This window comes from Lepidochelys olivacea, assembly GCF_965140295.1.
Source record: "Lepidochelys olivacea isolate rLepOli2 genome assembly, chromosome: 1".
NCBI lineage: Eukaryota > Metazoa > Chordata > Testudines > Cheloniidae > Lepidochelys > Lepidochelys olivacea.
Genome location: NC_140411.1, coordinates 289,490,345 through 289,559,390, shown reverse-complemented (window position 1 = coordinate 289,559,390; position 69,046 = coordinate 289,490,345). Strand labels below are relative to the sequence as shown.

General features: G+C 42.5%; 1 protein-coding gene across 2 annotated transcripts; it reads left to right on the top strand.

Annotated features, from left to right (window-relative positions):
* The first annotated feature begins 15,540 nt into the window (after positions 1-15,540).
* DYRK2 (dual specificity tyrosine phosphorylation regulated kinase 2) lies at positions 15,541-38,103 on the top strand. Of its 2 annotated transcripts, none has more exons than XM_084609857.1 (3): positions 15,541-15,713; positions 16,385-16,521; positions 31,668-38,101. In XM_084609857.1, the coding sequence occupies exons 1-3, from the start codon at positions 15,659-15,661 to the stop codon at positions 33,267-33,269; spliced, it is 1,794 nt and encodes a 597-aa protein (XP_084465983.1). In that variant the 5' UTR covers positions 15,541-15,658; the 3' UTR covers positions 33,270-38,101. The 2 variants fall into 2 exon arrangements, with proteins under 2 accessions (XP_084465983.1, XP_084465984.1); XM_084609858.1 differs by lacking the exon at positions 15,541-15,713 and adding an exon at positions 23,659-23,765 and having other exon boundaries at positions 16,409-16,521; positions 31,668-38,103.
* Positions 38,104-69,046: the final 30,943 nt, after the last annotated feature.

Here is a 69,046-nt window from a genome sequence, read left to right as displayed (position 1 = left end):
CTGTCAGTTCAGCTCTTATTCTGGTGTCCTTGCACTGGAGGGCTGGAGTGAGCTTGGCCCACTGATCCCAGAACGTGGCCTTTCACATCCAAAAGTTCTGCAGCCACTGCTTATCATCCCTAACCTGCATTACAATCACAGCTGCCAACTTTCACAAGGTAAATAAGCACCCCTGACTTTCACAATAAGCCAAAAATCAAGGTAATCCCATTTCAAAACAAGCCAGTCCCTAAGAACCCCAACACTCTGTGACTAGATCCCCCCAGTGTGCAGTCTGGGACTGTAGTGGGCCTGCTGTGCACCCCAACTCTCGCCCCCCCTTTCCTGCTTGCCAGGAGCTGATCAAAAAAAAAAAAAGAAGCAGCAAGCTACAACAAGCAAAAAGCTACAAGCCAAAAACTAGCCAACAACCAACTCTTAAGCCAAAACAAGCCCAATTTCTTTCTTTTTTTTTTTTTTTCCATGGGTTTGGTATATCTGATTATGATGTAATCCTACCAGTCCGGGCTTGTTTCTTGGGCCTAGAAGTGCTGCTCCATTACCTGCAGCTGCTCCATGAATTCCACCAACAACCTTGAATGGCTTTAAGCTATGACCCTCAGCAGCCTGGCCTTGATAAAATCCTCATTCCCCCAGTTGTTGTGGTTCTTCCTGCAGCTCTGCAAATACCAGCGGATTGTTCAACCTGTGTTGCAGCATTCGTCAGAATAGTGCAGAGCTCTGTAGGCTTCACGCTTATGGCAGACATGGCAGACAGTGAAAAGTACCGTGTGATTTTTGTGGGATTTTAAAAAAAGAAAATTATGAGATATGGATGATATTATGGGATGGAGAAAGTTGCATGACGGGAACTTGACCTCATGCTCCCAGTCACCCTTGTGCCACTCATTTCTGCCCCACCATGCATTGCCAAAATTTTCCAAAGGACAGTGCACCAGAAGGTGGCAAGTGGCACACTGGGATACCTACCCAGCGTGCACTACTGTGTGCATTGACACAAACTTTCCTCATGAATACATGCAGTGCAGACATAAGCAGCCGAGTGTGCACGCATGTTAGCGACAGACTAGCTGTGGTGGCTTTATGCTGACGTTACTTGCCTCACAGCAGTTGGTAGTGTAGACATGGCCTCAAATTAAACCCAAATAAGTGTGGTTGAAACTGAAGTAAGAGTGCCCCTACAGCATTTTCCACTGGTTTAACTAAATCTGTTTATAATCACAATCTTAATTGAAGCCAGGGCAACTCTGTACATAGTCAAGCCGTGAGACATGGCAACACTTGTCTCTGTACCCTGTACAACATACTGTGTACAATGTAAGCTCTGAACTATTGGCTCCTGACATTTTCAGTTAAACAGAATTCCAGCTCTCATTACAGCAAGTACAGGGCTGGATCCTCCATGGCAGTACATTGGGTTTATGTTGGTGTAGCTCTTCTGATGTCAGTGGAATTGCACCAGAATAGAAGCGCTGTAAAATTGTGTGGAATCAAGCCCAAGGAAGAGAAATAAATTTGGTTTTAAAAAATGCAAGTTATACCTGGAGGAAAAATAATAAAATAAAATAATAAAATAAAACTAATAGGGATGGTCTGCACACAGTTTTTGTATTGCTTTAACTGTATGTGTTTTTTGTTTGTTCATTTGTGGGTTTTTTGTTTTGTTTTGTTTTTTCCTTTTCTTTTCTTTATTGCTTATTGCTACTGAATGCAAAAGAATGAATGATGTCTGGGTTTGGTTTTGTGCCCCCTCCCCCCCTCCCCCCCGCAACTAACTTCAAAACTCCTCAACTTTGGAAGGGTTTCAGGTTGGCAAAGGAATCATGAAACATCATAGAGCCAATGCTCTAACTTTGCAAAAGTTGGAGAAATTGGAGAGCAGAAAGAAAAATTGAAAGAAAAAGAAAATGAGTAAGTGGGGGAAAAAGGGAAACCCTGAAAATTTGACAGTTCAAAATTCTTCAGAAATGTAGTTCATGAAAAATATTAAGAAATCTAAAAATTGCTCCATTTCAAACCTACACAATGAAAATAATGTAACATTTTCACAGAATTGTCCCCCCTTCCCCATTTTTTTCTTTTCTTTTTTAACCCGCGCAGCCTTTGATTTGGATTTGGAGCATGGTACTTTGTCCTGTCTGTGTTACATACAGATAAATGGGTGATGCTACCAGGCTACATGTTTTAGATTTTTTTTTTTTTAAACCTCACATTCAAAAATATATGATTTCACGTTCAGCAGTATCATAAGGTATCCTTACCCATAGCTATTATATTCCCTGTAGGTTTTTGTACCGGCTCCTCACCAGAATCTAAAGGCAGAGAGAGAAAAATGAAGTGGCTTAGGCAAGGTCATATCAGTAGCAGAGACAGGCCCAGAACCCAAGTTCCCGACTGCCATCCCATTTTATTATCCACTAGGCCATGCTACCATCCTTTTTTTAATCCTGTACAACTGGCTTAAAGAGCCAACAGGAGATTCCCATTGTGGTATAATGCTAGCCTAGGGGTCTTTTCAGGGAGAGCAACTTAGGCCATGTGTTCACTACCATTTTTGTCAGTATAACCGATGTTGCTCAGGAGTGTGAAAAAAGACCCCTGACAGAAGTGCCGCAGTGGACAGCACCATGTCAGTGGGAGGGCTTCACTTGCTGACGTAGCTATCGCTGCTCGTGGAGGTGGTTTTATTATGTCAACGGGAGAGCTCTCTCTCCTGCTGGCATAGAGCAGCTACATTGGTGCCACTCTGCCGCTGTAAGCTCGCTAGTGCAGACATGGCCTTAGAGTTGTTCTAATTTTTGCTGAAGTCAAGCACTGCCTGGCCAGCCCTGGAATTGGGTGGCGAGAGCAGGTGTGTGAAAGCAGCATAAAGCTTCCTCTAATCAGGACCTCTCGGATCCTGCCCTGAGCACAGCTGTGGTGAAGCCAACAATCCAGGCCTTGTTCCTATGTCACAACATGTAGCATTAGTTGCCTACCACTCAGACATGTGTGTGAACCACTCAGATGCTACAGTGATAAGCACAGCAGAGGGGTCTATAAATAAGTTATACTATATAATTACAATATGGGTAAATGTACAAAACTTACAGGCCGTAGCTTTCTACCTGGTACAGTATCAACTAGCTCGATTGTAAGTTCCAAAACAAAGCGTTAATAACAGGGGCTGCAGACTCTTAGCTACCATGCCATTACCAAGCACCACGACAATAACAAACGTTGCTGAGTTGTTTCCTTTGTTTCTCATTGACACTCCTTTTGGAAAGCCAGGAATCTGCACAGAAGCCCTGGCAGCGTTTTCACTATCTTTGTTGAAGTGAAGATACAAATTTCAGAGGCAAGGGGAATTTGTATGGGGGTGTTAGGATTGGTTTTATTTTTGTACTTCGGTAGAGTTTTTAGTGAGGGGGAGGGGGAAGTCGAGGTGAAACAGATACCTTCTCCTAGTCTCCCCAGTCTGTTACCCCAACTTACTCTCCCAGACATGTCATGTGCACCTCCCTCACAGATCACCTCTGAATTGAGCTCACTTAATGCAGCAGAGATTAAGCTGGTGTAAAGCCAGGACACCAGCAAAAGAAATACAGCAAGAAAAGTGGCCAGCGGGAGGGTGTGAGGCAGTGAAAGCAGGCCAGCCCCTTCTTACCGTACACGTTCTCATAGCTCTTTCCTTTTCCTCAGGATGTACATTTCACTAGCGTAGGCTCCTTTACACTCATTCACACATCGGTAAATGGGTCAAACTGAATAGAAGGAAGTCTAATGTACATCACCTCACCCCTGAATTTGGCTCCAGACAGTATGTATTTATTTGTTTTGATAATACACACTAAAAAGAGCTTTAGGTGTCCATGAATACATATACAAAAGCAATTCCATTGTAAAGGATTCAGCTCTGGCCCATATAATTCCTTACCAATGAGCTGTGCAAATTCAAAGTTAAAAACACTCTTCCTCTTCAGCAATTATAATTTCTTGACATCATCAAATGTTGAGGGGAAACAATGTGGTTTTCAGCATGCCCTGAAACCCACTGATTTGCTGAGTGACCTTGCGTAAATCACATCCCTGCTCTGTGCCTCAGTTTCTCAATCTGTAGAATGGGGATAATGATACTGACCTCCTTTGTAAACACTGAGATCTACTGATGAAAAGTGCTGTATAAGAGCTATTATTATTATCTGATTCATTTCAAACCAGGCAGAAGAATGAGTTGCAAAGCCATGGGACTCCCTTCAGACAATTCCCTATTAGCAGCCCCGTTTCAAAGACAAAGATAATGCTTCAGATGTCACCCAGAAACCCAGAGGCAGCCAGTTCAGGTTATGGAGCACTGGTATCATATGCACATGGCAGGGTAGGCCCGATTATGTCACTCTCAATAGTTATACTGTAAAAATCAGTCAGCATTCCACTAGCCACATGGAGACACTGATTCATATACAACTTGTCCACTTTATGGTGCAAATAGAGTGGAGCAGCCAGGGATGACAAAGTAGGAACTGGAGGGAAGACTGGGATAGAGGGCTTGGGAGAGACACTCAACACCAAAAGAAGAGAATTACAGCTGAGAAGGACAGTCTAATAAGAAATTATTTTTTACCAGTGATGTCTCACATTTTGAATCAAAACTTTCTGAAGTTCCATTTAAAACCCAGCATTTTGTTTTAGACCTGTCTGCTCAGTTTTTACATTGTTACTTACATTTTGTTATGCGCAGGGCTGGCCTTAGGAATGGGTGAACAGAGCAGTCGTCCTGGGCACTAAATTCTGGGAAGGGTGCCAAATCAACATGAGGAGAGGGAACGGCCATCTTGCTTTGTTTTCACAGTTACCACTTCAGGTAGGGGTGATGGGGGCACAGTTTTCGGCCCTGGGTGGCAGAACACACAGGGCCAGCCCTGATTATGCCATACAATGCCCAAGCATCTTGTCCGGGAAGCATTGTTATATTATCCTACATAATGTATAAATTATTCTCATCAGAACCCAGAATGGGTTTGAATGCTAGTCCAACCCTCCATGAACATTTAGTGGAACTGCACTTATGATATTTGCACAGTACAGCACCCTACCACCCACCCGAGGCCCTGGGCCCTCATTCCAAACCACTGTTTTGTTATCTTCCAGACACTAGTGTCTTGAGTCCTCTGCTCATTCCTAACCCCCCTCTCCTGAATCTTCAGAGGGCATCAGGCAGCTGCTTTCTCTAGATTTGATGGCAGTTGTCTAGTATGGTCCATTGTTCCCTCAAATCCAGAGACTCTTCTGTAATGTTAGAAATCAAACTGACCCTCCTCCAGTAGTGAGCAAGAGAGAGAGGTAACACTCCTCCAACTGCTGTTACTCCCTGAATGAACTGGATGTGCAAGTAGAGCTACATACTAGGGCTTCCCTTAGAGTTGTCTGCTCAGCCTCATATGGTGCTACATTGCTCTTGCAGTTAGTTTAGGAGCTGGCCGCTGCAGAAGAGGAATGCTTCCTCTTTTCGACTGTCTATACAGAGAAGGCAGGCTGCTTCCTAATGGCTCTGAAGACTGTGTGGGTTCTGAAGGAAAGTGACTAATGCTAGAAGGTCCCCAAAGCAAGAAAATGGATAAATCAGTCACCTGATATATTACGGAGTCTCCAGGCAAAAGGCATGGTGGGCTAGGAACAGCCCATTGAGAGATGGAGGGGATCAAGCCATCGGCCTCACCAGAAGACGGCAAAGGTAAGATTTGGGAGTCTTGGGAGTCCCAAGGCCTGGATGAGGGACCTCCTGGGTGGTAGTGAGCTCTCCACTCATCCCTGTGGGATGCAGTTTCCTGGAGATTCAGGTCTTCTAGAACACATACCTCCAAGTGAACTAGGATGGGCTCAAGAAAAACATCCAAACTTCTCAGCATATTAGCAGCAGCTAACCGATGCCAGGGAACTCCCACATTCCAGTTCATGAACCCATATAAACCAGACCTTGCAAGGGCCACTGAATCCTTGTTATCTCCCTTTTATTGCTGTAAGTTACTGATATTGGAAATGCTGTGTCATAAAACACAAGGTAGAGAAGATATTCTTTGTGCATTCTATTAATCTCTCACATTGTTATGTGGACACTGAGTGATATGCAGAAAGATGAAGGATTGAAAAGGGCCAAGAGACAAGGCAAAGAGAGAAAATATAGAATAGAAAGCACCAGGAGAGAGAGAGAGACAATGAATTTACACAGAACAGGAGAGGACAGCTGGAGATAATACTGACTAAAGGAGAGAGAAAGAGACAGAGGTCACAGGTAAAAGGAAAGCGCATGCCAGCAGATAAAAGGTGACTATCTTTTCACCTATTAGCTTCCCCTTCTTCCTCCCTCTTTCTACCTGGATCTCCATAATTTCCTTTTTCTTAGCATTCTTAGTGCCTGTTATGTGCTTTTCCGGTGTCTGAGCTGTTTACCACCTAGTCATCATTGTGCTTTCTAATCAGAGAGATAGATAAAGGATCATTAACCTCCGTGTACTGAAGTTAAACTATATATAAATATACTTATCACATTCCAACACCTTTGACTGACGGAGACATTACGCACTGCTTGCATGAGGCAGTATTCTTAATACAGTTCTTTACAAGGGGAAGAAAGGACAAGAATTCATGGGCTGTACCCCACATGACAGACCATTTCAAACAAAAAGGAACAATAAATATAATGCTCTTATTGTGCCTTTCATCTTAGGGTCTCAAAATATTCTAAAGACATGTATTAATAAGCCTCACAATATCCCTGGCGAGTAGGTAGATAATATTTTTATACTTATTTTGCAGCTGGGTAAACTAAGGTGCAGCCAGGTTATTGGCCTGATTTTCAGAGGTGCTGTGTACTCACAACTCCCATTGACTTCAGCACCTCTGAAAATTAGGCCATAAGTGCCTAAGATGACACAAGTACTCCTTTTCTTTAAGATGTCACAGCAAGTCAATGGCAGATTGGCAGATAGAACCCCATTTCCTTCTGATATTGTCTAAATCCCAGCTAATAGGTTCTGATTACTAGCCAATGCTTCCTCCTTTCTACAGTTGAGAAAGCAAATTAGAGCTGAGCAAACAATTTGTTCAATGAATCAAGGTCCAGATCCTGTAAACTCTTAACCATAGGTGTAACTTTAAGCATGTGCTTAGTTCTATTGAAATCAATGGGATTGTGCAGTTGCACACACATGCGTACCTGTTTCTCGGATGAGAACCTTATTCTCTTTTTCTGTTTGCAGAATGTCTGTGAGAAGAATTCCCTTGCATTAATTTATTATTCAGTGATTTTTAAATTTCATGCATTTATTTTTTCAATGTTTCCTCCTCTGTGGATTGATTGCAAACAGTTTGTTTGAGCATGTAGGTGTACACATCAACTTAGGAAAATGAGTACAAATGATAATGAACTAAAACCTTCTACTTTAATTTTCACTCTGTCACAAAAAATTGGGCCTGCAGTTTAACACACAGGCACACGCACACGCACATAACCTTTCTTCTCACCCAAATCTCAGTCTGACCCTCTTCACTTAAAACAGTGGGCTAATTTACGGCTCTTCCAATCCTGAGCTGCACTTTCGAGGGTAAAACGGCATATTGCCAAATAAAGATTTGATGCCTCTGAATGGCAGAATACATTCAGAGCTCTGGAGGAACATGGGTAAGGGATCCCCTTGCTACACCCATACAACAGGTTTAGCCAGCATTTCCTACAGCATGACTACACAGGGGGTGGAGCCAGGACCATGCTCTTGCTTCACTGAGAAATGCCCTCTAGTGTTTCTGAGCCAGCCACCCTTAAAGTGCTTAGAGACATTCCAATTATGCATTGCACCCTGGCAAGTGCACAAAGTAGAGGTTTGAAGAATTCCCAATACTCTTGCTCCCTTTCAGATATACCAGAGGGAGGCATAATTTAGCCCAGTACATCAGGATGATTCCTTTCTTGTTACCCTAACATGAGCCCTGAATATATTTTAATGAAAAAGGTGTTTCTTAGCAGGAACCCTTACCTTTGATTTTCAGCGCTTAGTTCACAGCTTAACTCAGAAGCCTGTGTGTAAATCCTGGCAGTAGATCACATCAGTGAATGATAGCGGACCTTGGGGGACACAGTTCATTCCCTAGTTGTAATGAATCATTTTCCTTTTATGATTAATAAATTCTGCTCAGAGACATCCTGTCTGAGGAAAGAATTTGGTTGGAGTGAGTTCCTTTTGGATACTGAGGGTCTCTGACACGATTTAATTATGTCTCACTTTGGTTCTTTTGTAGCATGATCATTTAAATGAGGTTTATCATAAGTGGCCTAGATTTGTAATTTCACCGTTTTAGTGCATCCTGTGAGGTAATGAGTTCCCTCAGCTTCCAGGGACTTCAAAGGGAGCTGAGGACACACAGCACCATACAGAATTAAGCCCCGATCTCTACAAAATATTGCAGTGGAAGAGAGCTTCCTTCTCCCTCTCCTTCCCTGTGAAGGATTGTCATACTTACACATAAGGTGGGAGGAGTAAAGATTACAAGAGTTTCTTTTGCTGGGATGAGCCCTACCTTTGTGTGAACAGCTGGTTTGGAAACAAAGCCCTAGAAACCAATTCACCCACACACCAAGTGCAAGAGAGATTTCACAGAGTTTCTAAACTGGCTTTCAATGTGGAGAGAGGAAACTAGAGGAAAACAGGCTATAACAAGCTGGTGATTTTTCTCTGAAATAATCTGTTATAAATTCCTACTATCCCAACTGATTATTATCCTACTTAGGTTATTTCAGATTAAAATTTTAGTAAAAGTCAATATGAGGGTGAGAACCAGTCATTTGCAACCACACCTAAGAGCCAGAGCATACCCCTGAGTTCTGCTCTTGTCTACATGACTGGAAATGAAAGCGAGCCACCTTTATAAAGCCATCTCTGCCCCGGGCATGTAGAGGAAGTGTTGTGGATCCAGTGTCCATGCATGGGAATGGGGCACCAGAAGGGCTAGGATGATGGGCGTCATTCTCTTCAGTCCTGCAGTACATCTTCTCAGGAGTTCATGCAGATGAAGGCTGTATCAACTATTGAGAAGAACCAACAGACTTTATGCTGTGGAACATTATTTTAAGAGGAGGTAAAGAGGCAGCTGTGGCTAGAAGTCATTGCTTCAGAAAAGCAAAGGGACAGCAATAGTGGCAGGAGACGGCCAGCATAGAGGCTGAGCTCTATATGAATTTCCATGGTTTCCTTTGGACCCTGGAAGATCCCTGGAGTTTGTAATCCCTCTTATTCTGCAGGGAAGCAACCTCCTTCTGCCCTTTCTGACAGCAAGATTTGGAGGAAGATCTATAAGGAGAACTTTATGGCTTTTTCTCCTCATACAAATAAAAAAAAATTCCACAAGAAGGGGTGATAGGACCCACCGGGTGAGAAAATAAAATGTCTTCATATCCTTTACCTGTTCCCTCTCTTCATTCCTTTTATCATCTCCTTTAAAGCTTTATCCTTTTCACTTACCCTTTCTTCTTCCATCCCTTCTTTCCCTTCATTTTCCCTTTGCCCCTTCATCTGCTTCTATTTGTTATCCTTCACCTCCTTCTGCTTGCTCTACTGTTCCTCTTCCATACATTTGATCCAAAGAAGTTGCTTGTTCATGCATATTGATACATGTTAATATAAATCATATACAGATGGCAACTAAGAAAACAAAACTCATGGTGGGGGAAAGGAAGATGGGGAAAGAATGAAGAAAAGCAACCAAGTTGTTCCTATTCCTACTTCATGATTGACCAGGATTCTGCTGCATTTTCCGTGTTTGGTGGGTTGAGAAAGGCAATGGACTGACCTTATATAACACATTAATTCATTACAAGTGTTAAAAACTATTTGGACCTGATCCTCTTCTGCTCTCACTCACACTAGTTTTACACCAGTGCTACTTCCTTGACTCCAGTGAAGTTGATCCTCATTTATAGGGGTGTAACTGAGAAGAAAACAGGACCTGTTGTCTCCAAATTACCCCTGCTGAGAATTTACACAATAACAGATGTTAAAAGGATAAATCTAAAATTGTTTGAGAAGACAACATGGGAAAAGAAATGACAACAAGCAATGGAGGGAGATCTGGGGCAAAGCAGTTTCCGCAACAATCTGTACAAAACCAAAAGAGAATGAGCACAGTGTATGTCTACACTGAGTCTGGGAGCAAACCTCCCAGCCTGGTTCCACAGACCTGTGCTAGCAGAGCTCATGCTAGTATGCTAAAAATAGCAATGTAGCTGGTGCTTTGAAGTTGGGACTCAGTCTGGAACTGGGGCTCTGAAACCCCCTCTTTTTTGTGGCTGCAGAGCCCCAGCACCATTGTCTACAGAGCTAATTTTAGCATGCTCGCAGGAGCCCTGCTAACACAAGTCTGTGGGCCCACACTGGGAGGCTTGCTCTTAGATGCAGTGTATACATATCCTGTGAGACTGAACATTAATGCTATAAGACTCCAGAAATGATACAGCAAATCTGCAATACAGAGACTTAGAAATGTTGGAGTAACCTAGGGAGGAGGCAAAGCATTTCCAGTAATGGATGGTGGCCCTGTCCTAAGATGCAAGTATACTGGAAGCTTACTTGCTTCACAAAATAGCTTTCATAATATAAGGATTAAATTACCATTAGGCCTGCAGTTTCATACAGTACCTCAGAGCATGCCTTCAGGGGTATATTCATAGACCAATAAAAAATCCCTTGTATCTTAATGCTATAGTAAAAGTGGCAGCTTATGTGTTCTTGGAGTGCAGAATGAAAACACTGTGAGAATATAGTGTAGCTGGAGTGGAATGTACCTGGAGTGGTTTATGAGTGCCAGCAGATATTTGAACCTTGCAAATTATTTCAGCTTGGTACTATATTCGCACTGGGGCTTCCCAACACACTTTCTACAGTTCTCTGGGAATGGCCCTCCAAATACAATACTTTCCTGTCTGATGCTATATATTACAAAAAACAACCCCATTTTTCAAAATTGTGTTGAAATATAATCTTAACCCTGGCTGCAATGGATGTTGTGTTGGGAAAATAAGATGCTGGGAAGAAAGGTGGAGGGGGGTCATCAATTACGGGTTTGAGTGTACACGACTCTGAAAGGATGGGCCTGACCCTGCTTCCAAAGAAAATTCCCAGACATTTCAATGGCATCAGGAGTGGGTCTTAAGGCAATTCAGACCCAGTGTTGAAATTCATTCCAGATTTTCTGTTCTCCCCAAGCTCTGCTTGGCATGGGCAGGGAGGGCAGGGTTAGTAGTAAAGGTAGCTTTGAGCCACCTTTGTACTTCCCCCAGTTCTGGGCTCGGCCCCCAGTGTAAGTTAGAGTCGCCTTACTTTATGCTTGGCTGGCTATGGCCAGAATGGGCTGTTTATGACAGCTGAGAATAGCCAGAACACAGCAGTTCCCCTGCTCCCCACCCAGGCAGCCTACACTGGGGGTGGCAGAGCGTTATCACTCCAGCTTTGTGCCGCATGCGGATTCTCTTTTTAGGAGGGAATTCCTCAATAGGCAGATCTATCAGCTTTATGACCCCCATAGTGCCACAGGAGAGGATCAAATGGTCTATAATGTAACAGACAATCAGGCCCTGTATCTCTCCCTGCTGTACTGGGACATTGGTGGAAAATTCTATAATGACATTTTTTATGTATCATCTAATCAGCAATACCCACATACAAGAGGCTGACTTTCCTAATGGATTTTCCTGATTCTAGCTTATCTTGGTTTTGTGGTTTTAAGATAGAATTTTAGCTGTATTTTATTATTTAATCATTTGTGATTTAGACTAATAGTGGCCAAGCATTTGGAGAGACTGTGTGCTGGTTTACCAGATTAAGACTTTAACTGTAACAGCCAGTGATCGATTTGCTCAACTTCCCAGGCAACCAGCTACCTTTCTCCTCTTCTTCTGCAGCCAGTAGCCTTCTTGCCCCACTTCCCTTCCAGCCAATGACCTCTGCTCCTACTTCCCTCTATAATGAATCTGGGGCCACCCCGTGTGCTGAGCCCTTGTGCACCAATAGTGTCTGCCTCCCCATAAGCTGTCTTTATTCTCATCTGCAGTGGAGCTTGAGCACTGTAAGTCCCAAAGCGGCCAGATCATTTGAGATCAGGATCTTCATATAACTGTTTTAAAAACAAATGCTTCAATGCTATTTTCCCCTAAATCCCTTGCAAATAGTCTACTGCTCATCACCACACAATAACACACTAGTGTACATGGGATGACGGGAACATTACTCTTTCATTATTGGCAATGGACTGTATGGGAACAGGAGACCGGGTTAAGAAAACTCTGATTAGTTTTTCCTTCTAATCTCTCAGTTTTGTATCCGTCTCTTCCAGCCGGGGTCTTGTATACTTTACTACGATGGGTATTGAACTTGGCTGATCCTCTCCATGCCAGCATTTTCAACATTGGTTTGGAAGGAACAGCAAATGTTTGCTGCACTGCAGTATCCACAGAACTTGAGAGCAAAAGCAGCTGGCCAGCAACAGAAAGGGGGAAATGTGGCCACACAGCTGGATAGATATCCACGTATCTGTATATAAAGAATGAAGAGAGGCCTGGCTTTGCCTTTTAGCTGTGACCCTCGTCACTGGGTTATGCTGTTCCCCCACGCTCTCTTGTGTGCTGTTCAAAAGCCTCAGCTTTTGTGACATATTGGGATCCCTTGGCTCATATTGACTTCCTTTATGCTTCACATTTCCTTCCATATATGTGTGCCTAGGCTTGTGGAGGTTGTTGTTGAGTGTTGCCACTTACAGTGTCATTTGTAACTGTTTCATCCTCCATCTCCCTGTCTATAGGCCAAATTCACAGAGATGCTCTCAGTTGCAGTTAATGCAAATTACAGGTGCTCAGCACCTCTCAAGAATTGTCTCTCTGCCTGTCATTCCTAAAGTACCATCACCATAGCCTAGCATGCAACCATCAAGTACCCAATTAAGAAATGCAAAATTTCGTCCACAAAGATAACACTCTCCTGCTCTCTGTGATCTCACCACCATTTTTCTAAGGGATATGTTCTTTCTCACTTCTTTTCCTGGAAAAAACGCTGTCAGCCATTCGTTAATCACCATTGCAGTAAGGCATATGTTGAGGTGTCTGGCACTGTGTTCTATGACAGGCTTGTCCTGATCTCCAGTTTCACTGTAGACTCCATCAGCCACAGTGTGCCCATTGATCTCAGCTGTCAAGCTGGGTTGTCCAGAGAGTCTTTGAGATATCTAGGCCCCAGTCCATTGAAATATCAGAAGATTAGCCTAAAACCTTGAAATGGATGTAGAATTGCATAGGGAGCCGAATGGGAGGATCAAGCACCAATATGATGTGCTCTTGTTGGTCGGACTTATCTAAATGGCTGTTCCCTGCATGAGGAACCAGCTGACTTTTCTATGTAGCCTTCAGAGTAGTCCAACACTGAACAAATTGCAATAGACAAGCCTTAAAGTGGCACTGGTATTGATCACCTGATAGGAAAGAGTGCAGTCTCCTAGCTTGCTGAAACTGGAAAAAGCCATATTTCTGCTATTTGAGTGTTTTGGAGATCCAATGAGTCCAGAAGGAGCACAAGGCTGTACCTCATCATGGCAATCAGGGCAGGTAAGGTAAGACCAGAGCTCCTGCTAGTTCCTTGTTTTCTTCATATCAGCATAATATCTTTCTTATCTGGATTGAATTTAAACTAGCTACTTTTTCATCTCAATATTTCTCTTGCTCACACTTCTCTCTCTCTCCATATATAGTAATCCTGCACTTCTCTTGACCATTCCCTGAACTGCTGTGCTATCAGTGCATTTTATGGGAAATGATAATGTTCCCATGGTGACTGCCATCTTAGGTGCTGCTGATGTGCAGTTTCATTGCTTGTATACATTTTCCCACTTTTTGGAACAATTGGAATCCTAAATGGTAGTTAGACACCAGCATTTATACAACTTTATTTAGTTTATTTTTAATATAACTGCCAAAGAAGCAGGACTCTGTTTCAGTTTATTTTTCCTCCAGACCTTCCTCCTTTGTCCTTCTAATTTTGCTTCAGTTTTCGGGGGTCTCATAGTTAAGGCTAAAATTTTGTCATGATTTTTAGTAAAAGTCATGGACTGGTCACGGGTAATAAACAAAAATTCACGGAAGCCATGACCTGTCTGTGACTTTTGATGCTGCAGCGCCATAAACAGTGGTGGTGGGGAGTTGTGGGGTTCCCCCTCTGCCCGTAGCAGCTCGAAGCTGTGGAGGGAGGCGAGGGGGGGCTCCACCCACAGCAGGAGCTGCAAGGTGACCATATTTCCCAAGGAGAAAATGGGACACCCCAGCCATTTGCCCTAGGCATCCCCCCTCCTCCTCCCACGTGGGGCTGTTGCACGTCTCTGGAACCGTGAGGAGGGCCCCCTCTGGAGTCTGTCACCTGTTGCTGGAACTTTGCAGGGGGCTCCCTGTCACTTGTCACTTTGCTGTCGCCTGTCGCTGGAACTCTGCCAAGGCTCCACTGGCTGTCAGCTCCAGAGTCCGGCAGCCCCTGGGGCTGAAGCAGAGAATGTCATGGAGGTCTCTGGAAGTCACAGATTCCCGATTCCGTGACTTCCATGACCTCCGTGACATAAATGTAGTCTTAATCATAGCTGGTACTGCTCTCATCCCAACATTGTTTCAGCTCTTCCCAACCCCATTCACTTCTATTCCCCCTCTCTGTCCTCTCCCCATTGATGCCCTGGCCACCTTGACCGCTCTCAAGGTTTGAGCCCAGATGATGGGTTCTGCTCATCATCCAAATGCAGGTGATTGAGAATGTGGTTGTTTTTTTTGGGGGGGGGGGCGGGCATAGTTTGTAGTTGTCACCGTTTGTGAGTGTCACAGAATTGACTGCCCTCAGCCAGGCAAGTGGGGAAAAGGGGGAGGAAATCATTTCTTTGGGACGGGGGCTAATTTTTGCACGGCGAGCTGCAGCCAACAGCCGCTGGCATGCAGCTCACGGTCACTGGAGCTCTGCCTGCCCCGGGGGGACCTGCACAGACGAGGAGGCAGGAGACGGTCACCGCGGCCGCCCAGCCCAGGCCCTGGGGGAGCGAGCGAAGGAGCGGAGGGAGGGGTGGGGGCGGGGAGCGGTTCCCCTTTGGGGTTGCTGGGACTTTCGGGGCGTGCTCGTGTGGCTCTTCGCTACTGAAAGTGAAAGTGGCGGGGCCAGGCTGGGCGAGTGTGTGTGTGGGGGGCGGCGGCGGCGGCGGCGGCGGGGGGGGGGGGGGGGGGGGTTGGAGGGCGGGGAGGAGAAGCGGCTGGGGGCGGAGATCGCCCCTCCAGAGCTGTTTGTTCCTATTGCTCTGTGTGTGCAGGGGGGGGAGGGTCCTGGCCGGCCGCCTTCCCCTGCTCTCGCTGAGCTCTATGTGAGGGGATCGGGGCGCTGATGTGCCTGGGCAGGGGCGGCGGCGGCGGCGCTGCTGCTGCTGCCGGCGGAGGAGAGGGAGGCTAGCGGGGCTGCGCTCTGTCCGGCGGGCCCGGGGCCGGGGGGATGCAGCGGAGCGTGGGCCGGGGGGGAGAGGATCGGGGAGGGAAAGCCGCCGCCGCCGCCGCCCGGAGAGGCCGAGGAGGAGCGGAGCGGAGCAGCCCTGACATGCCTTTCCCTCAGCCTCCTCTCCAGCGGCCATGTTAGCCCGGAAAGCCTCGGCGAGCGCGGCTGCGGGAGCTGCCTACCCGGCGGGTAAGGAGAAGGCAGGGCGCAGCGCCCGGGAGCGGCCAGCCGGGACACGCGGCCTTTGCTCGGGGGCCGGGGGAAGGGGCTCGGCCCGCTGCCCTCCCGGCCCCAGCGGCGCGGGGCGGGGCGGGGCGGCGGAACAATGATTTGCCCCGGGCCGGGGCACGGAGGGAAGACCGGCCCCGGGCAGTGTTACCCCTTCGCCCAGAGGCTGCCTGTTTCCCCCCCGCCGAAGGGGCGCGGATCCCCAGCCCGTCCCCCCGCAGGCTCGGGATCCCCGGCGGTGGGGAGCGGGGATCTGGAGTAAGGGAAGCGGCGGAAATCGGATTGGCTGCGTGGGGGGTTTCTCGGCCAGACGGCGCGGGCGGCGCCCATCCGGGCTGCGCTGCCCCTTGGCATGTGCCCGGCGGCGGCGGCGGGGTCCATCGCGGCCCGCAGGGCTGCGCTGGGCTGACAAGCTCCGCGCACACGCGGGGCCCGATCCCGGCCCTTCCTGCTCCCTCCGCTGTGCCACGTTTGCGGGCCGCTTCCCAGGGCTTTCTGCGTCGGCAAAACAGAGTCTGGCGGCGGCAGGAGGCTTCCCCTCCTCCCCCCTTCCCCAGCCTGCGTGCTGTCAGCCAGGTCCGCCCCACCGGGCTCCTCTCCTCGCTCACCGTCTGCTCTCCCTTCCTCGGCAGGCAGGGGAGGGGACAGTGGCCGCCAGCTGCAGTCTTCCCCGGGCATCGGAGCCGGGGGATCCCGGACGGGAGCTGGGACCGGCCCGCCATCACCCATCGCCTTGCCGCCGCTTAGGTCCAGCAACACAGCCCACACGGTGAGAGCCGGGAATGGAGGGGGCAGGGGGCAAAGGCCTGGCTTGATCTATTTGCAGCGACCCTGTGCGGGCCATAGGACCCTCCCTATCCTCCCCGTGGTGCCTGGGGCTCTGCAGCGCCCGAGCATGTTCATTCTCCAAATGCAATAACCTCCCACCAGCCGCCTCCCCCTTCGTATTAATAGAAATAAATGTGCTAGGTGCCGTCAGGCTGCCAGTCTGCCCGTCTGCCAGAGAGCTGTGAATGAGGCTAGAAAGGACAGAAGGCGGTAGGATCCCTGTTAATTATCCTGCCTGTTTCGTCATGTCTCATTATTCCTGTTACCAGCCTGGTTTCAACAGGTATTCTGATGGGGCTGGGGAGGGTACTTTTTTGAGTCACTTGAAGTTTGCATGGTTGGGATAGAACCCCTGGCGGCCATGAGTCCTGTGCGAAGGGGGGCAGGCCTCTGGTGTAGGAGGGTTTCCCAGGTGGTTCTCTGTAAAACGAATAATGTATAGACAGGGCTCATTTCATTTGAAAGGGTCTGGTCAAATGTTGCATGACTCGTTTTGAAGCTGGCACCTTGCGTGGATTTGGCATGGAAGGCCTGTGCTGGTACATGGGTTCCCATGAAATGACACTGCTTTGAAAATGAGGTTAGTCACTGTCATTAGAGGATGGCCTTTACTACAGTGGGGAATGAAAGCTGCTCTTTCCTCATTTGTCTGATTAGCTCAGGCTGATAGCTCTTTCCCAGGGTAACAACTATGATTGTATTCAGGGGCAATAGGTGGATGAAAGGCTGACAGTGCTGCTACAGCACAGTGTACCTAAAGAGGCGTGTGCTGCCTGACCTAAAGGGGATTTTTATTTTTCAGGTCTGTGATATCTCACATTATCTTCCAGTCCTAGCTAATCCCATTGGAATGGAAATTCACAAGTGTACCACTATTTATGGATGCAAGAGGGCATCTCTCTCTCCTTAACGTGTGGCTGAGTGGATAGTAGATCTATATGATTATATGTTAGCACTAAATAGCTCATGTTTTTATTTCATAGATTTTAAATGGGTGAAAAATGTATGATTTAAAAAGCATTGCTAGAATATTTTTCTTTGAGCTAATACTTACTTTATTGGATGCTCACATGCTATCATGGTAAACATATGGCAGAGCTTTAAACTGTAATGTGATTATGGGCTGATGGAAGGTGAAACTCTGCATTTGGATATTACTGTTGCACTGACTTTCTATGCTTTTGTGTTAAAAGCATTGGCCATTTACAATAAGAATAGGCTTTTTTAATGAAATAACACATTTAGGGTGCACTGGAAAAGAATGTGATAGTCTACAATTTGTGTCTGCATGCATAAAATCAACATCACTATATACGTAAAATACAGTATGTGTCCACAAATTCAAATGCCAAATTTTGTTCTGAGTTACACATATGTGAATGAGTTGAAGTGCTGACTGAGTTAAAAAGAATTAGAGGCAGTTTTTAAAATTTTCTTTTAAGAACAGAACATAAGACATAATAACAAAAAAACACAAGTAATGATTGTGCAGACTCATGCGTCCATTCTTGTGGCGCTCCCTGGACTTAATTGAGGCTCTGCATGGGCATATAGTGATCCACTTGCATAGTTCTACTTACAGAGTTGGGAGATAGTCTTGACAGTACAGACCCCCAATCTAGTGGGGTGGGTTTTTTTGCTTTTTTTTTAATGCACAAGGGTGGCCAACCACCAATATTGTTAGCTTTCGGGTCCTTTTAACTTCTGATTGTTAGAATCTGTACTTTTGGGATATATGATCTACTGCACACAACATATTTAGCCTTGAATATTGTTTTAGAAATATTGCAGGCTGTCCCTCTAAATTTTGTAGGTTGTTATTTTGTGGTTGGTAGAAGATGCTAACATAACTTTTTATAGTAAGAATCAGATGTGACATTAGAATAGCGGATTGTAACTTTAAAAACCATTTGGATATGTCTGTTACATGATCATTCTAGGAACTGTAGTCCCAGTGACCTCAGTTAACACTGACTGATTAAAATCCCTTTAACTTTATGTCCCACTGCTTCCTCAAATCAGTCATGTCTAAAATGGAACTTCTCATCTTTCTATCTGAACTGTCTTCCCTCCCTCTATCCGTATACTTAAATGGTCCCCATCACCACAGTGTCTGAGTGCCTCCCAAGTAACTAAAAATAAAAATAACAATCTATCCCTTTTGCCTTCCCAGACTGTAGGAGAAATAGCTTGGCTGGTTTACTGGATTTGAGTGTGTTGTGTATATGAAGAATTTATCAAGGGAAAAAATGAGTTTTGCATTTAATTCTGAAAGTGAAGAGGTCCATTGTCATTCTTACCTCTTACAGGAGTGAGTTAAGTAGTCTAGGTCCAACTCCTGTCAAAATTCTGTCTCCCACCTTGTTGGTCAACAATTTAATTGTTGGTGTAGTATAGCTTCATGGGGGATCATGGTCAGAGAGATAGAGGTGTGAAGATGAGGACAGAGGTTGTGTAATCATGGCAATCTGTGTTGCTAACCAGACAGGCTGTTGTGTATGCACCAGGTAGAGGGTTTTTTGTTTGTTTGTTTGTTTTGTTTTTAAAGAGTGTGTGGCTTCCTCCTAATTCTTTCCTTCTCCCTTTCCACTGATACTGCCACTGTCTTTCTGGTCAGTCAGGCTCAAAAACATGGGAGCATCACTAATTCTTCTTTGTCCTTCTCTTCTCCAAAATCTGCCCTTTCCTCTCTATTCCTTACTTTCAAAATCCTTTCTTTCTTGCCTAAACTACTGTAACTTTTTCTCTTCAGTCTCTCATCTCTCCACTGTTGTATCCAATCAACATGCTGCAACAAAGATAATCTTCCTTACCTGCTGCCCTGATCATGTAAATCCCCATCCCTCTGTGAGTCTGTTAGAATTATTATTATTAATATAGAATACTGCCACAATGCCAGTTTCACCATAAATTCCTTTATTCAATCTCACGGCTGAATAGTAGTTCTACAATTGCTCTAAACATATCTAAAAAGCCTAAATTAAATGCAGTTTAATACATCCATACAATAACCAGCATTTATAAGCATTTGATCATAATACTCACAAAAGGGCTAACCCTAGGGGTGCTTGGACCCATGCTGGTCAGCTCCAACTTGATCAGGCTGCTATTATCAATGAACCCTTAAAGAGTTCACCCTCTTATACCCTTTATCAAACAAGGGATGTCATTGTTTCTAACTTAGCTAAAAACCAGGTTTTGGCCAGTTTGGAGTTATTGCTGGTTCAACACACACAATCCTTCCATATTATTTACTATGCCTCATGGAAGGAAGAAAAGGCCCCAGTTATCTTATCAGTTACCTTTCAGGTCCAGTTTTTCCAATTAGGCCATATTCTTTCAAGGCCTTCCTATTACTGCCAACAGACTGAACCTCACATGACCTTATATATATATATATATATATATATATATATACATTTTGAATTAATTCAACTTTTTATGTCTTACAGGGTCCGTCTACCAGCTTCTTATCTCTGCCCTCTGCTCCCATCTACATCTGTGCTTTTATTACTTGTTGCACCCACTCTTGTACGCACCACTCTGCCAGCTTCTCCTGTATTATTGCAATGCTTAGTCTCCTTCTCCCACTGCCTAGGACTGGATTGACCTTCCTCTACAATGCATCAAGCAACTTTGTTCTCCTTCTTCATGACCCTCCCCAAATTTCCCAATTTGTAGTTAGCTTTCCATTACTGACCATCTTGCATCTACACCCTATTCTTTTGCCTCAACTCATAATTCTAACATTTAACTTAAATTACAGTATAACAGAGGTTCCCAAATTGTGGTCCATGAAGAGCTGATTGGTCACATGCTGCTAGTTCTCCTTGTTTTTGGTTGCTAAATCTCATTAAGACAGCTGAAAATACATTACTTTATTACTGTTACTTTTCCATATAATCAGTTACTCTCATTGCCACAATTGCTCACGTTATGTGAATTTGAGTGGAAATGTCTATACAATCATGAATGCGAGGAGAGGCATTCGTAAGACAGTCTCTTTATTAAGATGTGGTCCACGCTATGAAAATTGTGTGTGCTTTAAATATCTGATACTTAGTGCAAGCTCTTCAGGGCAGGGACTTGGTCTTAGATCTGTAAAACACATGATAATAATCAAAATCATTTCAATAATGCTGCTACATTGGTATAATATTGGCTAATAAGGAGATATTTTTAGAAGTTATGAACCACAGAAGCACTTGAATCCATCTATAAAAAAAAGGGCATTCATACATATGCGTGCTTGTGTTGTAAGCCACTAAATAAGCAATGAAGTGTGCTACACATGATACCCATATGTCTCTGGTGTGTTGTGAGCAACAAGGCTGAAAGCCAAGTGCCTTGACCTAGCCTAGAGAGAAGAGTGTGTTGTGTAACAGTCTTTCTAGAAGTATTTTATTGCCTTAACAAAATGTTTTCCCCCACCTATTTTTGTAACATCAGATTGACAAGTCCTGGTTCTACTTGATATCTCTACAATCAGAGCCTTTGTCAGTCCGTCACATTGCTTGTTTAATATGATTCACTTTATCATTTTGGGGTTCTGATGACAACATAAACTGTTGTTTGGGCTTTGGTGGAATTAAGTCATTGTAAATAATTATAGCGCAACTATTTCCTTTGGGTGATTTTATAGGGTACAGCGCCTGAGACCAACTGAGATTAAAAACTGAAGTTGAAAAATAATTTCCTCAGTGTTGACTACATAGAGCACCTTGTTGCTACTGGGAAATGCAATTAACAAGTGAAAATGCCAGGAAGAATTATGGTCTACTCTGGATAAGGCTTACTTGATCCTACAGTGATGGGCAGTATAGAAAATCCTAAAATAGATTTATGTATTGACTGGGTATCGCCCACACATGTACAACTGATTGCTGATCAGTCCCATTTGGTTTTAAAACACTGGACACAATTTATACTATTAAAGTATTTACAGCTAGTATAGTTGTGGTTGTAGAACAGTTTCCCTTGAAACCTCTTGTCCTCACACATTGATACATTTCTGAAACATATATTTATTTTGGACTAAATTTTTCCATGATGGGTCTCTATTTAAGGGGATATGTGGATGTTATGTACCCCATCCTACCCATTTCCATAAAACGAACAAATAAAGTTTTGCAGCAGCCAGTTTAGAATTATGAAATGGTAAAGAGAGAAAACATTTTTACTTTTATTTTTTTCTCTTTTGTAATTTATATTCCCAAATAACTCAAGCAGAGGAATTTTTCAGCTTCAGACATGATATGTAGATAAGTTTTAGTGAACACTGTGTGCTTTGATAAGTGTGAGAAGAAATGATGTATAAAAAAAGTTATGATTTTGAAAATATGGGCAGGAAAACATCCTCTTAAGATGTATATGCTGTGCGGGTATATGCAGATGTATAACTCTCTAGCTGTTTGGTTACAGGAATTTACAAACACATCTGCAGAAGCAGAAGGCGTTTATAAACCTCTCAGGCTTACACTGTCAGATGAAAGGATTGTGAGTTCAACAAGCAGTTCACTGCGGGACTACGAAGCATATAGCCCTTTATAGCGCCACAGGCCCATTAAGCATGGTTCATGGAACTTACAAGCTTCACTGGGGAAGCATGTAAGTTCTACAAGTCTGATCTTGAAAAAAATATCCAACACCTGCTATCCAGAGGACTATACCTGCTAGGCCAGGTGTCGGCAACCTTTCAAAGAAGAAGAGCCAATTTTTTGTTTTTGTCTTTGACCAAAATTTTTCGAGAGCTGCATCACATGCAAAGCTACTTGTAGAGTTAGAATTTATCAACTAAATAATTGAATATATTAAAGTTATTACTAGTCACCAATACTTTTAATGTGACTTCTGCTGTTGGACATCTTTAGAGAGTTGCTCAATGGTCGGTGAATATGCCGTGATTTTCATTTTCAAGCAGGACTCAAGACTAACATCGTGCAGTTGGCTCCTCAGTTTGTTTTTGATGAAATTCATGTTGGAAAACACTTGTTCACAGAAGTACGTTGAACCGAAGATTGAGAGAAGCCCTAATTCGTATTTCTTTAGCTGACTACAGATCAGGTAGACAATTCCAAAAGTTGAATATAATCTGGTCTTGCCGTTTCAGGTTGTCTATTTCAGACCACTTGTGTTGTAGCCCCAGGGTGGATTTCTGCCTTTCCAGATTTTCAAGTTCAGTGATAAGATCTTTCATATTTTAATTCCATAAATCCTTGTCTTGCAAGTCCGCTAATTCAAGTTCAAATTGCGCTCGACTGATTCCCGCAAATGCTGAAAAATTCAATGCAGAAGTGTCAGCTTCAAGTGGTTTCAACAGAAGTGACAAAGTGGCCTTTTCCTTCTGAACTCGTGAAATTGGTCAGCAAATGCAGCCTGCATTTTGATGACTGTTTCTGCAAGGAACCTAACGTCAATGTCACAGTTGTTTGTTTGTTTGTTTGTATTGCTTCAGTGTTGGGAAATGCACGAATATGCCCATCTCAGTGTCCCTTACAAACAAAGACAGCTTTCGTTCAAATGGAAGAACTTCTTCCAAAACCGAAATTGTAGTATTTCCTTTTCCCTGTAGCTTCCTATTCAACACGTTTAAATGAGAAGTTAAATCCACCATGAAATTGAATTTCTGCAGCGAGTGAGGATCCATTAGCACCGCATATTTAAGGCCCGTTTCTTGGAGGAACACCCTAGTTTTCTCCAGACAGGACGCAAACCTCATCAGGACTGCACCTCTGGAAAGCCATCTTACCTTGTTATACATGAGAAGATCAGAATATTGGCTGTTAACTTCTTGAAGAAGCTCGCAAAACTGCCGATGATTGAGAGCGCTTGCCATTATTTTGTTAACAACCTGTTATTTTGTTAATAATCTGCATGATCATTTCCATTACTTTTGAGATTTCCTCTGGAAAGGTTTGTGCACACAGCGCCTCCTGGTGGATTATGCAGTGAAATGAAATTACGTCGTGTTCCATACTTCTTTTAAGTAAAGAAACAAAACCTTTATGCTCTTCATGCTCAGTGCTCCATCTGTATCAATAGCAATTATTCTGTTGATGTCAGTATCTTTTTGTTTCAGACATTCAGTGACAGCAGATGCAATATCTTCGCCCGGGGCGTGTCCTTTGAGTGGCAAAAACGCAATCAGCTCTTCCTGAGGACCTTGATCATTAACGTATCTGCCGAGTAAGGCAACCTGAGTGATGTCATTCACATTGCATGTCTCATTGCAGGCAACAGAAAAACCTGGTGCTGATCTAATGTCACTAACCTGCTGGCTGGTTATGTCTGCGGCCGTCTTAATAGTTCTCTCCTTTCAGTCTTCGTAGATAATGGCATTTCTCTAATTTTTCTTAACTCTTTCACCTTTGTTTTTAAAATCGCCAAAGAGGCGCTCAAATGTTTTAATGAAACATTCGTTCACATATTCTCCACCTGTGAATGGCTTCCCTCGTTTGACAATTTCTTGAGCTGCCACGAAACTAGCAGTTGCGGTTCCACTCAACGCCTTCATCCATTTAGCAAACGTACGTCTTGTTTGCTCTGCTTTGCGTCGGAGTTCCTCTACTGATTTTCTCCTTGCATCTCCAGCTGGCTAGGTTTCAGCAAACGTCCAAGCTTTCTTTTCAAAATGTCTTTCTAGGTTTGATTGCTTATTGTTGGGTAGTTTCTTGTCTCAAACGGGGCACAATGGGAGTCCAGCTGAACTCACTATAAAAGCGTAAGACTCAGTCCAATCATTTTGAAATTCTCACTGTTCTTCTTCTGTCATTCTCTTTGTGGTTGTCATTTGTTTGACTGAAGGTATTTAGCTGATCTATTTTATTTCTGACTTTAAACTTTTTCAAACTGTTGGATGTTGGAACATACTAGTACAGACAGAGCAGGTCCACTTGCTTTTCACAAGAACTTCCATGAGTTTTATTGGTAGACAACAGTTGCCTTGTAATGAGCCATTTGAATATAAACAGGAGGGGGCTCCAGGCTGCAGCAGAGTATTGGGGTGCAGGAGTAGGTGAGGGGTCTGGGAGGGAGTTTGGGTGCAGGGGGGGTTCTGGGCTGGGGCAGGAGGTTGGGGTGCAGGAGGGGGTGTGAGGTGCAGGTTCTGGCTGGGAGGCGCTTACTACAGGCGGCTCCCGGTCGGCAGTGCAGCACGGCTCAGCAGACTGCCTGCCTGCCCTGGCCCCATGCTGCGCCCGAAGTGGCTGGCTGCTGACACGTCTCTGCGTGCCGCTGGTGTGGGGGGAGGTGGCTCCGCACGCTGCCCCCATCCCCAGCACCATCCTCAGAGCTCCCTTTGGCAAACTGCGGGGATGGTGCTTGCAGGCGCGGGCAGTGCATGGAGACCTGCCGTCTCCCTCCCACAACGGGCACGCAGAGACGTGCCAGCAGCCAGCTGCTTCTGGGAGCAGCGTGGGGCCAGGGCAGGCAGGCAGACTACTTAAGCCCTGCTGCACCGCCAGCTGGGAGCTGCCTGTGGTAAGTGCCTCCTGGGCAGAGCCTGCAACTCGCACCCCACAAAAAACAGCTGCCCGCAAGGGGGCAGCCAAAGAACCACATGCAGCTCCAGAGCCACAAGTTGCCTACCCCTGTGCTAGGCAGAGGTTGATGCACAGAGGCAAAACCCCAGGTGAATATTCAACCCCCATCCCTCCAAACTGGTTGGAAGAAGAAGAGTGCTGTGATTCCTATGATATGCTATCCCTGGATCCTGTGTGGGAGAGGGAGGTGCCATCTTTCATATCTGATTAGCAGGGGCCTGATAAATCTGAACCCCGTTTAGGCTGTTGGTTGGGAGAAAGAGCTCTCTCCCACCCCAGAACTACGTGATGCTGTGGGAGTAGGGAAGGGTGTGTCAGCTATTTTTGAGCCCTCTTCCCTTGTAAATAGCTTTCTAGTACTTACTTCTGCTTCTGTACATGCAGTCTCAAGAAGCAGCTGAGTGAAACTGAATGACTGGTCAGCAGCCAGGGAAGTGCTATCTAGAATCCAGTGAGAAGCAGTAAAAAAACTGAGCAGTCTTGTTAGTTTCATTCTTCTGCTTAGAAAACCTGTGTGCAGCAAGAGAAACACTGAAACTGTCTAAAGGCTCAGGAAGGCAGAACTATATTTAATATTTGGAAAGCTTATCTGAAAGCTTTATTAGGAAACAATTCCTACTCGCTACTGGTGGTGAGTGGATAAATGGATTTGTTTTTTAACTCCTGATACAAGACAAATAGCTACAGTTCAAGCAATGTACATCCTCTAGTGAAACCTACAGTACTTGTAAAATGAAGAAGCCGAATAGTCCTTAAAACCAGGCGAATCAAATGAAAAAATAAAATGAATTCAAAGGTTTAGATTGTGGCATTGAGCACTTAAAGAATTGCCAGAGAGATGGTTTCTTCCTCAACACCATCTCAGTCTCACTGCTCATAAGAAGTATTTTCTACTCGTGTCTTAAGTATGTTCTAGTTTTGTTGTTACTGTGCATCATAATATGTGGTTGGATTAATGTTGTAGAAGAAACCTTAACTTCTCCGATTTCTTGGCTTTAGTGTTTGTAACCTGCACTTTGCCCTAACGCCACTTTTTTATGTGTTTCTTATTTACACAATCTTTTAATTCTGCTTATACTGAACCCTTCCCCGTAGCCCTTTCCCAAAACCAAAAAACCCTCGAAGTAATTTCGTGCTTGTGAAATATGCCTTCCTGACAGCTATGTGGACTGAAGTCCTGTCTTTACCCACCAAAGAAATATAGCATGCTCAGGAGCAGAGCAACTTTCCAGACCCTACCACACCAATATTCTTCATACTTAACCTGGAGGAATTGTCCGGAGGGGTCACAGGGCAGTTAAGTCTTCTTGGTGGTTTAATTCATGGTGTTTCTGAGAATTTAAGCAGTTAGTTCAATATTCTGTCTCTCTCCACTATGCTTGACTGATACAAGCTCCTTTGCTCTGAACGCCAGTATGTTGTAAAACTTCATTTAAGATCAGTCAGATTTGATTGTCCGGGCCCAAATGGCTTTGCAAATAAACATATGCAGTCATGTTACAATCTTGAAATAAAATAGACCTGTTATTAGAGCTGAGTCAAGATGTATGTAGAAAAACAATAAACTCAGCAGAAAGAATCACCAAGAATTCTAGAGGGTTTCCATATTATGAAAACTAAAGATGTGCAAACTGAAAGAATATCATCAAAACCTCAAGCTTTCATCCAGGTTGTCTGCTTTTCAGGAAACAAATGATTTTACAAAGAAATGTCTGTCATATTAGAGTAAAACCCTTGATAAAACAATGTAATCTGCTAACGGTGCACTACACGGGGGATTTTCTCCTGGGGAAGCCCTTTCCTCCGCAGTTAAAACATTGCTTGATCTCAGAGTGTACTCTTATCATTTCTGAATTTCATTTTGACATTAGTGCACTTTTGGTTACTGATTTGGCATACATTTTGAGGCCGGTAAGTCAGGTGGTGAGATGGCAGGAGAAATCTTCACACATTTGTGTAAGACCAAGCTGAAAGAATGACAAGTTATTTGTATTACAGTAAAACTTAGAGACCTCAACCAAGAGTGGTGTTCCATTTTGTCCATTGGTGCACCATACAGACACATAGAGAAAGCCCATGCTCTGAGTAGCTTACACTCTAAATAGACAGGTTTCAGAGTACCAGCTGTGTTAGTCTGTTTCTGCAAAAAGAAAAGGAGTACTTGTGGCACCTTAGAGAATAGTAAATTAATTTGAGCATAAGCTTTCGTGAGCTACAGCTCACTTCTTCAGATGCATGCCTTGGAATATACAGTGGGGAGATTTATATACATAGAGAACATGAAACAGTGGGTGTTACCATATGTACTCTAACAAGAGTGATCAGGTCAGGTGAGCTATTACCAGCAGGAGAGCGGGGGGAGGGGGAGAAACCTTTTGTAGTGATAATTAAGGTGGGCCATTTCCAGCAGTTGACAAGAACCTCTGAGGAACAGTGGGGCAGGTGGGGGGAGGATAAACTTGGGAAAATAGTTTTACTTTGTGTAATGACCCATCCACTCCCAGCATTTGCTCAAGAAACTCCCTGAAAAAGCACAAGAACAAATCCGCACAGACACACCCCTGGAACTGCAACCAGGGTATTCTGTCTGCTATCCAAGATCCATAAACCTGGAAATCCTGGACACCTCATCATCTCAGGCATTGGCACCCTGACAGCAGGATTGTCTGGCTATGTCGACTCACTCCTCAGGCCCTACGCTACCAGCACTCCCAGCTATCTTCGAGACACCACTGACTTCCTGAGGAAACTACAATCCATCGGTGATCTTCCTGAAAACACCATCCTGGCCACTGTGGATGTAGAAGCCCTCTACACCAACATTCCACACAAAGATGGACTACAAGCCGTCAAGAACACTATCCCCGATAATGTCACAGCAAACCTGGTGACTGAACATTGTGACTTTGTCCTCACCCATAACTATTTCACATTTGGGGACAATGTATACCTTCAAATCAGCGGCACTGCTATGGGTACCCGCATTGTCCCACAGGATGCCAACATTTTTATGACTGACTTAGAACAACGCTTCCTCAGCTCTCGTCTCCTAATGCCCCTACTCTATTTGTGCTACATTGATGACCTCTTCATCATCTGGACCCATGGAAAAGAAGCCCTTCAGGAATTCCACCCTGATTTCAACAATTTCCATCCCACCATCAACCTCAGCCTGGACCAGTCCACACAAGAGATCCATTTCCTGGACACTACGGTGCTAATAAGTGACGGTCACATAAACACCACTCTATACCGGAAACCCACTGACCGCTATACCTACCTACATGCCTCCAGCTTTCATGCAGACCACGCCACACGATCCATTGTCTACAGCCAAACTCTACGATACAACCACATTTGCTCCAACCCCTCAGACAGAGACAAACACCTACAAAATCTCTATCAAGCATTCTTACAACTACAGTACCCACCTGCTGAAGTGAAGAAACAGATTGACAGAGCCAGAATTGTACCCAGAAGTCACCTACTACAGGACAGGCCCAACAAAGAAAATAACAGAACGCCACTAGCCATCACCTTCAGCTTCACCATCACCTTCAACTAAAACCTCTCCAATGCATCATCAAGGATCTACAACCTATCCTGAAGGACAACCCATCACTCTCACAGATCTTGGGAGACAAGCCAGTCCTTGCTTACAGACAGCCCCCCAACCTGAAGCAAATACTCACCAGCAACCACACAACAAAAACACTAACCCAGGAACCTATCCTTGCAACAAAGCCCATTGCTAACTGTGTCCACATATCTATTCAGGGGACCTCATCATAGGGCCTAATCACATCAGCCACACTATCAGAGGCTCGTTCACCTGCACATCTACCAATGTGATATATGCCATCATGTGCCAGCAATGCCCCTCTGCCATGTGCATTGGCCACACTGGACAGTCTCTACATAAAAGAATAAATGGACACAAATCAGACGTCAAGAATGATAACATTCAAAAACCAGTCGGAGAACACTTCAATCTCTTTGGTCACTTGATTACAGACCTAAAAGTGACAATTCTTTAACAAAAAAACTTCAGAAACAGACTCCAACGAGAGACTGCTGAATTGGAATTAATTTGCAAACTGGCTACAATTAACTTAGGCTTGAATAAAGACTGGGAGTGGATGGGTCATTACACAAAGTAAAACTATTTTCTCATGTTTATTCCCCCTCCCCCCCACACACTCTGTTCCTCAGACATTCTTGTCAACTGCTGGAAATGGCCCACCTTGATTATCACTACAAAAGGTCCCCCCCCCCACACCTGCTCTCCTGCTAGTAATAGCTCACCTTACCTGATCACTCTTGTTACAGTGTGTATGGTAACACCTATTGTTTCATGTTCTCTGTGTATATATATCTCCCCACTGTATTTTTCACTGCATGCATCCGATGAAGTGAGCTGTAAGCTCTCGATAGCTTATGCTCAAATAAATTTGTTAGTCTCTAAGGTGCCACAGGTACTCCTTTTCTTTTTACTCTAAATAGACAAGCAGTCAAAGAGTGGAAGAAAGGAAGTATTTCCTTCCTATTTTACAGATATGGAATTGAGGGGTCAAAGAGATTAAAGGAAATCTGTGGTAGAGCTGGGAGATCTCCAAAGTCCCAGCCCAGTTCTTTATCTGCAAAACCATCTTGCCTCTCTGTTCTACCTTTTAGTGTCTGTCACTGGTAAAAACTGAAAGTTTGTTATTGACAAGATTTTATCAAGACATTCATCCAATAATCTTTGTCCAGTATGTTAATGGAAAACTAACCAAAGACAATGCCTTTATTTTGCTTATGTCCCACATGAGTAATATCACAGAGGTAGTCTGGCATTCTGGTTTCAATAATATTTTTGAAATTAATCCGTGAGTGTCATTCACAGCCCATGTCTTGATACTGAAGTTGTGAAATTGACTTCAAAGATTGATATGGTTGTGTTAATGACTTAGAACCCGTATTTGTTAAATGAATCTTAAACACTTAGGGTTGCATAGCATTAGCTTCACTATTTTATCCTTGCAAGTTTTTCCAAGAAATTAATATAGAAAAATCAGACCCCACGTCATTATAACTGATATATCCAAGTTCATTACAGGCAGGAATGAAGAAGATGCATTTAGATTCTTAAGGCCTGTTTGTCAGAAATACTGAGTATCCACAACTTCACTTGAAGTCACTGGGAGTTGTGGGCTCTGAGACCACTCAAAAATCAGGTCCTTAGACCCAAGCTTATCCCATCAGTACATTGACTACATTTTTGTTACTGTAATTTGAATTAATTAATTACATTAAAACTTAGTTTTGTTACCCTTTTACTCTAAGACTCAAATTTATTCTTCCATTGACTTCAAATGAATTACACTAAGGATGAATTTGAGTTGTAAAGTTACAGAAAGTTATTTTTTATTTTAATTTACAGCTTGAAATTAATGTATTTATGGATTGTTTAAGGCCCTTTTTACGAGAGAGAATGTCCTCCGCATAAAGCAAATGAGAAATTACGAAGATATCTGTGTTAGGAACAAGGGTTTGCTTATATATTTCTTGTTTCTCATTACAAATAGCTGTTACGTAAATAGTTGCTTTTCGCAACTCTGATCACATATTTTATTGTTTGAAAATGCTTGAGATTCATGCTTAATCCATCATACAAACTATACAAAAACAAAACATAATTTCTAAATCCAGTCCTAATTTTTTTTAATTACAGAGAGCGGAAAATAGATTTTGATTGTACGCCCTTTGAGGCATGGATTTTTTTTTTTTATGGTTTAGTGTTTGTCCAGTGTCCAGCAATCAATCTTGAGAGGTGCTATAGTAATAGAAATACAGTACCCAGTTTGGCAAACTGCTTAAGCATGTGCTTTAAGTCCTACTGATGTAAATGCATTGCTGAATTGTAACTATAGAGTCTATAAATGTTAAACTTGGTCTCTTGCACTTTCGTAACATCCAGATTTTTTTTTCTTTTGAAATGTCAAAACTCATTCCCTTCCATTTAAAATTGTATATGACAGCCTTTGTCCCACAGCAAATTTTGGAAGGAGTTAAAATCCTGATTTGTAAGAATTTGTGGAGTTGGGGGAACTAAAGGTGCCTTATCAATAGAAGTTCCTGCCGGTGATGTGAATCTCAAGCATAACTGAAACTGCTACTTTGTATTCTCTAGAGTCAAGTTTAATTTCCCTCCAGCATATTTTTTGATATTACTGGGCTGTTGCCTTACAGATTCTCTGGAGAAATTATTAAGTCCATGATATTACCATACCCTTATTTGCCTTGCTGCAGACCTCTTATTTAAATGGTCATGACAGTGAGGAAAGTCTAGAAGTATAAGAGATGCTAAGATCTTTAAAATGGGACCAGTAACAAAAGATATCCTGGGATATTGGTCATATGTTTAACCTAGCTGTAAGCAGCTTTAGAAAAATGATTAATTGAAGTAAATTGGGCCTGGTGGGGGGACAGAAGAAGTAATTTTGAAACATTAAAAAATGTGTAGAACTGAATGTTCTAATTGGAAAAATATTATTTTGAATTTTAGGTTGGAGGCAATAAGCACACAATGAATGAGCACCTGCACGTTGGTAGCCACGGACAGATTCAGGTTCAACAGCTGTTTGAAGATAATAGCAACAAGAGGACAGTTCTAACAACACAACCAAATGGGCTTGCAGCAGTAAGCAAATCTGGATTGTCAGTGGTGCCGGACAGACAGATAGACAGTGCTCATAGACGACAGGGGAGCTCCAGTTCTTTAAAATCGACAGATGGGACAGGGAAGGTGAAAGCCACCTTTATGATACCAGAGCAAGCAATGAAGCAATACATGCAAAAACTAACAACCTTTGAGCATCATGAAATTTTCAGTTACCCTGAAATATACTTTTTGGGTCCAAATGCAAAGAAGCGGCCAGGTGTGATTCAAGGTCCAAACAATAGTGGTTATGATGATGACCAGGGGTCTTACGTGCAAGTACCCCATGATCATATTGCATACAGGTATGAGGTCCTGAAAGTAATAGGGAAAGGAAGTTTTGGGCAAGTTGTGAAGGCTTATGATCACAAGACCCATCAACATGTGGCGTTAAAAATGGTGAGAAATGAAAAACGTTTCCACCGCCAAGCTGCAGAAGAAATTAGAATTCTGGAGCATCTAAGGAAACAGGATAAGGATAACAACATGAATGTTATTCACATGCTGGAAAACTTTATATTCCGCAGCCATATCTGCATGACATTTGAGTTGCTGAGCATGAACCTTTACGAGCTAATAAAGAAAAACAAATTTCAGGGCTTCAGCCTGCCATTAGTCCGCAAGTTTGCCCACTCAATTTTACAGTGCTTAGATGCTTTGCACAAGAATAGAATCATTCACTGTGACCTTAAACCAGAGAACATTCTGTTGAAGCAACAGGGTAGAAGTGGTATTAAAGTTATTGATTTTGGCTCTAGTTGTTATGAGCATCAACGTGTCTATACTTACATTCAGTCACGTTTCTACCGTGCTCCGGAAGTGATCCTGGGTGCTCGTTATGGGATGCCTATCGATATGTGGAGCTTGGGCTGCATTCTAGCAGAGCTTTTAACCGGTTACCCGCTCTTACCTGGAGAAGATGAAGGGGACCAACTGGCTTGTATGATAGAGCTACTGGGCATGCCGTCCCAAAAACTACTGGATTCATCCAAACGAGCCAAAAATTTTGTGAGCTCTAAAGGTTATCCCCGTTATTGTACCATTACCACATTGTCTGATGGTTCTATAATACTCAATGGTGGCCGCTCCCGAAGGGGAAAATTGCGTGGCCCACCGGAGAGCCGAGAGTGGGGGAACGCATTAAAGGGATGTGATGATCCCCTCTTCCTTGACTTCTTAAAACAGTGTTTAGAATGGGATCCTGCTATACGCATGACACCCAGCCAGGCTTTACGGCATCCCTGGCTTAGGAGACGTTTGCCAAAGCCTCCAACTGGAGAGAAGGCATCGGCAAAACGAATAACAGAAAGCACTGGTGCTATAACGTCAATTTCCAAGTTACCTCCAACATCAAGCTCGGCTTCAAAACTTAGGACTAATTTGGCACAGATGACAGATGCCAATGGGAATATTCAGCAGAGAACAGTGTTGCCAAAACTCGTTAGCTGAGTTTGAATAACCCAATGCTGGTCATACGAGAAATGCTACATTGCTGAGCCTTATTCGTATGAAAAAGTAGCTCAGATTTTTATTTGCTCAATAACTTTATTCATTTGTATCTTTTCAGCACTCATTTTAAATGTAAGAAATTTTGATTTTGTTTTTATAAAAATATGGGGACAATGCTTTAAGTTTTTATACTTATTTTTAAAAGTGTTTGTTTTCTAAAGTACAATTAGCCTTACTGTAATTAGTGTGGTACAGTAATAAACATCAGTGGCAGGCCACTGGTTACAACATGACTGTCATGCATTACAGCTTAGTGTCAAAGGTGTTAACCATTTTTTTCCACATGGTTCATGTTAGTTTTCTCGTGGACAGAGGTGAAAGTGGGCTGGTACCGGCAGCAGTGCTTTAAGGACTGTCCTTAAAGTCACTTCCCCGTTTTCCCCGCCCCCCCCCCCCGGGGCTGCCAGTGTGGGGGGGATGGGGCAGCTGCCCCAGGGCCCAGAGATTTAAAAGAGCCCGGGGCTCCTAGCTGCTGCTACTGCAGCATCGGCTGGTGCCCCGGGCCCTTTCAGTTGCCACCGGAGCCCTGGGTGGTGCAGGCCAGGCAGCGTGGAATGGCTGGCTGGGGGAGGCTGACCCCCCACCCCCACCCCTTCCACCCAAGGCCCCGCCCCTTCCCGGGGCCCATACTGGTAAGTCTTTTATCTTACTTTCACCCCTGCCCTTGGGGTAAATTTGCAATACTCTTCCTTCTCTGAATTCATTTACAGATATAAGTCCTGATCCTACAAACACTTACACAAGTGCTTAATTTGATGCCGGTGAGTCTAGTCACATGAGTACAGTCAAGCACCTGTGGAATGGGGGCCATAGCATGTTTTCATTTTCCATATAGTAGCTTGGAAGAAATGATATTTTGTAACAATGATATAGCTACATCCTATAGATTTTTTTGAAAAGAAAAAACAACATTAATGATTAAAATAAATGTTCAAATGTAAGCCAAAAAAAAAGAGAAGAAGCTGTGTCCAGCACTAAAATTACCCAAGTGGCATTCATATTATGTAAAAAAGAGAAAGATGAACAGACAGTGGGAGAATAAATGAAGGTGGGAATATGTGTTAATGTGACAAATGAGCTACTTTCTACAGATGAAGTTATATAAAGCAAAATGTTTTGCACATAACTTTAGGTGTACAACCTATATTCATGTTTGGTTTCCTTTTTTTCTCCTGTTTTCTTCTCTCTCTGCTTAAGTACAGCTAGGCCTCACTACATCATACATTCAGAGCTGTTTGCTCTGTCATTTTCATACTGTATCTTCCAGACTGTTAATGCAACACAAATTTCACAGATTTTTTTTTCCAGATAATCTATTTGATGGATTATGAATTCTTTGGCACATTTTAACTTCAGATCAAATCAGTGTACAAGGGCAAATGTTGTTTTGCTCCTTCAAGTTAACTATTCATTTTTAGAAAACAAGACACTAGACAAGAAAGTCACTAACCTAAAGATAGTTAATTCTGAGCATCTGCAAGTGTTAATTGTTTCCTCAGTGGAATGATTGGAAGACATAAAGTTAATCAGTGAAATAAACTGATGCACTACATCTCTAGGGGACAAAACATTAAGGAAAAGATAAGTGGTTTGAATTAATCTTTAGCATGGTAGCTGAAGAAAACTTTGAAGGAGTGGTAGAGATTTAAGTAGATTTGTATTTGTGTGTTTTTTTTTTTAAACTGAACTCAGAGAAGGAAGATGGTCTTTTTCAAGGAGTGATCTCTAGAGTTAGGATGAGAATGGTCACACATGTAATATGTTTTCACTAGTAACAGTTTGTTAAAATCAGTATTATATCTCAAGCAATGATCGTGATCTACCTTGGATGTTTGAAGTACATGAAAAGGAAATTTTGAAGAAAGTAGAACATAATCTAGAAGGATTTGCGAATGTCAGAACAAGAGAAGTTTGGGTGGGTTGAATAAAACTTCAATAACTTTATTATAAACAATGTTTATATGCACAGATTGCATTAAATTACTTGTAAAAGTTGTTAAAAATACTTAAAGCATGGTCCCCAGAGAGGCCAAGAAAGTTTCCGGTTAAGTTCTCATTCATATTCATTCAGATTTTTCATTTGAAAAGAAAGCAACATAAGTTTTATTTAACTGAAGACTCTGGGGGCGGGGTATGGAAAAGAAATGACACTACTCTCAGGAAACATATAATACAACTATTTGCCAAAAAGTCAGTACACAAAGAAATCCTGAAAATTAATTTCTGATAAAGGATGGTGTTTATTGATGATTGATAACATTAAACATTCAAACACTGATAAACTAATTTTTCTTACTATATTTTTTAAATTATAGTTTCCTGCCTCTAGTCAAATTTTAAATTATTTAGAAAGTGTTAAATGTAAACAATTTTATACAATATGTGGAAGTGCAATATATAAACATGTATGGAATCATATTCAAAAATGAAATATAATACAAATAGGGTAACAGTGGCTTCTGGAATCTAAATATCTGGTGATTGACAATTGGTAATTTCTAGGTTTGGAAAAACATTTATTTACATGTAAAATAAACCAGTTAAGCTCCTACCCTCCAGCTGTTTAGGAAATCAGCAAGGGATAAATCAGGAATTCCATTCTGTTAGAAAAAATGATTCCCCCCCCCCGCCCCGTATGTTTTCTAAATTAAACATTGGAACCTGTACCTGCCTTTAATGTAAATTTAAGGTGAAAATATACATAATGTTCATGGGTCATTAGTAGACTAAAACCACTACATTTTCTTTTTCATGTAACCAGTTTTTTAAATACCAATAATGCATTTGTGATGGACTTTATTCATAAATGCTACCGGAAACTTTTAAGCCAAAATATAGTGTGCGGAGCTATTTTTAACCCAAATACAGTAAACTTCTTTTCCATTTAAAAGAGCAGCTATATTATGGATTTTAGTGATATAGCTCTTGTTATTGTAGCTTATTTATAAATGTAAAAAGAAGGGGGGGGAAGAAACTGATATTGCCTCTTGCTTTGATGTGATTTAATGATAAGGGCTCTGATAATTAGGCTGATAGAAGTGGCTTGGAAACAGTGCTTAGTCTCACATGTTACCATTGTCTAGAGATGTCTGAGCTATTTTCAGATTTAGTAATAGCACAGTGTTGTCTTGTCTTTGGTTGCAGTCTCATTGGGCTCAGTTTCTTGCACCACTGGAGTGTTCATTACCACTTAAGTGTATTGGAACAACAGAGTGATGCAAGACGTGTAGATTAACAACAGAGGATAGATTGTGCTCTTGGTGTTAACAATGTGCCTTTTGTTATAAATGCCATTTTGTAGGGCAGACATCTTGGCCTGTTTAACCCTTTGAATACTAGATAATAAGGATGAAATCTATTTTTAAATGCTAGATCTATCTTAAAACATCCTGTACGTTTTCAAAGCCTTAATAGAAAACATAAGGCAATCACACTATGTCAGATAAAACATTCTGTTATTGTAGTAACTTCTATGTTGCTTAAGGGGTTAAAGATGGCACTTCATGGTTAGTTGTATCTTAACATCAGACTGATTTTTTTAATATGTTTTTGTTATGGTAACACTAGTGGAAATCAACTGTATTTGTAAAAATTTACCTCAAACTGCTTAATTTTATAGTGTGATTTAATCCCAGGGCATTTGGTATGAACCAAAGTGCATTCCTTTTATATGTGCCTGGCTCTAATAAAGATGGCCAGGGATTTTTACAATTTGGGTGCAAGGCACTTAAGCCACTTTTAACTTGGTGGGTGGTTTGGAGCGATAAAGGACTCCATAAGAATGTTAAAACACTTTAGACATAAGTAGCATTGGGCTATATTTGAATCTTTAGGAAAGTGTGTGTATTATTTGATGCTCTCCATTTTTATAACACCTTTTTGTCCCCATCAAGAATATTTCTGGTAAGTAGGAGACTTTTTTTTTTTTTTTAAATTCTTGCTGTCAGTAAAGATTTTAATATTGCCCAACTTGATGCTGCGGTAGCATTTAAATAAAAAAAAGCATTTGTGAATTATTGTTTGTAGGGGCTTGTACATCTCTGCTACAAATTGTAATTACTCAGCTCAACTGCTACAATTACGTCTAAGCAGTAGCTTGGGTTTGTATTGAGCAACGACTTAGACACGTGACTGTAATATGCTGCAACTGTGTGTACTGAAAACGTGAAAAATGATTGAATGTGGACTGTGTATATATGTTTGTATAATTTTCTGTGAGATGCTGCTGTCGCCACTTAACATGAAATATGTTGTAGTGGATTTTAATCCTAGTGGCCAGTTTTATGATACTGTATGTATTGTACAGCTGATGACAGGAGTAAGACTGTTTTAGTGCATATTTGTTACAGTTTATTGTTGTGGCCAGAGATCATTTCAGAATAAAACTTTATGTCCTACTTTTCCTCTTTCTACTGCAGTTTGGGTTTTCTCTGACCGTATGGAGCCCTTGGAATGCTGGCATTTCCTAGACAAATAAAGGCCTCTTCCTGTGCCCATTGAAGTCAATGGCAAAGTGCCCTTTGTCTTCAGCAGTGCAGTACGAGGCCCTAAGGCTAAGATCCTCAAAGGTATTTAGGTCCCTAACTCTCATTGATTGAGTTAGGCACCTTAATACCTTTGAGGATCTGGGCCTAAATGGTTAGCGGGACCTTTATACAGTATCGACACATTAATGGATCCTGATTTTTGTTGTTGTTTGTCCAAAGGCAGCTTTTGGCTTGAAATTTCTAATGTTCATCTCAGGAGCTGGAGTATAATGTTTAAAATGATTTTGAAAGTCAAGTTGTTGCCACGCACCAAAGAAAATATGCCTTTGATGAAAGTTTTGTCTGTATAAAGAAGGCAGGACTTGGTCTTTAGTTGCTTTTAAAAACTATTTAAAAATAATTTTAAGTGTCTTCTGTGGTTGTTGTAAGACTTTTATGAAAACAAAAATTTGTTTTTTCTTTACTTCAAAACTTCCAGTAAAAAATAAATGTCAGACTCAGTTACAGCATTGGTCAACATGACAACAAACAGATACTGGAGACTGTACGAATGTATTTGTCAGATTTTGCAGAGAGACCGTTGTATTCCTCAGTGCTAAATATGTGTTTTGGGCCAAATTCTGCTCTTAGTTAAATTGGTGTGAATCAAGAATAACTTTATTCTTCAATGCCAGATTATATGGGTCCCCAATTACAGTTAATGGGCCAAATTCTCTTCTCAGTTACACCAGTGTATATCCACGGTAACTTCATTGAAGAAAGAACAGGAGTGGGCTATTGGCGATGAAAGCTTATGCTCAAACGCATTTGTTAGTCTCTAAGGTGCCACAAGTACTGCTGTTCTTTTTGCAGATACAGACTAACAAGGCTGCTACTCTGAAACCTGTCACTATACAATTCATTGAAGAAAGACACTGGTATAACTGAGAATAAACTGACATTGAGGGCCTATGGAATTGGATGGCACTTTTAGTATACTTTTCTCACTGTGGCTGGGGAATTTCTGCAACAGATTAAAGTAATTTCTGCAATAGGACAATGAATGCATAGAAATCTAAATGCCAGTTAAATGAAGTCTATATTCCCACATTCACATAACAAATTCCAATACAATTTTATAGTATAAGAGTAAAAATTAAGCTTTGTAAATAAGAGGTAGAAGTTCACCATTTGGTCCATCTCCATGCTCTTTTGGGGTCATGACAGATGCTGTATTTTGTTTTAAAGGATTCCCTTTTCCTCCTAAATGCGTTGCCTTGCCTTTATTCTTCCTTCCCCCAGCCCTATATCCTTCTATGCAAACTCCTCTTTCTATCTGCTACTTCTGCTTATTCATGTACTATGTAACTACATATTAAACAGCATTTTCAATACGAGCCGTAAAGTCGCAAGACCAGGAGGCGAAAATGTCAGTAGATAGCTGCATAAATGTGCATGGCACTTCAGCGGCTGAGTTACACTTACAGATTTCCTGTGGCTGCTTCTATCTTGGCAGCACTTTCCATGGCCAGGTAACTGGGGTGTACTGTCGGCGCTGGTTATAATTCTCCAGGTTTCCTATACATTGATCCAAATACAGAATATGAGAAGCATAAATATTCATGACGTTACAGGACAGCATTCCTCAATATGTGCTACTGCTGCTGCTTTTCTTTTAAATCCCAGTTTTAAGACCTTTTTTCAGTATTCTGAATCAGCGTAAAGTTCACCCGTATCCTATTTCGAAACATGACAAGCAAGGCTAATGGTCTGGTCAAGCAGGTCAGGGAGGACTGTCTGTGCAGACGATGAGGTGCGTGGAAACGCACAAAGACACTGATAGGAGAAAACCAGACAGTTGTGTTTGAGGTCAGTGTGTTTCCTTTGGAAATGAATGTGGTGTAACACATTCGGCTTTATGGCTTCACTGCAGGATCTGGTCAGACTTCTAGATGGGGCTGGGATAGGATCAACCTTAAATAAGGATAAGTATTTGAAAACTATTGCTGACTAAACTATTTCAGTATAAAAGTGTCTTCAAAATTAGTATTACTGCTCTGCTTTTTGAGGCTTGACATTTTAAATCCTACGCTAATAATTAAAGGATAATTTTAAAGTGTGATTTTTTTATGCTAAACTTCATAACATTGTTATAACTTTCCTTTAAAAATGTAATTGCTATTCATGGGAGAGACAAGGTGGGTGAGGTAAGATATTTTATTGGACCAACTTCTGTAATGATACTGTTAGCACAGTCTTCTGGTTAATATTTTAAAGTTATGGGAGGAAGAGTATAATTCCTATAGTTTCAAGTACTGTGTAATCAAGGTCTCATAGTGACATCATATAGTAGAGAGGAATGGAAATCTTGAGATTCAGCACATGACTTATTCAGAGTCTGGATTTTGTTCCTGGCTCTATCAAAGTCTTCTTCTGTAACTCTTGGAAACTCAAATTCCTTGTGTCATTTTCCCTTTTTACATGGGGGGCGGGGGTTGTTTTTAAGAAATACTTTCAGACTTCCTATGGACATTGTGAGGCTTGAGCCTTCACTGAATTTAAAGCACTCTGAGATGCGTAATGGAGAGCACTGTAAAAATCATATTTATTAGGCTTTGCTCTGGCTACAAACAGAAGATGATCCTTATGGGTGGCTATATCTAAGTTATTACTAACATCTGCTATCTGAACACCTCAAAATTTTGGAGAAATTCAGATTCAGATCCAACCTCTGAGCTATATCTTTCACTGTCCAAATCCCTGCAGGAGGTGCCCAAACTCTTGTGCATGTACTTACTTAGCTTGTCTCACGTGAATAATCACATTGGCTCTAATGACATATTCCTTCCAGTTCTCCAGTCATCCAGAGTGTCTTCCCAGATGGGGTGTGTTTGTGTGTGTTTATGGAGGAGAGGGGGAATCGGGTAGACAAGATCTGAACACTAAAAGCAAGCAGAATGTATTATTATTGTTTAAAAAACACAGGCTTTCTTTATAACACTTAAAAGCAAAAAAAAACTTAGAAGCAAAAATTAGCACAATCTCATTTGTTCCCCCCTCCCTTTGCAGGGCACCTTGACGTTTCAGAATAAGTACAGTATCATTACATTTATGCAGCATGCCAAAGAAAACTGTTAGGATATAGATATTTAGGCCTGTCTGCCAAGGCCTGTACTTTAAGAATTTAGGTGTATTCTTATCACTTGGCTAGTTCTAGAGGTATAAAGGAAAGAATCAAAATCACTGTCTGCTGGTGTAAGGGCCTTCTCTTACTGTGACAGTCTGAGGCCCTGTTCTTAGGCTAAGGCCTTTGGCTAAGCAGCAGAGGCAGCCATAAGCTAGGAAGTGAACAGTCACATCCTCACATTCCAAACTAGTCACACTGAAATAAGGTGCTATTGGGCTGTTAGGAATACAATCCTGCCCTGATAGTGCCTATCGCCTCCAGAGAAAGGGAAGTGCCTAGAAAATGTAAAAGGGGAAACTTAGTTTGATGGCATCCTGTCTGGCAAGAACTCACTTATCAATAGCTGGGATGTGAAATCCTCACTTCTGTATTGTTTTGTCATTATAGTTCCCACTTTGCTATTGTTTGTCTGTATAATCTCTGTCTGGTTCTGTGATTGTTCCTGTCTGCTGTATAATTAATTTTGCTGGGTGTAAACTAATTCAAGGTGGTGGGATATAATTGGGTACATAATCATGTTACAATATGTTAGGATTGGTTAGTTAAATTTCAGGAACATGATTGGTTAAGGTATAGCAAAGCAGAAGTCAAGTTTTACTATATAGTCTGCAGCCAATCAGGAAGTAGGTGGGTGGGGGTGGGCATGTGGGTGTGTGAGATGGGAACAGGGAATGGGGGTAAGAAAATTGGAATCATGTTTTGCTAAAGAGGAAAATGGGAACAGGGAATGTGAGTAAGGAAGTTGGAATCATGTTTGGCTAAGGGCAGGAATGGGAACAGGGACACAGGTGTAAGGCTCTGTGGTGTCAGAGCTGGGAAGGAGGATACTAAGGAAGGAAACTGGAATCATGCTTGCTGGAAGTTCACCCCAATAAACATCGAATTGTTTGCACCTTTGGACTTTGGGTATTGTTGCTCTCTGTTCATGCGAGAAGGACCAGGGAAGTAAGTGGGTGAAGGAATAAGCCCCTTAACAAAAACTACACCTGTTCGAACAGCCGCTTAACTGGATGAAGTATACAGACATTAGTTTGGCTTCCCAAGTACTAAGAAGAGTGTGTCTAGTTACTAGGAGGGCAAAATTATAAAGCCAAAGTATTCACAACAGTAGTCACTAGTAATATTTTCTCAATGTTAATTTTTTTAATCAGCTGGGGAAAAGATTTTGTCCATCTAGCTTCTTCCACTTGGCAACTAATGACTCCTTAATAATTAAAGCCTGAGTCCATGAATACAAAAGGAGTCTATAAACTTTTTAACCAAAGAAACAATAACCTAAGCCAGTGCTGAGCTTTTAAAGCCCAGGTTCAAAATCAAAATGGCCTTTAAGAGCTAAATTTGTGTCTTAGCATCATGATAAAATGGGTCATCTGCAATACAGAAAATAAGATCATTTAATTTTTTGTAAACAATCCATACAGTCTCCAAAGCTTTAGATATATTTTCAGAAATCAATTTACACAGCTTTGTCCAGCACAGAACCTGTTGTTACCAACAGGAACAGAATGCCTTAGGCTACATTATGTAGAAATGGCAGTGTTTCTGGCTCAAATGTGGAAGGAATGTGTGGGTGTGTGCGCGCAACACAGGAGCTGCACAGCCCGACCTGCATCCCACACGGAGCCCCACTGAGTCTGGTGCTGGGGTCCACCTACACAGATCAGCTTGGGGCCCTGCATAGAGGGCATGTCAGGGTGGAGCGGGAGGGACATTTCAGGACTCAAATGGAGAGGGGCTGCCATGCATAGCGCTGCTGGGATTTAGGGCAGTACTTCTGTCCATAAACCGCTGTGGTCAGGAAACCCCTAACGAACCTTTCAGGGGTGTCTAAATTATTCCAGAGTCTGTGGTGGCGCAAGCAGCATCGCAGAATCAGGATGATGCAACAGTGTCTCCAAGCCTATTAAGCACCACCTCTCCTTGGCCTGTGCCACTGACGGTGGGTGTACACTGCAGCTGGGAGGGCGCCTTCCAGCCTAGGTAGATGGACTTGAGTAGGTAGTGCTCGTGCTAGCTCACTAAAAATACCTGTGTGGACATGAAAGGCTTCGTCTAGACACCTGAGCTCAGACCCACACTAGCCGGAGCCTTTGACGGTGCCACAACATCCACACGGCTATTTTTAGCATGCTAAGGTGAGCTCAGCTAGCGCAAGTCTGTCTACCCAGGCTGGTAGATTTGCTCACGGGTGCAGCCCAGACACGCCTTTGAGGTGCAACAAAAATCCCGCCTCACGTGGGATTTTGCGGCCTTCTTTTTCGTGCCCTGTTAAAATAAAAACGTCTCCCCTACCCTTGTCCCAGTGCAGTGTTCCATTTTCTTTCCATGTGAGGTTCTTTAGATAAAGTGATCCACACTTCCATAGTTGAGGAGCTATATTTTTATTTGAAATGACATAATTAGGAATTAACTAACAGCAGCACTCTACACATATTCAGTGAGAATTGCTTGGAGCCAACAAATCTAGCCAGTGTCATCATCAAGGTATGCTAATGCATTTTCATATTTCTTGAAATCACACATTTTCCAGACCAACATTTAGTTTCTCCCCCGACACTGGCCAAATGTGACAGCTTGGTGCCCAATGACTGCAGCTCAGTGAATGTCTCACTCTGTGGGCTTTTAAAAACCAAGATTTATGATCAATTCTACAGGCGCTGTAACTTTGATAGATTTTTCATAGTTTGTGCTGTGGTCTGCATGCCCTCTGCAAAGTCAGGGTGAGGAGAAAGGGTTCTCTGTCTTCAAAAGGACACCAAGCAGCATGTGTGCTGTAGCGGGGGGGGGGGGGGGTGAGGGGGAGTTGTAAGGAGAAGCTGCATCTGGTTTTCTAAGGCCCTGCACCTGCTTTGTTTCATTCACAAATGTTTGATCCCTCTGCTGTGGAGAGAGACCACACAGACTTTCCCTGTTATGGTTGTAACTGACCATGCTGCACCCCACTTCCTTGAACTCAGCAGCTGAATACAGTTTTTATACTCTTAGGTAAGTCCAAAGAAATTGTAGAGGCCAACAATAAACTAGATGTGGAAAATAGGGAGTGTTTTTAAAATGGTCGGTGAATTTAGTTTTTGATGATTATGAGGGGGGAACAGCTAAGCTGAGCTTCATGGTGCGGGCTTATTGCTAAATTCATGCAGTCTGTGATGTAAGCTGGCACCTGGCTCTGCCTATTCCCACAGCTCGACCACTCAAGAAAAGATTATTGTTTATGAGAGCCATTGGGTCATATATGAACTAAATTAGGTCTCACTTTCATATGTGACTTCTGTCCAGGATTTGAAACCACATCTCCAAAGGTGTGATAGTTGGTATATTGACCAACAGTACCGCATGTTCCCTAGAACTTTGCATTTTAAAATCATGCAGATTTCTCACAAAGTCATGTGCCCAGGAACTGATGACCAAGAAGGAATTCTCACAATTAGATCCTACAACTTTTCTTTTTTGTTGTGGTGTACAGCAGATTTTAAAATAAAGTACAGTGGGTTTGGATTCTCCACACCTTGCTTTTCAATATGAAAAAAAAACCCTTACCTACAAACAATTGTTTCAATGCTCTATGCTAACTAAGCAAATGTTAATCTGTGGAGGGAGGGGACAGGAAAGTGTTACCGACAGAGCTAGTTTAAAATGGGAGGAAACATTTCATGAAAATATTGCATGTTTTGTTTTGAGGTTTTTTAAAATAAAATGTATTTCCAATCAATTTTAGATTTACCTGTAGCTTGTTTTTTATAAATTTTGGGAGATAAAAGATACAAACAAAAAACCTAATATATTAACGGAAATGTAATTTAGAGGCATCAAACATGAAAAGCATTACACTGTGCTTAGATTTCACTGTTGTTCGGGAGTGTTAGAAGTTTTAACCATAATGCCTTTTGTGAGAAATACTTAACTGTGCTGACATCTTGAAGGATATTTACAAGTGTAAAAAGCAAAAATCCACAAATGGAATCTTCTTCTCCCATAATCATCTGTTCTGCTCTACACCTGCTACTGGGGAGTAGAGGACTGGGGATGAGTGACCTAAGAAATGAAAACCAGGGCTTATCCATGGTATTAGATAAATATTTATACACCACTATTACTTTCTTTTTATTGTAGGGCTTAAGGGGCTGTAATATTTTGGCTTGCCTAGAATGCTGTTTGAATAAAACCCAGCTGAGCTAAGAGAATGTGTTAATGTCAACATGACATGAAGTATCAAAGTTATGGTTAGATATGAAGCTATTAAGGTCTTTGTCTGGGAGGGATTTTGGTTTTGGTATGTGCATTTGTCCATCCAAGCCCATACAATCAGCAGAAGAAGCTATCTAATTTTCATTGCATGCCTTTAATACCCGGACTGAATTGACAAATAGTCAATCCAGCCTGAACCTCAGCACAGGCAAGGGAATGAAACTTGTAAAATATATCAGCGTGTGTGTATTGAGTGGTACAGAAACCAAAGGTAAAGAATGGACAAGTTTTGATTACTAGCAGCTGCTGTCCAGCTGATGTAACTCAGTAACAGCCCGTGACAGGCAGACACTATAGAAGAGACAAGTGCTAACTCCTCAGGGAGATGACTATATTCATAATTTATAAAAGTGCATTTTAGAGTAGGGGTCAGAAGAAAGTGGAAGGCAGCTTGAAAGCGAACTCTAAAGGAAAAGCTAGTTTTGTAGAGGCTACGAGGACGTGGCACATCAGCTAATGAAAGGGGAAAAAATGACACTTAGCCCTAATGGAAAAGGGAATTAACTGGGTAAAGCCAATGGAGAGACAGGAAATAAAAATTAGATCTGAAAAAAAAGGCATGTTTTAAAAAAAACTCCATTGAAAATTTGTGGCAATCAAGATGTTCAGTTGGGAACAAGTCAGCTTCTTTTCAGGGAGAAAAAAAAATCAAAATGAAGTGTTTTGATAAGGCTTTTGGACTCTAGCTTTCAGTTACAATGAAATTCATTCTTGAGCCAACACTCTAGGCCCCCGCTTTCAGATGCTCAACATTTCTGGGGAAAAAAATCAATTAAACTAAAGCTCTCCTTTCTTGTTTCTGGGACAAAGGTGAAGTTTTTGATGAAGTCCTGTTTGAGTTCTCTTAGCATATACGTATTTTTTCCATGCAACAACAAATTGTTCTGATACTTCTTTTGTTTAGGTTTTGCATTTGACATGTGAAAGCTCTGACTAACCCATGAATTTTGTCCTTGCTGAGGACACATGCTTTTGACATATGTGAAGAAGTGTTGGCTTAGAAATAAACTGTTATAAATGCTTGTTACTTATGTGCAGGGCATAATTTTCCACCAACGTTCATGGATTCAAAGTGGCCTCTAATTTTGGGTACCCAGATTTAGATACCTGGAAACTGATTTATGGAGATGCTGGCTGCCCACAAGCCTGACTTGTGTCTACTTTTAATTCCCAAGAATAGCTTCCCAAGGATGGTGTACTTCACTGCGTATAGCAGCCCTTATTTTATGCTGATCCAGATTGTTTTTCTTTATTGTCTGATAACTGTGAACACCCTAGTACCAGATATTTTCCCCAATAACTAAGGTATTAAGAGTGTCTACACTTGGGGTTGTGGAATCATTATTTTCCAGAGACTGACACAGACGTCTTTTATTTCATGTTTTCACTTGTTCTCAGGAAAAATGTACTTACTAATAATCTTAGTCAGATTCAATCATGTTAAGGACTTTATAAGTACTTGGATAGATATAATTACAGGTTTGAAATATAAAGTAAAAAACTAGTGTGGGGGGGGGAAATAATCCCTTGCTTCAGAAAACCCACTATAAATTTGTTGTTTTGATGCAGGGAAGCTTTTTGTTCCCCTGTGGAGTGTCCCTCTGTGGTTATCTTGGGAAGGGGACAATGATACCATGAAGGTGACTTACATACCTTTCTACCCCCTCATTTCTGTGCAGTCCAGGGGAAATGCATGCATGGCAAGTCTCCTCTGTGCATGGCTTGGAGTGGGGGGAGACAAGGAAACCCATTTTAAATGCAGTGATGCACATAGGAAACTTTTAAACTCAAAAGTCAGTGAGCTAAGCATTATGTTTCCCATAGTAACTCAAAACTTGTCCACTTGCACCTATTTATAATGAGGAATTTTCATTCTCTGATCCACCACAAATTGAAATGTACTATTTTGTAAATATAGGTTAACTGTTGTATTGAAAAATGACATGCTAGTAGTAATGTATCAGCTTACAAAGGTGAATAGAAGGATATCCTGGTGAAGGTGTACTATAAATATCTTGAGATGGACGGACAGAAGTGCTCAGAATATAGGATGATCATGGGATTAATAATCTCTTCAATTATTGATTTAACACCAAACAAGTTGAACATTACAGGGGGTGAAAAAGCACAAGGAAAATTCAGGATCTTTTTAAAGAGACAAAATATAGCTTTTCTCATGCTAATTCTAGTACAATCATCAGAGCCAAAAGAGAAACCATCGTGTTATAAATAAATACTTTGACTCATGATAGGACTGTTTATCAGCATTCTTGCCTCTGTCCAGAAGGTTTTCATAGTTAAACTAGCAAATCAACCCTCTTCCCTTTTGAAAATCAATTCTCACTTGAAAATCAGCCCATTTAAAACACTACATTCAATGCACATTAATAATTGTGGATGCCTCTTCCATGGAAACATACCTAGCAGAACAGTGACATCAGCCATAGGTACTGTAACAATTGTTCTAAGGAGGTTTACTGTCTTACAGTATCAAAGGACAACTAGGAAAAAGGGAGGGAAACATTTTGAATTGAAGCATTTCCTATTTTATTTTTCAATGACAGATTTTACATTGGCCAAAGTTGCCTTCATTTCTATGTGACACCTATTCTGTGCTTATTAAAGATGAATTTATTTGGTTGAACCAGTTACGGAATGTCAGAAACAATACCCTTACACATTTCATGTGGTTGTGGGAAGAAATGGACAAAATTAATTGTACGCACAAATGACATAATCTAATTACCTGATTTGTGAGTGCAACTGGGTAGTTATTTGAAGTCAGGGGAACAGAGTTAGGCCAATGCTGAGTGCTTTTGAAAATCTCACCCCAAACATTTAAGTGTTAAAATTTACATTAAGATTTCTTTTGCCCACAATGAAGTTCAGGCACAAAACTGGAGGCCAGTTCTAAAAACTAGGCCCTACATATATTAGTACAAGTATATTAGCATCCTTTATTTTTAAGAATCACAAAAATTCATTTTTAAAATAGTATAGATGTATCAGCAATAGTTGGCTGTACAATATAATAGATTAGCTATATACCTAATATATGTGGACCTATGCTGCAGGTCTTTTAACCTTTCAGTGCTTCAGCATACGAATATTAGCAAACCACCTCAGTTCCTACAGAAGGACTGGAGTGAAATGACTTTGAAGTAAAGCACTTACATCTGGAGTCCAGATAAGGGAACACTTACCAAAAATCCAACACTTATAAGAATAGACTCTTAATGGCTCTCTGCTTTCGCTGCCTATGTAGGTAAATGGAGAGCTGTCAGCTACCTACCGCCTTCTATTTGTGATTTATCCAGTCAACCCACTGGTTTATGGTATTTGTGCATTATTTGAGAGCAGTTTCACTTTTCTAATGTTCTTGAAGAGCAGGCCTTGTAAAATATCTTTTCTGCAGAATCACGATAGAAAGGAATATTCATTTTGATTTTTATGTGCAAGGGCCATGACAATCACACTGAGTGTTCAATGCTTCAATAATTTTTATAGATGCTTTTTTTCCACATGTATTTGCCGAGTTTAGTTGACATTATTTTCCATTATCTTCCCTGAATCTGAGGATTAACTTGTAGCAAATTATTTATATCTAGACTTCACTTCAGGACTGAAATACACTGTTTAGCTCTTTATTTTAAATAGTGATGCCAATGTGACAGATTAAAGCACAATATAATGACGTTGTCTTGTGAATTGCTGTCCATAAAGCCCCTTTAGTATCACTTTCTCTGTCTTGATCTTGAGAGTGACAAATTCCATTTGAGTAAGGCAGCACTTTCAGTGTAATTAAAGTGTAATTTATGGTTTCGTTTAGAGGGGTTCTAGAACTGACTCCTTTAAATGTATGTAACATATTTGACTTAAATCTCATGGGACTTGGAATAGTATTGTCAAGCGATTCCTAACTTCCTTCGTTATCATTTAATAAAGCCAGAATGCCCTTTGTTAAATGAACCATTTCACCCTCTGGGTGAATTAAATGGAATTATATTTTAACTTTCATTTAAAATTGGAACTAAATGAAAATCAGATAAATAACTGCAACGTCAAGTCTGATATTCCTGCCTAATAAGGTAACTGATCTTGCTGGAATAGACTTTTTTAGGATACATTAATAGCACTCCACTCTTATAACATATTTATCTAAAACGATATAGTATATTTAAAATGCTTAACTGGCAGTTCCCATAAGGGAAGGGCTAATAAGATGTCCGATTAGAGATTTGATTATTCAATGATTTAACTGTGCTGCAGATTCTGCATATGCCTGATGCCTTGTGTGAAAGCCTATAAGTTAAAATTCTTATCGCAGTGTTATTCAACATTTCATTTTTGAAATTAGATACATTTCTTAAGAGTTCATGGAAAATACTTACACACGGTTTTAAGTGATTAAGGCAGTCTATAACTATTAGTTCTAATACCTTTTATAGGGCAGTTTGGCATGTGGACTTTGCAGAAGATACAAAATAGTATATAAGAGCTAGATTCTTTTTATTTATTATCCTGTACACCCAATTTCATTTGCCACTGTGATGTCCTGTTGCTCAATTATTTACAGTGCTCTGTTCCTTATTCTCAAGAGAAATATTAACTTTGTATCTTTTACAGTACATCTCCTTGGTAACTGTTGTAAACATTTCTCTGAGGGAGATTTAACTCTTGAGTTTTCCAGAAGGAAATCTGTTAGCTGTAGAACCGTAGGCAGCACTGATTCTGGCTTCAGAGGAATAATTTGGAAGTGCGGTATAACCTATTGCCAACAAACTTACTTAACTTTGGCAAGGTGACCCCTGTTGTCCAAGAGAACAGTGTTTTTAAAAGATGCCAAGTACAGTAGAACCTCAAAGATACGAACACCAGAGTTATGGACTGACCGGTCAACTGGGCACCCTGTGAGAAAGGAAGTAACCAATCAGGTAGCAGCAGAGGGGAAAAAAGCAAATACTGCACTGTATCTTAAAGACAGGTACATCTGGGCTGCCTGTCCCCACCCTACCCCACCTCCACCCCCATATGCGGGGCAGCCACTTACAGCTAGGAGGTGAAGACACTGGGGCTGCCAGCCCAAGGCAGCTGGAGCCAGCAGAGCAAGAGCAGCCCTGGGATCTGTGCCACTTTCACCTCTCCTTCCCCCCAGCTGGGTGGGGGATGCACTGTTTTCATCCTCCCTCCCCTCTGGCTGGGAGGGGGACAAGCTTCCAAACTCAGTTCAACCCAGGGAAAGAAGTTGCCTGTAAGGAAGCTGCCAGCCCTGAAGAGGTCGGTCAGAAGCTGCTGGAGTCTGGCCTGGAGTGTCAGCTGTTGGATCTAGAGCCCGAACTGTGCTTTGTTCAGAGTTACCAACATTTTAGCGTTACCAACAACCTCCATTCCCGAGATGTCCATAACTCTGAGGTTCTACTGTAATATGCTGTGTCTGCCTTTCATCTAGTGAAGTAGCAGTCTGCCTGATATCACTTATCTTTCAGCTTCTTCTGTAAATAAAGTTTCTAAAGACCTTCCTTCAATCTCATAACTTTTTTTGCATGGTGTGTTCCCTCTTACAATACTATGCACATCACGGAAAAGTGGAGAGCCTCATTATGTGGTATATGCCTTCTTTTAGCCCAGATCATTTTAGCCCATCTCATAGGAGATAATCGTAAACTCACTCAATGAAAGACCTAATTGAATTATGATGCAGGGAATCTGTTTATTGTGTCCATTTCATTATGGTCTATACTAATCTGAAAATGTACATGGTAATGGCAGGATGGGTCGAGGAATCCTTAATGATCCAGTATAATAGAGATCTTCATGTAACATGGAATTAAAAACTAGAAAGGTATATATGACAGAATATCCATTATCAGAGGAGTTGGCTAGATTAGGCGCTTCATAATGGGATTTAGAGTCATACATTCACTGGGAACCATCTTTTACTGTTAAAGTCCTTTTACTCTAAAGGTAACTTGGCCTATGTGAAATGAGTTGATGGTCTCAGTCGAACTCCTACCTCTCACCCAGGGCCATTGGAACAGAATGGCAGGTTGAATAAAGAAGCTAGGGACTAAAAGGATAGACTGAACTGCCTCTTATGTTTAGAAGTAATCCCCTCAGACGGGGTTGAAAAGCAGGGTTTGTAGGCAGCTGCAGCACTCTTGCTGACTGTCCTGGATTTGTTCTGTGGCTAAAGAAATGTGCTTTGGTATCACCATTTATGTACATACAAATCAGTTATCATCCTTCAGGTGCTCAGTCATGTGAAACACTTTGCCTGTCCCTCCGCCTTAGGGATCCATCACAATGCTAGCACTGAGTGATGTTGTCATTGTGCTTGGGGAGGGCTGGGTATGCCTACCTCCTCCTCCCCCTCTTTCTACCTCAATATTAGTTGCATTGGAAGGGCAGGATTAGTAAGAGCTCCATTGGGCCAGGTACTAACGCAGTAGTAGTTAAAATGGAAGGCGAACTGCTCCATCCCCACTTAGAGTAAATTGTATGTTTTATTAATTGTATATATAATTTAGTTTGTATTTTTTATATTAAAATGGGATGCGTCAATGTTTTTAGTGGTTTGTTTAATTTTCTTTGGTTTTAAATAACCGAGGCTGATAAAGGGAAAAACTTAGTGTGCTGTCTTCTGTAACACAAGACAGGGGGAAATAAACAGAAAAAATCTATAAAGGAAACCTAGTAATATAAAACAAAAAGAAATAATCCCAAGAGAGTGTAAAGTGTAGTTGCAGGAGGGAAGGTGGGGACAACCTAAAGAGAGAATAAATGCAGTAATACCACATACACAGGTACATCCTCATCTCTCTACAGTTAAAGGTAAATCTATTGGAGGTAACTTTCCTAGCCATGGGTTGGAATTTGGCAGAGACCGAAGACCAAAGTTCCTTTTTCTTTTCAGTTGTAGTGAAGTTGTCATTAAGGCCGGGATCCTATGTGTTTAATTTGTGCAGACCTACACTCATTGACTGCAAAGGGGCTGTCATTGGAGTATTGCCAACCTCAAATGTTCAAAAAACATAAGTCTGGCTTAAAAATTGAGACCTATATGAATGAGTTTTTCTTATTTGTCTTGATTGTTGAGCCTTTAGGCTTCATGTTTGCAAGGTTTTCTCTACAACTATCAGGGTATGAAATCACATGACTCCAAGATCTCAGACTTTAAGAAAAATACCAAATATTATGAGACTTATGAGAAAATCATAGAAGCTGGTGTGATGGGTTGGATCACAGAAAACCCCCTGGGAACTGAAAACTGATGTGCTGAGACTACCCCTGAGCAGTTTTCCCTGCCAACTAGAACCATGCCTGTTGAGCCAGACACACTAGCCTGCTACAAACCCAGACCCAGTTCTGAACTATGTCCCCCAAAAGCTGCAGGCTTAACTGAAAACAGCTTAAGAAGTGTTCCTGTCTCCAACACTCAGATACCCAGCTCCCAATGGGGTCCAAACTTCAAATAAATCTGTTTTATAAAGCTTATACAAGGTAAACTGATAAATTGTTCGTCCTCTATAACACAGAGAGATATGCACAGCTGTTTCTCCCTCCCCCCACCTCCACCCTGGTATTAATACATACTCTGAGTTAATTAATAAGTAAAAAGTGATTTTATTAAATACAAAAAGTAGGCTGTAAGTGGTTCCAAGTAATAACAGACAGAGCAACGTGAATTACCAAGCAAAATAAAATAAAACACGCAAGTCTAAACCTAATACAGTAAGAAAACTGAATACAGATAAAATCTCACCCTCAGAGATGTTTCAATAAGCTTCTATCACAGACTGGACACCTTCCTAGTCTGGGAACAATTCTTTCCCCTGGTCCAGTCCTTGTCCCAGCTCAGGTGGTAGCTAGGGGATTTCTCATGACTGCAGCCCCCTTTGTTCTGCTCCAGCCCCCTTATATAGCTTTGCACAAGGTGGGAATCCTTTGTCCCTCTCTGGGTTGCCACCCCTCCTTCTAAATGGAAAAGCACCAGGTTTAAGATGGATTCCAGTTCAGATAACATGTTCACATGTCATTGTAAGACTCCAAGCCTTCATGCCTCCCAGCCTGACTCACAGGAAGGCTTGCAAGCAAACAGAGCCATCCACAGTCGATTGTCCTGGTTGATGGGAGCCATCAAGATTCCAAACCATTAATGGCCCACACTTTGCATAACTACAATAGGCCCTCAGAGTTATATTTCATATTTCTAGTTTCAGATACAAGAGTGATACATTTATACAAATAGGATGACCACACTCAATAGATTATAAGCTTTGTAATGATACCTTACAAGAGACCTTTTGCATGAAGCATATTCCAGTTATATTATATTCACACTCATTAGCATGTTTTCATAAAATCATACAGAGTGCAACGTTACAACTGGCAATAGTCCATTTTGAAACAAATGGGCCTTTCCAGACTTTCTCAAAATAGTTTCACTCTGCTAGTTAAAATACCCAGATAAACTTGCCTTGGTACCTGCCAAGCGTGTCTTTAAGTTCCCAACCTAAGATGCTGCTTTTCCTTCTGTGCATAGATTGCAGAACTCTTCTTTTTCAGGAGCATTTCCTAAGCAAAACTCGGCTTCTCTAGTCTCAAAATTCCCAGGTCAAACTCAGGTTCTGGTATGTAAATGAAGTGGAGCACTGCTCCTCTATTCTTATCAGTTGTGGAGATGGACAGTCTCCAGGACAACTGGGGCACAGGAAGGTCAGAGCACAATTCTTACAGAAATGCACTTTGTTTCAGGGTAGCCTCATGTTATAGAAAGCAAATGTAACCCTTAAGTGGTTTTCAGGTTGTCATGTTTATGCTCTTATTGTATTTTATTTAGAAAGACATAGTGGCTCTTAATTAGCTTATGTCATGTAGATGACACCTATTTAAACACTCAGTGACAAAATTTCTAACATTTTAGGCTCCTAAATAAGTGGTTAAATTTTCAACGTTTTTCTGCACCCATTGACTCCAAAGACAGTTGCCAATATTCAGCACTTAAAAATCAGTCACCTTATTTAGGAGCCTAAATTTGGACTTATTTTTTAAAAATCTGGCCTATATCAATAATGCACTATAGAATTCATATGGTTTGTTCTCAAAGCTAAGGACTTGTAGGACAGCTCATGTGGCCTCTGCTTTGTTGTGGAGCCTCCTAAAGAAATCTTTGGGCCCATCCATGTTACAAATAGACCCTTATTTTAGTTTACCCTTATCTTAGTTCTTATTTGTATAGCAATAGTATCTTCTAAGCCAGAAATGTCCTATATGTAGTATAAAATGGAAGCGTGCATTACAATTCTGGAAATATCTTGTTTGTAATTGGATTCCCCTGCCGTGGCTGTATGTGAGATGTAACTTAGACTTTGAGCAATTTACAGACATTGTAATACAAAAGATTTGAATCTCATGCTTTTAAAATGTTGCTATTTTAAAGCTATTCCTTGCACATGGGATTTCTTTTCTTTTTTTAAAAACTGTTGTCACTAACTTAATTCTTACAAGGAATGCTGGCTTGACAGCCCTGGAGCACAAAGTCTATTTATCCCCAGTACAGGTGCAGCCCAGCCAGCCATTGACAGGGAAAGATTCCCCACAAAATTGACCAAGATGTCTCACCCTGTTCTGAACTGTCCGCCTCTAAGAATGAGCTGGTAATAGATCAGTTTCCTGGGCTGTTCAGCTATTGGGCTTTTCACTGATAGTACCAGGTGTCAATTGTGAGGTGGACAACCACCTAACAGGAGCTTGGCTGAGACCACCTGTAACGGACTTAGGGACTAGCAGGCCTAGTGGGCAGGCTGCAGCTTAACCATCCCCAAAGTTCTGGGGTGGCCTTGCTGAACAATCTGAGGGCCTGGCGGCCAAGTTACAGTCTGTCATCCCTCGGTGATTCCCAGGTTGTCCCGGTCAGACAAAGGGGAGAGGGAAGGGTCGGGGGACCTGGGGTCTCCCTCTCTACTATGTCTGGGCCCAAGGCTGAAGGGATGCGGAGTGACTCAGTTCCCCCTATCTGATTAAACCAGACCAGCTTCCCCTGGGCCACTTCTGACCTCCCCTGTCCTCTCCTCAGTTTGGGACACTCTGCTTCCCTCTCAGTAGAGGTTTGCTCAAACAGTTTTGGTTATTCAGTTAGTCAGGAGGGGCTTCTCAGCTTCATTTTCAGTGTTCATTTATCCCCTCTTGTCAGGGAGAAGGGGAAAGAAAATGGGGTCTGGTCCTTGGCTACCCAGCCAGGTCTTACCCACAGTCCAGGCAGGCTCTTCCTCTATGAATTTCTCTGTCCCAGAAGCATTAACTGGCTTCCTTCCTGCAGACAGCCTCTCCTTCACTCTCCCCCTGCTTACTTGCCAGAGTCCCGTTTTAAGCCAGTCCTCCATTTGGAGCATGCTCTGCAGGAGGACCAGGGCCTTCTTGGTCCACTATTGCTCCATCACTCTGGAAGTCGCAGAGAGGGGTCTGTAAACTCCATCATACCATCAAACTCACTTCACCTGAACCACTGAACAATCATTCATTTCAGAAGGCAATCTCAAGGGGAGAGGCTGTCTGTCCCTTTACCGCTCCCTTCAGCAATCCAGTGCACCACCAATGTGTTTTTCCCCTCTTCTTAGATCATAATTAAATGGATACCTTTTTTTCTATTTTTCAGACTAACTCTTTGATACACGTGCTCAGAAACCATAGTGATGAAAGCAGATTATGGTAAATATCTTGAGAGATGGATGATGGGAATTTGAAAACTCATGGCGATCCGGGGAAGTCCCGGATGACTGGAAAAAGGCTAATGTAGTGCCCATCTTTAAAAAAGGGAAGAAGGAGGATCCTGGGAACTACAGGCCAGTCAGCCTCACCTCAGTCCCTGGAAAAATCATGGAGCAGGTCCTCAAGGAATCAATTCTGAAGCACTTAGAGAGGAAAGTGATCAGGAACAGTCAGCATGGATTCACCAAGGGCAAGTCATGCCTGACTAATCTAATTGCCTTCTATGACAAGATAACAGGCTCTGTGGATGAGGGGAAAGCAGTGGATGTATTGTTTCTTGACTTTAGCAAAGCTTTTGACATGGTCTCCCACAGTATTCTTGCCAGCAAATTAAAGAAGTATGGGCTGGATGAATGGACTATAAGGTGGATAGAAAGTTGGCTAGATTGTCGGGCTCAACGGGTAGTGATCAATGGCTCCATGTCTAGTTGGCAGCCGGTATCAAGTGGAGTGCCCCAAGGGTCGGTCCTCAGGTCGGTTTTGTTCAATATCTTCATAAATGATCTGGAGGATGGTGTGGATTGCACCCTCAGCAAGTTTGGAGATGACACTAAACTGGGAGAAGTGGTAGATACCCTGGAGGGTAGGGATAGGATACAGAGGGACCTAGAGAAATTGGAGGATTGGGCCAAAAGAAATCTGATGAGGTTCAACAAGGACAAGTGCAGAGTCCTGCACTTAGGACGGAAGAATCCCATGCACCGCTACAGACTGGGGACCGAATGGCTCAGCAGCGGTTCTGCAGAAAAGGACCTAGGGGTTATAGTGGACGAGAAGCTGGATATGAGTCAGCAGTGTGCCCTTGTTGCCAAGAAGGCCAATGGCATTTTGGGATGTATACGTAGGGGCATTGCCAGCAGATCGAGGGATGTGATCGTTCCCCTTTATTCAACATTGGTGAGGCGTCATCTGGAGTACTGTGTCCAGTTTTGGACCCCACACTACAAGAAGGATGTGGAAAAATTGGAAAATGTCCAGCAGAGGGCAACAAAAATGATTAGGGGACTGGAACACATGACTTATGAGGAGAGACTGAGGGAACTGGGATTGTTTAGTCTGCGGAAGAGAAGAATGAGGGGGGATTTGATAGCTGCTTTCAACTACCTGAAAGGGGGTTCCAAAGAGGATGAATCTAGACTGTTCTCAGTGGTAGCTGATGACAGAACGAGGAGTAATGGTCTCAAGTTGCAGTGGGGGAGGTTTAGGTTGGATATTAGGAAAAACTTTTTCACTAGGAGGGTGGTGAAGCACTGGAATGCGTTACCTAGGGAGGTGGTGGAATCTCCTTCCTTAGATATTTTTAAGGTCAGGTTTGACAAAGCTCTGGCTGGGATGATTTAGTTGAGCATTGGTCCTGCTTTGAGCAGGGGGTTGGACTAGATGACCTCCTGAGGTCCCTTCCAACCCTGAGATTCTATGATTCTATGGCTTTTAAAATACAGAATTGAGTTTGTAATAAGGAAAAGAAGGCGAAATAGTCGGATTTTTAGATTTGGCAGAGATGACTCTTTTCCCTACGGAGTTACTATCATCAGTGCTGGATGAGCATGGATATTAGAAAGTCAAGCTGTCTAACCCACAGAGACTATTAGTATTCAGTAAACAGATATGCTTGCAAATCTTAGGTGCTGAAAGTCTGCAGTAAAATTGTTCATGCTATCCTTTAAAATATTGCAGCTACTGCATTAAGAAATACAAACCAGAGATGGTACCAATGAATAACAATTTGAGGACAGATTTTGTCTAGATACTCTGCACCTGTATAAGGGATTTCAGAGAGGCCACAAGGAAGCTTTTCTCCAACCCCTCCTGTGGCCCACATAAGGCACAGGGAGCTTTTTAGGTATCTAAAAACAAAAAGGGATACCAGTATGTAGGGACAAAATCAAGAAAGCCAAGGCAATGAATGAGTTATAGCTGGCAAGGAATGTTAGAGACAACAGGAAGGGGTTCTTCAAATATGTCAGGCAAAAAAGAAAGATCAGGGATGATGTGATCTTCTCAGTGAAGAAGGTGAGCTGGTAACGGAAGATGATAGGAAGGCAGAGCTGCTCAATGCCTGCTTTGCTTCAGTCTGCTCACAAAAAATAACATGTGACCGGACAACTAGCAAAGTTACCATGGAAAATACAAGGGAAGGAATGCAGATTGGGATAAGTAAAGAACACATCCGAGATCTTCTGACCAATTTGAATGAATTCAAGTCAGCAGGGATGCTATTCACCTAAGGGTACTCAAGGAATTAGCTGAAGAAATCTCAGAGCCACTGGCAATAATATTTGTCATGGATGACAGGACAGGTCCCAGAAGACTGGAGAAGGGCTAACATCATGCCCATCTTTTAAAAGGGGGAAAAGGAGGAGCTGGGGAACTGTAGACCGGTCAGCCTGACCTCGATACCTGGGAAGCTACTAGAGCAATGTATAAAACATTCAATTTGCGAATATCTGGAGGATGAGGGGTGATCACTAGCAGCCAGCATGGATTTACTAAGAACAAATCATGCCAAACCAGCTGGATTTCCTTCTTTGACAGGTTTCAGAGTAACAGCCGTGTTAGTCTGTATTCGCAAAAAGAAAAGGAGTACTTGTGGCACCTTAGAGACTAACCAATTTATTTGAGCATGAGCTTTCGTGAGCTACAGCTCACTTCATCGGATGCATACCGTGGAAACTGCAGCAGACTTTATATATACACAGAGAATATGAAACAATACCTCCTCCCACCCCACTGTCCTGCTGGTAATAGCTTATCTAAAGTGATCATCAGGTGGGCCATTTCCAGCACAAATCCAGGTTTTCTCACCCTCCACCCCCCCACACAAATTCACTCTCCTTCTGGTAATTTCATTTGGTGGATAGGAGGAATGCAGTGGATACAGTACACCTGGACTTCAGCAAGGCTTTTGACACAGGCCCACATGCATTATGATAAGTAAGCCAAAGAAATGTGGGCTTGGTGGAACTATCATTAAGTGGATACATAATTGGTTAAAAAACCGCAAAAACTATTAATGGAATGATGTCAGATTAGAGGGAGGTCTCAAGTGGGGTTCCACAGGGATCTGTTCTTGGTCCGGTGCTGTTTAACATCTTTATTAATGACCTGCATATAGGTATTGAAAGCATACTGATCAAATTTGGAGATGACACAAAGCTATGGGGGTTTGCCTACACTTTGGAGGATAGAGTTAATATTCAGAAGGATCTCAATAAATTGGAGACCTGAGCTATAGACAACAAAATGAATTCAACAAAGACAAATGTAAGGTGCTACGTTTAAGAAAAACCAAATGCACTAATACAAAATAGGGGATGACTGGCATAGCAGCAGCACTGCTGACAAGGATTTGGGAGTTGTGGTCGATCACAACCTGAACATGAGTCAGCAATGCAGTGCTGTTTCAAAGAAAGCAAATGCAATTTTAAGTTGCATTAACAGAGGCATTGCATGCAAGTCACAGGTGGTGATAGTACTGCTCTACTTGGCACTGGCTGGCCTCAGCTGGAGTACGGTGTCCAGCTTTGGTCACCAATGTATTGAAAGGATGTAGAGAAACTGGAAATGATCCAGAGGTGAATGACAAAGATGATCAAAGGGACAAAATGCAAGCCATATAAGCAAAGGCTGAAAGAACTGATCATGTTTAGTTTGGAAAAGAGGAGATTAAGGAGGGATATGATAGTCGTATTCAAATATTTGAAAGGCTGCCATAAAAAGATGGATAAAGGTTGTTCTCTGTTGCCACAGAGGGCAGGACAAGAGCAATGGGTTCAGACTACAGCATAGCAGATTTAGATTAAATCTCAGGAAAATCTTCCTAACTGTAAGAACAGTAGGACAATGGAACAGACTGCCTTCACTGGAGATTTTCAAAAGGCCATCTGTCTTGGATGGTTTAGACACAACAAATCCTGCATCTTGGCAGGGGGTTAGATTAGATGACCCTTGCAGTCCCTTGTAACCCTCTGATTGTATCTGGTACAGAAGCTGATTTAAGTAGTAATTTCACAGTTCACAATTTCACATTTGAGTTCCTTCAGAACTCTTGGGTGAATACCATATGGTCCTGGTGACTTATTACTGTTTAATTTATCTATTTGTTCCAAAGCTGCCTCTATTGATACCTCAATCTTCCCTCAGAGCTGTCAGCTAAAAAGAATGGCTCAGAGGTGGGAATTTCCTTCATATCCTCTACATTGAAGACTGATGCAAAGAATTCATTGATGAACTCTGCAAAGACCTTTTCTTCCTTGAGTGCTCCTTCAGCATCTCGATCATCCAGTAGAACCATGTAATGTTGTTTGTGCGATACTTCTTGTGAACAGTCACTTCACTTATGCTGCTGATACAACCTGGTCTCTCACTGACTTTGGGAAGTTTCCTGCTTCTGATGTACTTAAAAAAAGTTTGTTCTTAGTTTGTGTCTTTTGCTAGTTGCTCTTCAAATTCTTTTTTGGCCTGCCTAATTATATTTTTACACTTGACTTGCAAGAGTGTGACAGTGTGTACCAACCCCGCACAGGACCAACGGGGTGGACCAATCACTGTGGTCACACAGCGGCCACACCCACTTCCCCTACTGTGCATGCTCCAGCTGGAAGAGCCAGATAAAAGGAGATAGCCCAGCTCAGTCGGGGTTGTCGGCGCAGGGAGCAGGACGTGTGCTGTGGATTCCTGCAGAAGTACGTGTGATGCTCCCGGAAGTAGAGCAGGTAGACCCAGACTACGCTGCAGACAACTTGCTGACTGCAGAGACTGACAGGAAAGCCAAGCCACCGCCAGCTGAGGAGATGCTCAGGACACTCTTGGTGGTAGGAAGTGACCCAGGGGAGGTAGGAGAAATGGATACCTGAGTCCCTGATGGGGAGTTCTCTGGCTTCACAAGGCCCTGGGTCAGACCTGGTGGAGAGGGAGGGACCAGGTTCTCCTACTATACCCCAAGTGCTACGGTTTGCCCCAGCCAGGAGGCTGCAGGGCTCTGGACTGTTTGTTTTGCCCACCCAGGGCAAAATGGATTATTCATTTATGTGACCCCTTCAGGTGACCAGAACCCACTTGGCCGTAATCACCCACTTAACAGGGAATCTGGACGACTGGGTGATGGGTTATATCAACCCCAAATGGGGCCAATGGAGGCGACCCAGCTCGGCACATGGGGCCCCTGTCACAAAGAGTTTATGCTCTTTTCTGTTTTCCTCCGTAGGATACTACTTCCAATTTTTAAAGGATGCCTTTTTGCCTCTATCCACCTCTATTACTCTGCTGGTTATCCATGGTGGCATTTATTTGGTCCTCTTACTTTTTTTTAAAACATTGGGATATACATTTAGTTTGAGCCTCTATTATGGATTTTTAAAGTAGTTTCCATGCAGCTTGCAGACATTTCACTTTTGTGACTGTTCCTTTTAATTTCCATTTAACTTGCTTCCTCATTTTTGTGTAGTCCCCTTTTTAGAAGTTAAATGCTACTGTGGTGGGTTTCTTTGGTTCTTGCCTCTCTCCTTGTGGATTCCAGGACTAGCTGCTCCAAGAAGCAGTCATTAATGGTGTCTGGAAACTTAATCTCTGCCTCCCGTCCTGTGGTGACGTGTATCCAGTCAATATGGGGATAGTTGAAATCCCCCATTATTATTGGCTTTTCTGTTTTTGTAACCTCTCTAGTCTCCCTGGGCATTTCACAGTCACTGTCACCATGGTCGGGTGGTCAGTAGTAAATACAGGGACTGATCCCTCACTATTTCTATGGGGGCAGATGGCTTCCTCAAAGGCCACAGAGAAGGGAGGAGGTGAGGTGAGGGCTTTTTCCTCTCTGCACACAGTGGCCAGCTGCATGGGAAATAAAGCATTGTTTCAGTGGGTTTGCAGCATCTGTGTGCTCGGGAGCTCTGGGAAGAATTCTCTGCATGGGACAGTACAACATATCTCTTTGTTACACTCTGACCCTAATGGCATAACCTAGTTCTCAGTTAAACTAGAAAATTCCAGTGAATCTCCAGTGCAAACCTAGTTTTGTAATCATACATTTGTGTGGAAAGAAAACTAGCTAATTCTCTATCAGCTGTATGTTATCTTTTTTAATCTGCATCATAGTAAAAGTAAGAACACAATGAAGGAAGAGTGGCAAACATACTGTTTTCCCAAATGTTTTTGATTTGTTTCTTCTAAAACTTTAAAAGTGGTCATGAATGGTACCAGCATGATGTACAGGGAGGGAGGATGGAGAATATCACTGGAGAGTGAAATCCTCTTTTTCTCCCCCCAATCAATTATTTCAGTTCTGACCTAAAGAACCATGTAATGTTGTTTGTGCGATACTTCTTGTGAACAGTCACTTCACTTATGCTGCTGATACAACCTGGTCTCTTTACTGAAACCACCTGAAAAGGTGTCAGTTGTTGTGTTATGGACATAGACCCACTAGGGAATAAACTGTGAGGAACTCATTTCACATGGATTGTCAAAGAGCCAGCACCCTCATGATGACTTTTGGCAACTGCCAATCTGGATTGAATTAAATTGCAGGTTTCCTGAAGGTGAAAAGTTAAAATGGGTCAGATAAAATCTGGAATCTGGCTGGCTGTGCAAATGTGCTACACTGGAGAGTGGCTGGGCAATCTGCCAAAATCCTGACCCTCTCCCTCTTCCACATGAATTCAAGTGGGGGTAGGAGGGTTCAGAAAAAAAAAAAACCCCACCAGCTCCACTCTGCTCAGCTGAGCATCAGTAGCAGAGGTTCAAAGGAGAATCTGTCAAGTCCCAGTCTGCTTAGTGGTGGCAGAGGCTACCTCTTTGGCACCCTACTCCCATTGTTTACTTGATTTTGGCAGATCTAGTGCCTTAGCTATGGAAGGACCCTCACACTCCACCCAGATCCTTATGATCCTTTTGGGGAAAAGAAGGGAAATTTTCAGTGAACCATCTCAGTATTTGCAAAACTGCAACAGATTTTGAAAGATCCAGTTCAACGAAAATGGAATTACTTTATATGATGGATGAATATTTAAGAAAGAACTTTCAATATTTAACATTTTAGAGAATAAAATGGTTTGTTGAAATTATAAGTATCGTGAAACACTGCAGTGTGTGCATTATTTGGTTAATACACACAGACACATGCACTTTCAGGCTTTGACTTCTCTATGGTGTCTCAGGACAGCCAAGGTATGCCTATATTGGGGAAATGTACACTATAGACTGTAGAATCACTACACAACACATCCCATTATCAAATCCTTAGCCCTTCCATTCCTTCATTAGTTTTCTTTTTTTAATGTAATTTAACAAGCTCAAAATTAGTAAAATACTCCCCTGGGTACCCTGTGAGCGGCAGTCCCAGCAACACCTCAGCATCAGGTGGGTCTGGCCATTTGGGTAGCTTGGGGCCCTCTTTGGGACAGCAGAAGTCTCCTGTGGGCTCCTGGGTCCACAGTGGGGAGAACGCGTCCATCTCCTTTAGCAGCTGCTTCTCAACTGAGCTAAAGGGCCTGCCTTTTATACTTCCAGTTCCTTTCCTGCCCCTCTGCTTCGAGTGTGGAGAGTGTGAGCTTCCTGATTCCACCCACCTGGGGGCATCTGGCCGTCCCTCATTGTCAGTATCTGAGGCCAGCCATGCCTCTTTGCTACACACCCCATCAAAGCAGCATCACAAAGTCTCTCACTATTTTTAGTATGTTATTCGCTTTAGTCTCTTAAATGCAGAGGGAGAAAAGCATCGTTGTTTATAAAGTGATTCCAGTTAGGAATTGTGGGATGAATACATACCCCATCATGTATTCTCCCCCTCAAGTCTGCAACCCTCAGGGGTGTGGATGTCTCCTGCCCTGCATTTGCCTGAGCTGTGCCTGCAGGTCATCCCACTGTTGTTCCACTTCATCCACCAGGAGCCACAGATTATGATATTCCTCCATGGCATCCCTAAACTTTTCCCTTTGGAACTCCAGGCCTTCTCCAGCTGTTCACAGGCCTTGCTCTGCTGCTACTAGCTTCCCCTGGAGCCCCTTCAGTTGCCCCACAGGATCCCCAAGCACCCTTTCACTCAAGGTATGAGTTCCCACCATAGCTTGCTCTGCTTCAGTGTTAGTTCCTATGTCTGTCTGGGCCCTCTCTGTCCCAATCATCTTATCTGTTACTTTCTTACTACCCCTACAGGGTGTGTGGGTTGACCACTTGCCAGGTCCGTGGTCATTACCACCACGTCTACCCTGACAGTCTCTGGCATACTTTGGTCCCCAGACACCTCCTTCTTTTTTTCCTATTTCACTGGGGTGTGTGTCTTCACCTTTGCTGCCCTGCCCTTTAAGAGGGCAGTGCCTTATTATATGGCTGGCCTCATGGCCCCCAGAACAGACTCTTTCCCTTGCCTTTTCAGTAGGCTGTGCTTTGACCTTCTCTTGTCTAGCCACTTCTCCTGGATTAGCCTTCATCTTGCAGCTCATATATGGGCATTTCCTTCTTAGGTACCCCATCTGACCACTGGCAAAACACGCCACTCCCTCTCCTGTTCTCTCCACATGATGGACTATTTGGGCTTCCTTTCCCCAATCCTAGAAGGAGCACTCTTTTTTCAGGTGTCCTCGTTGCCCACAGGCATAACATTGCTTTGACTGGGCCTCCTGGCCCTGGTACCTATTTTCCAGTCTTGCTCCCTGAAGCCTCTACTAACTTGTTCTCGCAGGAGCTTAAATAAATAGAACTGCTCTTCTGCCAAATAGTTGTGCCAAATAGTCTTGCAGGTACACCTAGGTTTCCCCCTGTCTCTGCTGTTTCTCCAGCAGGGCCTGGATCCGTCCCTGCTTTTGTCAGTCCTCCTCTGCAGGGGTTGCGACTCTGGAGTCCAGCCTGGGAAGGTATAAGTGCCCTCTGCAAAAAAGCTTCCACATACTGCTGCTCCATTGTCTTTTATTTTTTTCTTTCCTGCTGTGGCCTTTTGCACTCCCCTTGTATCAGGGGTAACTGTCTTGTACAGGTTTCAGAGTAGCAGCCGTGTTAGTCTGTATTCGCAAAAAGAAAAGGAGTACTTGTGGCACCTTAGAAACTAACTAATTTATTTGAGCATAAGTTTTTGTGAGCTACAGCTCACTTCATCGGATGCATACTGTGGAAAATACAGTGGGGAGATTTATATACACAGAGAACATGAAAAAATGGGTGTTATCATACACACTGTAAGGAGAGTGATCACTTAAGATGAGCTATTACCAGCAGGAGAGCGACGGGGGGGAGGAGGGGGCAACCTTTTGTAGTGATAATCAAGGTGGGCCAATTCCAGCAGTTGAAAAGAACGTCTGAGGAACAGTGGGGAGTGGGGGGGGAATAAACATGGGAAAATAGTTTTAATTTGTGTAATGACCCATCCACTCCCAGTCTCTATTCAAGCCTAAGTTAATTGTATCCAGTTTGCAAATTAATTCCAATTCAGCAGTCTCTCGTTGGAGTCTGTTTTTGAAGTCTTTTTGTTGTAATATTGCAACTTTTAGGTCTGTAATCGAGTGACCAGAGAGATTGAAGTGTTCTCTGACTGGTTTATGAATGTTATAATTCTTGACATCTGATTTGTGTCCATTTATTCTTTTACGTAGAGACTGTCCAGTCTGGCCAATGTACATGGCAGAGGGGCATTGCTGGCACATGATGGCATATATCACATTGGTGGATGTGCAGGTGAACGAGCCTCTGATAGTGTGGCTGATATGATTAGGCCCTATGATGGTGTCCCCTGAATAGATATGTGGGCACAGTTGGCAAGGGGCTTTGTTGCAAGGATAGGTTCCTGGGTTAGTGGTTCTGTTGTGTGGTGTGTGGTTGCTTGTGAGTATTTGCTTCAGGTTGGGCGGGTGTCTGTAAGCAAGGACTGGCCTGTCTCCCAAGATCTGTGAGAGTGATGGGTCGTCCTTCAGGATAGGTTGTAAATCCTTGATGATGCGTTGGAGAGGTTTTAGTTGGGGGCTGAAGGTGATGGCTAGTCTACCAGTGTCTCTCAACCTCCCCTGTAGGGGGACGATGTGTCCACAATCGCCACCAAATGTCACGAGGTGCACTCACCACTGGTGGCACCTCCTACTGGCTACTTTGGTGATTAGCTCCAGCCTGACGTAGTGCCCTCCTCTGGTAGTGTCTCTCTTGTCATCCACTCGCCTTGTGGACCTCTCTCACTCCAGGAACCAAAGCTTCCTCTTCATGACTCAGCACTCTGGCTGGGTCACCATACGTGTTCCCCACTTCCAGGGTATCAAAGTCCCTCTTGACAACTGGGATCAGGCAGTTTTCCTGCTCTCTGTCCCACTGGTGCCATTCTGTCAGTGGCTGGTAGTGGGACCCAGGCTCACCATCTACTCTGGGTCCTGGCTCGGGGCCCTCTCATGAGCAGCCAAGGTTTGACCTACCCCATACCTCGGTGTTTTTCCCCTGAGCCTTGCCTGCCTCTTTGGCTCTCCCCCTTCTCTAGGTTTGTCAAGCCACACTCCTTCCTCCCAGAAATAACCATAGGCTACTTGCCTTTAGCCCTATACACGCCTCCCTTGTCCCAGGGAGTGACTGCAGACTCCTTCCCTGCAGCCCCTTCTGTTGCCAGCTTCCTGGCTTCCGCAGAGTAGAACAATTCTAACCAAATCATGTTCCAGTTAGCTCCTCAATCATAACTGTATCGGAGCCCATTCTCCCGCAAGTTCCTGTTGCAGGGGGGTAACTAATGGCAGTCCTACTAGCATTAACCTTCTATGGATTTGGGCTGTGGAGTTTTTTTTTTCCCCCAGGAGGCTTATGGAAGCTGCTCTCTTGCTCTACCCCCTGAAAATGCCCTCTGATCCACTATAGGCAGGGTGTAGGAAATCTGGGGGTTCTGGGACCAGGTAATAAGCAGCTATTTCCCTCCTAATACAACCCCCCTCCTAGTTCCATCCATTTGTCACCCTTTTATGAGTGGGTGTGGAAAACACAAAAGGCCTAAAGAAATGAACAATTAGTTGTCCATTGGTTACAATGACAAGTTTGTTTTTTTATTAAAGAAGCTTCGATAAACGTATGAGAATTCTTCTAAGCGTGCTATATTTTCATTACCTTATTATTTTTTGGTAAGATTTTTAAGCAGTACTATCCTCCCTCTGAAATACTAGTAACGTCTGGGATTTCACTTTTAGGAAATAAAAGAGTAATGGCTAGTTAAAGCAGTTAACATCTGAGCAAGTTCTAAATTAGTATGAGCAGTGCCAAGCATATCAGAACTATGCCAAAAATAGAACACTTTGGAGAACAAACCATTCACTGTGCTGATGTGTGTTCATTAATTGGTGTGGTAATAGGGGGAAATACTGCACAAATTAAATGTTTGTTTTTTTATTCATATATATAAATATTGAACTATGACTGGTTTTATTTAGTTATTTAATCCCTCTTTAAAAAGTCACTCTTATCCCCAACAAAGAGTTGGAGAAACAATTGCTGATTTCATTTTTCATTTTTGTACATGCACAGCCATGAGTGGGAATGAAAGATCTGGCATGAACGACCTGGTGGAATGAGCATTTTTTAAAATAATACTCAGTTACTGATCTTTGTATTAATAAAGTCCAAACTCCTTTTAAAGTTGGAAAACTTCAGTTTGCAGCTCACAAATTTCCCAGAGCTGGAGGTAAAGTCCTTATGTATAGTCCTGCCTACTCCTGCCAGGGTCTTACACAACTTAATAGCAGGTTTAAATTACCATGTGTAGAACTGGTTACAAATGGTATATTACAATGAAAATTCTGTCTCAAAAAAGCTTTCTCTAATTTTCTTAAGCTCCTTATTTAATATTGACTCAAACTTGTTATCTGACATTGCTTGTTCATTTTTTTTAAGCCAGGTTGCCCTCGGAGTCTCTTGGAGACAATGAGGGACAGCCAGACAAGGGCAGCTACAACTCTTGCTCATTGATTAGCCAGGATGGGCAGGGATGGTGTCCCTAGCCTTTGTTTGCCAGAAGCTGGGAATGAGCGAAAGGGAAAGGATCATCTGATCCTTCCCCCTGGGGCACCTGGCATTGGCCACTGTCAGAAGACAGGATACTGGGCTACCTGGACCTTTGGTCTGACCCAGTGTGGCCATTCTTATGTTCTTATGTACCATTTAAAAAAACCTGTCTGGTGTAATATCATAATACTTATTATTCTTTCAATGAATGGGTAAAGGATCAACATGTGGTTCATCACGCTTTGAAGGAATGAAGTATGCTTCCTATAGCACTTGTCACGCTGCTGTCTCCAAGCTCTTTAGTGATCACTGAATCAACGTGAAACCAGTGACATGCATCTACTGTGCCTCAGGAGTGGAATGCGCCTGCCGTGTGCCAGCTTGTCATATAAATGCTTCCAGTTGTTGCAACCTGTTTCTTTCCTGTTTGTCCCTTAAGGAAAGTATAAGGGGTGGAAATTTAGTGACTGGGAAGATTTGAGATCAGCAAAAATTGGTGTGATTGCCTGGGCTACTAGAAGCTTTACCTGAGATGTATATAAGGAACTCTCTCTTAATCAGAGTGCTGTCCATTAGCACAACATGGCGATACTATTTCACCATCTTGATCTTCAACGTTTAAACATACTGTGTGTTTAAATAACTTACAGATGAGGGCCCAGAATGGGCATGATTTCAGATGCTTCCTTGCCCTCTTCTTCCACTGATTCTGCCCTATGGACAAACCATTGTTAAGTGGTAGGTTGTAGTATCAGATGCAAGTCACTATTCTCTCTATTTGTATCTTGAAATCCTATTGGATTAAATTAAATAAATCCTTCAAGGAATGAAGCGGCGCATGCCCACACCATTTCAGACCTGGTGCCAGTGGTGCAGTTAAATCCATTGTCTCTATTACCTAGGTCACAGCCCCACCACTCACTAACTAGGAAGTCATACACTCTGTAGCTTCTGTAGGCCAAGCTTACTGTACACAACGTGAGCTCCTTGCATTCCTCCATTTCCCCACCCTGAGCTCCCTGTGTGGCACCCTCCCCATCCCTCTCTATTTCAAGGATTCCTGGCAACACCCCCAATCTCAACTTTCTAGGGGTTTTGCATGC

What these genes read in the sequence shown, in the direction of transcription:
- DYRK2 (XM_084609857.1), top strand. Translation starts at nt 15,659, where the DNA reads ATGTTAGCCCGGAAAGCCTCGGCGAGCGCGGCTGCGGGAGCTGCCTAC. An exon ending in GGGAGCTGCCTACCCGGCGG is followed by an intron (nt 15,714 to 16,384) that starts GTAAGGAGAAGG and finishes CTTCCTCGGCAG; the next exon opens with GCAGGGGAGGGGACAGTGGC. An exon ending in CCAGCAACACAGCCCACACG is followed by an intron (nt 16,522 to 31,667) that starts GTGAGAGCCGGG and finishes TTTGAATTTTAG; the next exon opens with GTTGGAGGCAATAAGCACAC.